At 36.8% G+C, this 72,089-nt stretch overlaps 2 protein-coding genes across 4 annotated transcripts in view; both read right to left on the reverse strand.

Moving 5' to 3' along the window:
* Positions 1–4,874: 4,874 nt before the first annotated feature.
* On the reverse strand, positions 4,875–37,562 carry LOC128592017 (phospholipid scramblase 4). Of its 2 annotated transcripts, none has more exons than XM_053599855.1 (9): positions 37,177–37,562; positions 22,998–23,025; positions 21,793–21,903; positions 17,096–17,331; positions 13,850–13,892; positions 12,553–12,779; positions 9,624–9,785; positions 8,196–8,354; positions 4,875–7,353 (listed from the first exon to the last, which is right to left on the reverse strand). In XM_053599855.1, the coding sequence occupies exons 2-9, from the start codon at positions 23,002–23,004 to the stop codon at positions 7,306–7,308; spliced, it is 993 nt and encodes a 330-aa protein (XP_053455830.1). In that variant the 5' UTR covers positions 23,005–23,025; positions 37,177–37,562; the 3' UTR covers positions 4,875–7,305. The 2 variants fall into 2 exon arrangements, with proteins under 2 accessions (XP_053455830.1, XP_053455831.1); XM_053599856.1 differs by lacking the exon at positions 37,177–37,562 and adding an exon at positions 36,925–37,037.
* A 21,232-nt stretch (positions 37,563–58,794) lies between these two features.
* LOC128592018 (phospholipid scramblase 4-like) overlaps positions 58,795–72,089 on the reverse strand; it is a 25,078-nt gene continuing 11,783 nt past the window's right edge. Inside the window, exons 2-7 of one of the 2 annotated variants that reach the window (XM_053599858.1) lie at positions 71,033–71,075; positions 68,726–68,952; positions 62,530–62,691; positions 61,018–61,176; positions 60,319–60,362; positions 58,795–59,699 (exon numbers count right to left, since the gene is read on the reverse strand). In XM_053599858.1, the coding sequence (XP_053455833.1) occupies positions 59,639–59,699; positions 60,319–60,362; positions 61,018–61,176; positions 62,530–62,691; positions 68,726–68,952; positions 71,033–71,075 (696 nt within the window). In that variant the 3' untranslated portion in view covers positions 58,795–59,638. The remainder of the gene's footprint in view (positions 59,700–60,318; positions 60,363–61,017; positions 61,177–62,529; positions 62,692–68,725; positions 68,953–71,032; positions 71,076–72,089) is intronic. The other variant, XM_053599859.1, reaches the window with a different exon arrangement.

Below are 72,089 nucleotides of genomic sequence, written 5' to 3' on the forward strand. Positions count from 1 at the left end.
TAGGACAGAAATGCTTTAGTTGTTACTGTCTTCTAACATAACAATTTAGTTTCTTCTCGATCCTTAGAAGACCTCTGTGAAATTATTCTGGCTTATTGATTTAAACTCTATGAGTGCACGCTTCAAAAGGATTTGAAATTGAGAATAATTTGAAATTGGTTTTTTTTAAATTTTTTATTGACTAAAATCTCAATGTTCCGAAAGATGTCACATTCAACTTTTTTAAATCTTTGCTAAATGTTTGGTGTGTGGACAAGAAACTGCTATAAAATCAGAGATACGTACTTTCTGTTCCGATTCATTTACTTATTAACCCAGTGTAAGTGTGGACACATGACCTGGGATTCTCCTCGTTCCTTCACTTTTATTTCAGAATGGAGAGCAGATAATCCTTGATGCTCCCTTCTGACTCTGAAATCTCTTGCTTCTATTCATTAAAATTGATAGACTAGTACTGATAAATTCTTGATTAAAAAAGAATAAGGAAATCCATGAGCTGGTGCTGCCCCCTATTGTAGGTTGTTTTATTCAGGCTTCAGACAGGACAGAAGGGTACAGCAACACTAGACAAATATTTTGTCACTCAAAATACTCCACTTGCTTCTCTCGAACACCCTCCATTGGCCTATTTCTGCAAAATTAAGAGTTTTAAAAATAGTTTAGCTCCATATATTTGCTTTCATATGTTGTAATGAAAAAATATTAAAATTCAAATAACTTATACCAGGACAATTTGAGCATACATGTTTGTAAAATGGTTTATGGAAAAGATCATATAATTTTTCTAAACAAATTGCTCGAAACTGGATTGCCGATGAGCTGCCACCATTTTAAATGAACGTGTTTTACCTGAAAACAGAAATATTAAGTGTATTTTAAGAGAATCTGGAATTCAATAATGTGATGGTAGAAAGATAATATAGGTCATCTCAAATGGAAAATATTTAGCTGCAAATTAGTAATAATTTGTATAAATACTATCTAACAAACAGTAATAATTTGCCAGTCTCAAAATTATTTGTTACATTTATATTAAGGAATTTTCCCTTAAATATTTCATTCTAAGAAAGTTGTGCTGTATTTAAAAATAGACATTCCCATTGCTGGCAATGTTGCAACTAGGTAATCTTACAAACTTCTTGCTATAGAACTCCTGAAGTCTAGCTGCCATATAACCAAAAGCTACATGAGTGTAAAATGTAACTTCTAGGAGATTAAGGAATTTTAATAGTCTGAAGCAAGGAATAATCTGAAATATCTACTAAGCTTAGACCCACACTTTCTTTAGCTTCTTAAAGGGAGTGAGTCACCAACTTCATTAGCAGTGGGTAATGAGGTTTGAGGTTTAGGCAAGGTGGACTATTAGAGATCCCCCCACCCCCCAAATAAAGTGGGAATCCTTAAAGGTCGAGTATAAAGCGTGAACTAGAGAAAAATTCCTTCCCTGGCAAACAAAGAATAAGAGAAAGCTTGACTGTTTTAACCAATATTATAGGTGGAGAAGAATTGTTTCTTGGAAATTCATAAACAAGAATTTTCCATATAATTTAGTGGTTTGCATTTAAAATACATACATGACTTAGGAAATACCAAACTGAAAAGATAACATAAAAAAGGGTCTGCAGTGGATAACGTCACTAGAACACGAGCAGGGACAGAAGAACATTTCCCTGAAGACAGTTCATCCTCAGACAAGACCTTCTTTGAGACTCACAGGTTTCCCAGCCATAATCCTAAATTTCAAAACATGTGGTAATATTCCACCATTCTCTTCTATTTTGGATTCCCTGTGTTTCTGTGGTAGCACATACACACACACACACGTGCGTGCGCGTGCACACACACACACGCACGCACACACACACCACAAAAAGATGACTGAGATGGAACCAGGCTTAAATAATGCCTTCATGGATAGCTAGCTTCCTGGGTGACCTTGTGCAAGATATCTAAACCTCCATTTCCTCAGATGCAAAATGGGAAATATTATAGTAATTTATCTAACAGAGTTATCAGAATTAAATAAGAAATGGAAAGTCCTTAGAACCAGAACAGTGCCTGGCTTATAGGATATCTTAAAAGTAGTTACCCAGGTTTTATCACCATCTTCATCGTTATCATTATTATTATCATAGGTAATTAGTTACATTATCACACCTGCCTCAGGAGTAGGCTGATTTTGCTCCATAGGAGCCCAGGTGCACATCCATCTGGCCTAGAATTAAATCTTGAGGTAAAGCTGGCAACTATGCACCTCCAAACTACATGATTTCACATTACAGCCTCCTTTGCTGAGAAGCAGCAGAATTAAGAACTAAAAAAAAAAAAAAAAAAAAAATGGAACGGGCACCCATATGCTAGCTAATTGCAGAATACATTTTTAGATTTTGCTATTTACTTTTCTCTTTCGGTATTATATGTGAAGGCACCACCATAATCCTAGCCCTAGGACCTTCCCCACCTTGCACACAACCCGTGAACAGGGCACCAACTCAGTCTGAGCACCTGGAAACAGGGTGGGACTCTCGGCCTCAGCAGATTTATGGTTGCACCCTTGCGACTGGGCAGCTCTACAAGATCTGGCATTAACTACATTGTAGCTGTTCTATTCCTTCTTCCAGGGAGATTTCCTCTTTCATACCTTTCATACAACCCTTGGATTTTCTTTCATTACAACACAACAGGGAAGAAACTCCTTAGTACCCTTCCTCCTCATTACTACTCTTGAAGTTTGTTCTTCCACTGAAAAATGAAACTGGCATTTACTTCACAATGTAGTTGTGAAAATCCAGTGATATCTATTTTAAACACAAAATTTTATTTGTTTTATGCAATAATAACAGCTCTGTGCTGCAAAGGTTAAAGCAAGGATAAAGGATATATCTTTGCTGAGGGATAGAGCACTACATGCTCAATGCTGTCTCTTTGAACCCCTAGCACAGTGTCATACACGTATTAGAATTGTCATTTGTTTAACAAACATCCAGTGGCACCTGAGATGTACCAGACGTTGTCCTGGACTTGTGGTTTTCTGTAATCAACACTCAATCCTTGCTTTGCTTGATGAAATCTCCTAAGTTGACCTTCTCAATTGCACTTACCATGCGTTCAGCCTGCAAATGTGGCTGTAAAATGTTTATTTACCTCCAGCAGTGTCAGGAGTTTCCCTGGGTATATGACACAACCAGCCTGCCTTAGCTGTCTATTAAATAGGACAAAAATACATGATACAGCACCTGAGATGGTGCTTGTGGCATGGCCTCTATTGAATGTGCTGACATCCATTGAGCGTGTGTTCACTGTAGTCCTCAAAGACGTGTGTGTTCTTTTCTTTTTTTTTTTTTTTTTGCACACTGTTTATCCACTATCTATGAGCCCCTGAGAACAATACTTACATATTTTTCATTTCCTAGTTCCCTCTGCATTCAGAAATAGCTTAGTGCCTGAATTAAGTAAATGCTCAATAAAGTAAGTATTGATGGGAGGAAATACTGGAAAGGGTGGTAAAGACTTTTACTGATTACCATAAGGAATACTTTGAAAGTATGTCCACTTACTGTATTTTTATTTATTTAGCAGATTGTGAATGGATGCCTAGTGTTATCACTAACCATGCTAAACGTTATCACGCGGCATGTTTTGCTGCCTTGTTTGGAATGTATCTTTCTGCCTTTCTCGTTTCTGAGATTTGTAACTAAAGAGGACTCAAGGAAAAGGGAAATGCTTTCTATGAAGTTATGGAAAAAGATCTATTTTAAACATTAGCTATCATTAGCCAAACGGCTGAAGTTGATATATGTTTATTAAATCCAGAACCTTGGATTTCCTAACTTTGAATCTTTCAATATAAATTAAATCAAACCCTGAACATTGGGGGAAAAAAAAGTGAAAAGTGTCCTGATGCTGCAATAGGGGCAATAGTGATGCACACTCCGGAATCACTACAGTAAGTCTGTACTTGAACTGAAGTTATCTATTTGATTGGAAAACTCAGTGAATGGATGTGGCAACCTTAACTTCCTTTTTTGTACAATTTCTAGTAATCTTGTCCCTCAGAAAAATCACTTTAAAATGCACCCTTCACAGAGAGTTACAAATTCTAGCAGCTTTCCTGCATGATACATAGGCACTAAAATTATATTTGAAATGTAAATCCATATTTCAAAAAGTGGATTACATTTTAATATAATGACATTTAACCTCAAAAGTTTATAGCAGCACACTTCACAATTGCAAAGATATGGAAAGAACCCAGGTGCCCTTCAGCACATGAATGGATTAATAAATTGTGGTATGTGTATATCATGGAATACTATCCAGCCATAAAAAAGATGGAGATTTTGTATCTTTTGTAATGACTTGGATGGATTTGGAGAACATATTCCCCACTGAAGTAGCACTAGAATAGAAAAACCAGCATTTCATGTACTCAGTACTAAATTGGAACTAGTAGATTAACAACGACATACTCACATTAGAACAAAACCCAATTAAATCCAAGTAGGGGAAGGGGAGAAAGGGGTTGGATAAATTCCAACCCAATAGATATGTTGCATGGGTATACCACACACTTCGTCTGTCAAGGACACTACTACAAATTGGACTTTAACTTTACAAAAGCAAACTATATAATCTAATTGTATGTACCCCCATATTAATCTGAAATAAAAATAAATATGTATAAATAACTCGATTATATAAGAAAACTAGTTTCTATTAAGCAATACTATAATAAATAACTTTATAAGTATTAAATTTATATACTAAAGCAAGGGCCCTGAATAAACATAATAATTAATAAAAAAATTACTTCAAAAAATACCTCTGAAAAAAGTACTCAATGACTCGATCACAAGTCAAAAAATAAAACCATATTTTGCCATTAACCATATCCTATTTATTTAAAAGCCACAAGAAATATAAGAAATCAGAAAATCACAAGTTTAATAAAATAGCTCCTGTGTGTTTTTAAATCAATTTTACACAATGAGATACCACTAAGGAATACAGAAATTATAACATAAATTGTATTGCAAAATACTGTGCATGACATTACGTTTTAGAGGAAGTGAAATTGTAACTGTAAGAGACAGGTAAGACATGTTAATACCACAAAACTTTACACAGAAATTTTAAATGTCATATCTTATTCTAGCATTTGTGCAGCAGGTCTTGAAATACAGGGATTTAGGCAAGTAAAAATCAAAAGTTTGTATAGATACATTTTCTGAATATTATTTGTCTGATTTTCCCATACTGAATGTCACCCATCATTATAGGAGATGCATATGTCTGTCTAACATTGCAATTGTGTTCTCAAATATAAGGCAATTAATATTTTATAAAGCAGCTTTTACATTTTTCAAAAAAAGCTAGCAGCAGCATGTAAAAATGCACATTACAAGAAATTGAGTAAAACAACTTTACCATGAAAAGAGGAATATCGTTTAAAAACAGAGCACCTTTATTTTATTTCAAAAAGAACTGTGGGCTAAGGCCCTCATCTCAAAATAAACCCATCTGCGACCAGTCTTTCTTTATGTAATAAAGAACAGATAAGGAATGCATCCCATTCTACACACTGCCTGCCATTTTTTTTATCAACCCGACCAGTTTTACACAATAAGATGCCACTAAAAACTATCAAAATTGTAATGTGAATTGCCCAAAGTATAAAATTTTTTACTGAAAAATATATTGCAGCTGTAAGCAACATGTTATACACATATGTCAAAAAAAACACAGTCCACAGCCTGTGTCCAAGCAGAAAGCTAAAATGCAATAGAGGCACTTTAATCAGAGCAAATTCACTTACACATTATGCCTTTAATTAATTAGTACATGCAAGACCAATTGACACGTTATTGTTGGGCTTTTACAATGTTTACTGATAAGCTTTAGATGTCAGAGAAGTAGCATAATTTCTGTTTTTATTACTTTGCATATATATGTATTTATCTGTCATGTAAATAACAAGCAGCAAAGCAGCATTCATCAGCATCAGAATCTTGAGTCTTTTGCTTTTATCAAGTGCTGCATGAAATGTCACATTTCGAAATTTAGAAACATAACTCTAATTCTTTTCATTAGAACAGTATTGTGGTCATGAAAGATCCTTTTGAAAGAAAAAACATTTATGTTTTCTGTATCTTAGCACATGGGCTACCCAGGTACAAAGGCAATTTCAGAGATTCAGCTACACACAATTCATATGCATATAAGGCATCTGTGACCAACAGAGGTTGTATGTTAAGTGATAAATGTATTACATATAAATGTATGAAATGCAAGCGTCTTTTTTTTTTTTGAGGCAGTCTCACTATGTTGCCCTTGGTAGAATGTTGTGACATTACAGCTCACAGCAACCTCCAGCTCTCGGGCTTAGGCGAATCTCTTGCCTCAACCTCCCAAGTAGCTGGGACTACAGGTGCCCACCACAGTGCCCAGGTATTTTTTTGTTGTGGTTGTTGTTGTTTGGCAGGCCCAGGTTGGATTTGAACCCCTAGCTCTGGCGTATGTGGCTGGTGCCCTAACCACTGAGCTATGGGTGCCGAGCCTAAACGCAAGTTTCTTATAAGGAAACTGATGTCTCTCATTTGCTCTTGACTGGCTATGACTATGGCCAGCACCTATCCTGGTAGACTGATCCTACCGCCACGTACAGGCAGCTCCTAGATGTCCATGCCAGACCATGAGGGAAAATCTAAGTGTTAAGATTAAAAAAAAGATTGTTTTATTTTGTAATAAAATTCCATTTCCCAGTGAAACTTTTATAAATTTCACAGAATGAGGTTCTGATGTAGGTGCCCAAGGAAACTTTCCTGATACAATGAAACATAATATTTCTGTCTGCTTTTCTTTTTCTTTTGAAAGATAAAGAAACAGTTCTTTTCCTATGGAATCAAGCTTGTCTCCTGTAACAGGATATGATGATGGAAGGGAGGTAGGAGAGCATCCAAGACAGAAACCATGTTATTTTATCCCCACAAAGATTGCCCTAAAAGGCCACATCTCACTACCTAATAATGTGAGAGCTCAGGGATTCATTTTCCCATATTTCATGTTTATAACGTTTGAACTGTTTGTCATATTTTGAGTCATAGGCTTTCAGGATGAAACACATGTTTAGATTGTATTCATTTTTACAGTCAGACTCTTAGCCTACCTCTTAAAGCTAATACTCAATAACGATAATGTGCAAAGCAGAAAATAATACTTGCAAGTAATTGAGGATCGACTGTAAGCCTAACTCAACTTTTATCATTTTTTTATTAACTATATTGATCGGTGAGCTGCTGCTTGCCTCTATCTTGATGAACGTTGTGGCGGAGATCTTTCAAAATACATGAAGTCCTGAAATGGGAAAAATAATTTTATATTGATAGGGAGATAGACATAAATAATTAGGTGAAATCCGTAAAGTACCAGATATTATCTTTTATAGTTTATTAGAGAGACCTCCTGCTCCAGTTAAAATTAATTAAAGCTCATGAGATCTTTCTGTAGAGAGTTTAATGTAGAGAACGGTTTAATATAAAAGAGTAGCAATCACAGGTGGCGCCTGTGGCTCAAAGGGGTAGAGAGGGGTAGGGCGCCAGCCCCATATGCTGGAGGTGGTAGGTTCAAACCCAGCCCTGGCCAAAAACTGCAAAAAAAAGAGTAGCAACCACAAACTTGAAACTGTTGGCTTCTAGTCTTTGGCAGCAATTTACTAAATTGCATCATTACCAGGTGGAAAAACTCTGACAATTTCAGGATAGTGTAATATACCAAGAAAATACTGACAGAGAGGCCGTTGGGAAGAGGGGAAAAGATATCAGCTTTAGTGTCATTTCATTAAGAAATCGTAGGATAGGCATTTTTAAATAGTGAGAATAACTAATAGAGGCAGTGATATAATTACCCCCACTGTATGCCTAATATCTTCTAAGTACTTTACTGGCCATTTTACTCATATGATACCTAACATTTATAACATTGTAAAATAAAAGTATTTTCCTCTTCATTTTACAGATGAGGAAACTGAGGCTTGGAAGTGTTAAACATTTTGCAAAACATGTAACTACTAAGTGGCAGATAGATGTTGGCTTCGTTTCCAAGATTAGATAGAAGTTGGCTTTCTGCTCCATGGCACTGCTCTCATGAGAAAGAATCATTCTTTTAGGATGATTCTAAAAAAAAAAAAAAAGACTTACAATGAGGAAGCAAGCTCCAAAAATCATGGCCTTCATCTTCACATCCAAGTCCATCGGGAAGCGGATGTCAAAGTGGTCGGCATCCGCCATGGCGGATAACAAACCATTCCACTTCCGAATGATGCTGCCAATGTTGGAGACACCGTCCAGGGATTTGACCTAGAATGACAAGTATGTGGCCTGAAGTGATTGAAAGGCATTAGATTCCATGGTTTAGACTTCTACTTAGGAGCCATCACACTGGGACAGCATGAAAACAGTGCAGGAAAAGACATGGTAATTACATAACTTCGGAGAAGGAAATTACAGGCAAGAAGGGTTGAGATCCTTACCAACCGGTTAATAATTAAGCTGGGCAACAACTTATAATCCTCAGGCTATTGCTCTCTTTTCATCTTCAGATGAGGGGAACCTTGTCAGAGGATATGACTTGAACTGATTACTGCATCCCTCTCTATACAGACGAGGGGGAGAATTAGGAATTAGGAAGGGGTTGCTTCCAATTTAAGGAAACCTAGGAGAAAGCAGGAGAGGCCCAGCACTGTGCATGTGGCATCACTCAAGGGCTTGTAAGTCAGATCCACCTTGTCTCCTTAATACACCAAAGGGCTTCAGGTTCCAAAAGGTGAACCCTGGCACTTATAACATCCAAATGCTAACTTCTATGGTCAGGTGACATTGGGAATGATCACACACACCTTGCCCCGGGAACGGGCTTATCTCTATCAGTCTTGGAATAAATAGGCAATACTTAATAATATTGTGATGTAAAATGAGAAGTAAGAAAAATGTATTAGGTATCATAGGAAACAGTCAAATAAGCAATTTTAGTAGATGATGAGTCTTACGAGGCATTCAGAAAAGTACTCTTTAGGAAGCCCAGTAAATATTTCTAGGCATTTCCTTAGTCAGACGCATAGAATGTTGAATAGTCATGTTGTAGCCACTGAGATGAAGGCAAAACAATCTCCTATTAGTTCTCTGTGTTATCAACGCTGCCTTATTTCTTGAGGATGTAGACTTCTATCATACAAATAAGCAATCTGCATAACCTTAAGAGTGCTCTCTATGTCTATGTTATACTGGGCATTTGCTTTACCTAGAATGTATATTCTCAACAAAATGGTTCATTAAATATAGCCAAAAACTCAATAAGTGAATTACATCAGGCTGTTGACTCTCAGAAGGTTTAATGTTGTAAATGGCTTCCTTTTATTTTTATCAAGCACTGAAATCATAAAAAGAGAACTTACATTTTGGAAAACCCCAAACAATCCACTAAAAAAAATTTTAAAATCCTTTTATGCCAACTGGTTAAGTAATCCTTTCCTCATACAATTTTATAAATTTACACGAAAAAAGTCTAAAACTAGATCATTGCAAGGTCTGTTGGTATGTGTAGGAACCATTCTATTCACATATGTTCACCTCAAAAACAGAGTCTGAACCACAGCCGTAGGTTGAGCACGGCCCCCGCACTCTCATCACATTTTCCTTCTTCTCATTCTGGAGGCTGTAAACCGCCCTGCACAAATTCCAATGTTCTGCAACAAAGCCAAGGGTGACACCAGGGGGACACTGCACCTCCAGCTGCAAACAAGGAGTGACAAAGGTTAGATGCTCATGCAAAGGTACACACAGGCCCTCAGCCACACCACATAGATGTACTTGTGTTCAGCCAAGGACTAGGAAATTATTGCTAAGAGAGAACATTTCTGATTTTAGGACTATGTTTCAATGAGCAGGCTCAGGGATAAGGTCGTATTGCCTTTGAGATAAAGGTAGGCTTAATTACAGCTTATTAAAACACAGGCAGTTGTTCAGCTCTGTATCCCTAAGGTACAGCTTCTCCTGGGCTCCTCCGTGTCCACCCCCCAGCACTTGGCCACAGGCAAACCCGCAGGAACATGCTGAGGCTTACAAGGTTGCGGTGCAATACTGCCCTGTGTTCCTGAGGCGGGAGTCTCCAGTCTTCGGACACAGCACATGAAACGGTAACAAGCTAACTTCCTAGATTTTAAGGAGGGTAAAAATGGCATCTTGGGCACATCGATTTAGAATACAATGCAAAAGAGATGAGCAGGATTTTGAAGATGGCATATTATGAACAGAACACAGTGTGTGCATGGGCGCCTAACACTAGTTTTTAAAAGAGCTTCAAAATTTTGTTCACTACCCTATTTTAGCTAATTATCTTTATAATATTCCTTTGTAAAGAATTAAGATCTTCCTATTTAGAAATAACTAATGAGGCATAAACATCAAATTCTTTTTATAAAAGCCCAAAGTGAAATTTCTACTGACTATTTCTCTGGTGTCTCATATACTTTCCTAAATTGAGGGAAGGGATTATGCAAGACATGGGGCAGGATTTCACAGCTTCATTAACTGCCAAATCAAGATATTATCATTCATATATAAAATTCACAACTATATACAAACATAAAATTTGATAGCTTCCTATAACTGACAGCTCATAAAATCTTCAGCCTAATAGAGAAAAATCAAAATCGTATAAAAATAAATTACTAAAAAATATCCATGCCATGGTATACATAAACAGAATGAAGTACTGATCTAGGTAACAACTTGTCTGAATATCAAGGTAATTATATCGAGTAAAAAAGGCTAATCCTGGTCGTGCCGGTAGCTCAGTGGGCAGGTTGCTGGCCACCTGCACAGAAGCTAGTGGGTTCGAATCCAGCCTGGGCCAGCTAAATCAGCAATGACAACTGCAACAACAACAACAAAATAGCCGGGCGTTGTGGCGGACGCCTGTAGTCCCAGCTACTTGGGAGGCTGAGGCAAGAGAATTGCTTAAGCCCAAGTGTTTGAGGTTGCTGTGAGCTGTGACGCGATGGCATTCTACCTAGGGCGACAGCTTGAGACTCTGTCTCAAAATTAAAAAAAAAAAAAAAAGGCTCATCCTGAAAGGTTACATGTATGATTTTGTCTATATACCATTCTTATGAGGAAATTATAGAATTGGAGAACAGGTTAGTGGTTGCCAGAGATTAAGGATGAAGAGGAGGGAGAAAAGTGAGACTGGAAATAACAAGGAATGATTGTGCTGATGAAAGTGTATCCTGTTCTCTATAGCAATCTGCACAGCTGATACAACTGCATAAACTAAACACACTCACACATACGCACAAATGAATACAAGTAAAGCTGAAGAAAAAAATATGGGAGAAAGATATATGAAGATATGGGGAAAATTCACAATTTGAACTAAGTTTGTATTTTGATTTCTTTTCTGCTATCCTAGCTTCCTGTAATTTCAGAAAGCTATATGTATAGGCTTTGATTAAAAAACACAACTTATAAATATGATAAAAAATGCCTACTACTTCCGAAAGAGTTGAGGATAAGAGGTATAGATTCACTTCAAACATCAGGATGTTGTTATAAAAACAAAAATGACAAAGGGGAGAGATACCTGAGAACATTTTCTGAGCGCTATACTATTTGCCAGGCTCTGCGCTAAGGAATTGACTTAAACCTTGAAACAATCATCTATCAGATAGGAATTGTCACTATCTCTGTGTTACAGGTAAATATGTTAAGACACAGGGAGAGTTGTAAATAAATTGATATTTAGTAAATGCTGTCATCAAACATAACTTATCATTTAAACATCCCAGTAATCCTATGACGTATTGTTCTACCTGGCAGAGAAAGGACACTAAATCTTAAAAAGTTGAAGTATACTGTCCAAATTTAGTAGGTTATATATCAAGAATTCAAACTCTGATTGACCTCTCTTGAAAGGAGCTCTTCTTTTCCCTGTAGCCAAACAACTTGCCTAGATTAGACCTGCACAGATGACACCGGAGCAACCAAACTATTAACGCCTATCTGTCGTCTCTTTCTAGGACTATCCTCTGGCACGTGTGACACTCTCTCTAGCACTTCATCTTTTTGAGCCACTCTTCCTGATCTGTAGAAAGATGTGGGTTGTGATGGGTAATGTAATATAAAGCCCTTCACAATTCAAAAAGTATATATTTATTTTAGCATCACCTGATATGGAGATACATTCAGGTACATGAATATGACCACTTTCAATCTCACAAATTTCTAATTGAGTAGCAAAACTGACAGAGTGCTCGTTGCCTCAACAACCCTATTTTGTGCTTGATCCACCGAGCAGTGTGTGAAGAGTATGAACTCACAAGGAAAGTCCTCTGTGAGTTTTCTTAGGGGAGACAATTTGGCTTTCTCCCTTCCCACTAACTCCCTCCATTCTGACCAGTAGGGCCAGTGAAAACCCCTCTTGTGTAGTTTTCAAAGGAGCACATGATGCCGTGAAGAGTTGGACCCGAAAGCAGCAATGGGTTACACTTGCGTCTCTGACCTCTTGCCTCGCTGAGGGGCAGCAGAAGCAACAGCAGGTGCATCTGAAAGGTCTCTGCATTGTCATGATTTCCCGGCCCATGCAGTCAGTGACCCGGAGGACGAAGGGCCTTAGTGTCCGGTACGCATTCCTGGTAAAGTCGTCCGTGTCTTCAGTTACAATATAAACCATTTGGTCTGCGTTGTTTTTAATATCGTATCTATTATTAGTTTCAAAACGTGTTATCACTACAAAATAAAATGAGAATGTCATCTTAAATTAGAACCAGTTAAAATGGGCCTCATGAAGTCCTTGTTCAGTTATTCCTCAGGGGTTTAAAGTAACATAACCTTTAAAAGTTTCAAATGAAAAATATACACAATTGATTAGAACATCCCCCAAATTCACTGCTTTGTAAGTATTTAAATAAATATGGAAATATAAAACATTTCTTTTAAGAAGTTCATTGTAAAATCATTTTAAAATTTTTTCTTCAAAATCAAAGATTGAAATAACATTCGTGGAGTGTCTCAATTTAGAAAACTTTAATTATAAAATCATTTAAATGAAGTTACTACTGGACTATTAATCTGCTTATGAAATGTGCTGAGATGACGAGGGTCATTACTATTTGCAAATGAGAAAAAGAAACCAATAAAAGTCAAAAGCCCTAAGTCATGGGAAAAGAAATGCATACAGCTAATACAGTGGGGGCAGAACCCTTGTAAAGCTGACCTGAAAATAGGCATGATTTTTTTTTTTTTTTTTTTTGTAGAGACAGAGTCTCACTTTATCACCCTCGGTAGAGTGCCGTGGCATCACACAGCTCACAGCAACCTCTAACTCTTGGGCTTAGGCGATTCTCTTGCCTCAGAATAGGCATGATTTTGACTGTGATAGTTTCTTCTTACTTTCAAAGCAAGGGCACTGAACTACAATTCTGCAGATTTGGATTCTATTTCCAGCTCTGGCACTGACTGTGCTGCCCCCCAGCTAACTCAGCTAGTACCTCAGCTCTTTCTTTTACTCACCTACAAAAGATGAATATGGAGCAAAAATAAAGGGCACAGGGTGGGGATGGACCAAATAAAATGCATGCTCAAAGTGCAAGAGCTTTAAATTATATGATATATAGATAAATAAAATTATACAAAATAATTTGTTTCGATACTCTCTTAAAGACAAAATTTATGGTGCATAGATTTTTTTTCTCTTTGAACCACTGAAAATGATCAATATAAAGAAGGAATTAGGTATTGGATAATGCAAATTTCCACCAGTTGAAAATACTGTTGAACATAACAAATATTATACGTACTTTCCAGAGGCTCAAAATGCTGAAAAACATGTATGTTGTCCAGCTGTTGGGATAGAACACAGTAATTAGAAGAGAGAAATAACAAAATTAAGTCAAACTAGCATTAGAAAAGAACTTGATGAGATTGATACCAAAATATTTCAATGGATACCAAAGTATCTTTTTAAAGCTGAAGAGAATCAAAAAATGTTATCAACTCCAGTTGTCTTAACTTCCTTTTTTAAAATTAAGAAAAACACTTTCCTCCAGTTCCACTTTAAAAAACCATCGTCTGATATGTCAGAATAGCATCTACTTGCTATGGTAATAGCATCTACAACAGTGGTTCTCAACCTTCCTAATACCGTGACTCTTTAATACAGTTGCTCATGTTGTGGTGACCCCCCCCCCAAGCATAAAATTATTTTCGTTGCTACTTCATAACTGTTTTCTGTCCATATTGCTTTCAACATGCCTTCCTCACTAAACCTAATCCTTTCCAGCTTTTTAATTTAAAATGAGAGATGTACAACTCTGCCTTCCACTTGAACATTTTAAGGCCTTTATAGGGTTATTAACTGGCTTAATTTCAATATTGTTGTGTCTCAGGAAAGAGGAGGTTCAAAGAAAGGGAGAAATGGAGGAAAGCCCAGTTGATAGCACAGTCAGAACACCCCAAGTTTTATCCATCATGTTTGCAGTTTCTATGGACATGGTTTGGGGTGCCCCCAATTATAATGGTAACATCAAAGATCACTGAACATAAATCACCATAACAGATATAATAACAATGATAAAGTCTGAAATATTGCAGGAATCACCAAAATGTGACATAGAGACAGGAAGTGAACATGGGCTTGACTCAGGGTTCCCACAAACCTTTAATTTGTAAAGAGAACACAATTTATCTGTGAAGGACAATAAAGCAAACAGAGCAAAATAAGGTATGTTTCCCTGTATTTGGGGCATGTTGTCACTGCAGAGCAAATGTGAAGATTTGATCCTCATTAATTTAGAGCAAGAGCCCAGTAAGACACCCTGTCTGTGAAGGGGCAGTTCTCTGAGAAGTTGGTAGAGTCCCTGGCAAAGTCAGTGCCCTGGAAACAACATAATCCTGCTACCAGCGCGGATAAGGAGTCTTGGTAGCCTGGATAAGACTCACATAATCTGTATATGGTATCACGGAAAGATGAGGCAGAGGGAAATGATGGGCTCTATCTAGTCTTGATTCCTGTCATTCACAAAAAGGAAGTTAGCTTTGCTAGTAACATCTATATAGCTATTGCCCACAGGGTCGACCCTGTACACAAAAATATTGGGCACATTGCAAGCATCACCTCATTAAAAGTTCTCATAACATGCTGGTAAGTTGGGGGTTGCTAGTACTATTCTATAGAGGATGAAATTCAAGCACTGAGGTTAAGAAAGTTTACCAAAGTTTAAATGCTATCGAGGAGTAGATATAGAATTAGAAATCAGGTTTGTCTGATCAGAATCTCTTTGAGGTGCTTTTCTCACGTTTTAAAATTCAAAACAGAGGCCGGGCATGGTGGCTCACACCTGTAATCCTAGCACTGTGGGAGACCCAGGAGGGTGGACTGCTTGAGCTCATGGATTTGAGACCAGCCTGAGCAACAACAAGACCCTGTCTCTAAAAATGGCTGGGCATTGTGGTGGGTGCCTGTAGTCCCAGCTACTTGGGAGACTAAGGCAAGAGAATTGCTTGAGCCCAAGAGTTTGAGCTTGCTGTGAGCTGTGATGCCACGGTACTCTACCAGGTGTGATTAAGTGAGACTCTGTCTCAAAAAATAAAAAAAAAACAATAAAAATAAAATAAAATAAAATAATAAAATAAAATTCAAAACATTCCTGAAAGGGAAACTAGAACTCATAAAATATGTTAATTTAACCTCTGTCACCATGATACAAGTAAATGAGAAATTGTTTTTTAATATTTAAGTAAACAAAAACTATACAATTTTCAAGTAGAAATGACTGAAGAAAATATTAGATTTCTAAGGACAATTTCTATATTTTTATCAAGTACAAAAATGAGACCTTCTAAATTTGACTAACTATAGACATTTTATAACCTTCTGAAATAACATAGGGGCTTCCTCTATTTTCTGAACAGCTGGCTTTGTACTTTGTCAATATTTTGCCCAAATAATAATTAAATAAAAACTTGGCTCTTGTAAAATCCCAATTTTCAGATCCAATGGTATTATTGACTTGTATACGTCCTCACTATGACATTCTACAGAGAGCTTTCAACATACAGGATTAACAGGCTCCCTACAAATGTACAGGATTTAAAAGAGAAGCAGGTTAACTCCAAGAAATCCTTGCTGTGTTCCCGGGTTGCCTTCTCTATTGAATTGGGAAGTTCTTTGGTTAATATACAACTCAACAAGGAAAACAAGATTCAGAAGTTAATAAGATATCTCTCTCCAACACAGGGCACACTTCCCAAGATCCCTGGTACACGTCTGATGCTGTGGACGGTACCAAATCCTGTATATACTATACAGAAATTTCTTTTTCCTTCATCACAATTTCATGGATATAAGACTTGTTTTTAACATATATCTTAGCAAACTCTGAGTGAAATATTTTTCTATCCTTAAGCCAAGAAATTTTACCTTTTCATTGAAAGAAAGTTTTTAGTTTGCAGCATTATTACTCTTGTACTCTGGGTCTGTTATTAAGATAAGGGTTATTTAATCACAAGTATTATGACACCGTGACTGTCAATCAGATAACCAAGAAGGCTACGAAGTGATTAAGGGGCAGCTAGTATTTACAGTGTGGATACACCAGGCAAAGGGATGATTCAGGTCTTGAGCAAGACAGAGCTGGGTTCTGCAATATTTCATCATAATACTCAGAATCATGCACAATTTAAAACTTATGAATTGCTTACTTCTGAAAATTTCCATCTAGTATTTTCATAGCAAATGGCACAACTAGTGCCTATGATAGCTTTTTCCTATGCCTGTTCCTATTTTTCTAGTTTTCTTCAAGAAAACATCTTGAATGCCTTAAATCTCAACGCAAATTCTTGCGGAAATCACTCATCCCACTGACATCACTATCCTTCTTCTTCACATTCCTGAAATGACTATCGCCATTCTTGTGTTTCACGAACTAGGCACGTCTCATCACTGACTCGTCTCTTTTATTAACTTTGTCTGGCATCTTTTCTCTTCCTGTCAGGTCCCTGTGGTCATACTTCATAAGAAAATAATTTGCATGTGCATGGGGTACCTGAGTTAAGTATTCCAGACCAGGAGGGCAGTTTGGCACAGGAGGTGGCCCTGGCATCCACGCAATGGAAACAGGCTGATTCGGCATAGGGTATTTGCCAGGCTGATACTGGATAGGATTGGCTCCAGTGGTTGGCTGGCCCAGAGGGAAGGTACTGGGCTGCTGTGGACCGTAGTATCCCATAGGCAAGCCTCCTGGGTAGCCTGCAGGTGGACGGACAGCTGGTCCTGGTGGTCCTGTGTTCAAAAAAAATGAAAGTGTTATACATTTTTAACATTATAATCTATGATGGGTTAGTATGACTTTCCACATTAAGATGAAATGGATCACACAACATCCATTTGAAAATAACAATAAGTTGTTCCATTTTCTGAGTGTGTACCATGTTCCATCAATGATTAAGGGGTTTCATTTATATATGAATTCATTTAATCTTCTGAAAACTTTTGACATAATTATCCCCGTTTCAGAGGTGCAAAAATAAGGGCTGGAACATGAAGTGATACGGTAGCTTCTCAATGCATTGGGTTCCTTCTGTGAAGAGAATAAACTTACTTCATCAGGTGGTAGTGAGATTACCGCAAGGCTTAGCATATAATTGCTATTATAAAGTTTTGTCATTGTATTTATTGTTACTGTTTAAGATCACAAAGTCAGTAATGTCTATTTTATGTCAAAGAGACACTTTTAACAGCTATTTTTCAGCACCTTGATTCACTCACTTTTCTGTATCTTCATTAACAAGGTCTTAGGCTGTCCTCAATCCTGACGTCTCTTAGATTCAATTTCTTAAGTATATTGTCTTAGTAGCTGGGGCCACTGAGGCAAAATACCACAGATTGAATAGATTTTAAAAAACCCAAGCAAGTATTTCTTTCTTACAGTTCTGGGAAGTCCAAGATCAAATGCTAGAGTGTCAGGTGGTGAGACTCTCTTCCATGGTTGAAAATAGCCATTTTCTTGCTGTGTCCTCCCTTGGGGGACAGACAGGTCTTGCTGTGTCCTCCCTCGGGGGACAGACAGGTTATTTCTCTCATGTCTCCACTTACAACTATTTTAATTCATCTTAAGAGCTCCACTCTCAATCTAATTACCTCTGAAAAGAACCACCTCCAAATTGAATTAGGTCTTCAATATGTGCATCTTGGGGCGGGGGCTGGGAGGAGGATATAAATATTCCAACCTTGGCACGTAACCCTTCACCATTTCTCCTCACTCTGCTTCCAGAGATCTGATGAGTTATAAATGACTCAGGGTATCTGGATTATTTTATAAAAGAGATACAATGTTGTATAATATTTTAAGAAGAGTACTCACAGTAATGAATTTTCACACAAGTATGCTTGACTTTAGGACTTCTATTTTATCAAGGTCTCAATATAAGCAGTGATAAGTCTGAATTGTACAATCATATATTTAAAACCCCAGGAATTACCAGCAGTAGATACAAGAGTACCTACACTGCTGAGATAGAATCACCATTTAGCACTATTTACTTTTCAAATCTATGTAATACTTGCCATTCAGCTAAGTCTTCACTAATTTCTTTCAACAATATTTGGTAAATATACAAGTTTTATAGTTCCATTATTAAGTTGAATAATAATTGAATATTTTATCATTTTGGTTGTAATTGTATGTGCAATTGTACTTTAGCTTTCTGTTTTAGATTGTTCACTGCTATTGCATAGCCATAAAATTGGATTTTTGTATATTGACTGTGTATCCTAGCACACCACTAAACTCACCTGTTCATTAATGTTATGTTTGTGTGTGTGTGTGTGTATTCCTTAGGTTTTTTTATAGTGGTTATCCAGGGGAAGCAGTCTATAGATCATTGGAAATGCAAATTTAGAGCACAGCAGACTGATATGGGATGGGGATGTGGTGTTCATCAGTAACTAAAAGCAAATGAAAACGTTGGTGTTACCAAGATAACTTAGGATAGGTTGTAAAAGGAAGGGTGAATGGAAGAGGTGAGAGGGGGAAGAACAGGGGAATGGACCAAGGACTCTGAGAATAGTAGCTTTTCAGGGTACAGAACACAGAGTTAGTGACAGAGAAGGAGGGTAAGCAGAGACTAAGGAAAAAATAATGGCAACTAGAAACCATGTCAAATTACAGCCCTGCGAGAGAAAAAGTATGATGCCTTCCCAAAGAAATGAGAAAAGTATGTGTTTTAATTTTGTCATGAAGAATGTCGTTTCATTCTTTTAAGAATTATATCTAAGAGTACCCAAACTGGACAAAAAATCAGATATCCTTCCCTTCTTTTTAAACCATTATTACAAACAACAATGCAATTAACAGTCATAGAAACTGTCTTAGGAATACCTATCATTATATCACAATAATGAGTTAATAATTAACTTATCATTCGATTTTAATAAAAAATTTGAGGGTAAATAAATCAGCAAGGAAATTACAATTTACATCTTAGGGCTATTAAGTATGAAGGTAGCATTTATAAGAAAAATCATGTATAAATTTTTGTAATTGAATGATTTTTATTATAAGCATGTCTTATCATAGTGAAGAAAAAATATCAAAAAATGTGGGGAAACTGGCATTTTATACTCCCTCTGAGCCCTGCAATTGTCATTTAGGATTATGTTTGATTCTTCAGAAAAACAAAACAAACAACACTGTATAATTATTGTATCTTACATTATTCAAATAAAAAACATTGCCAAGGAGCACTGTCTTGCTGATACTGCCATGTAAGGCAGACTGAAACTACTGCCTTGTATGGTGTGAGTTTTCCTAGTTATTTTGAATATTATCTTTTTTTTATTTAGAAAAAGTCATGCCATTTTCTCTTTAGATAGAATATATATATAACAAAGGTTATTTTTTAACTCTTCTTTTAAAGACTAGAGGAAACAATAATTTTTCGTAGGAACACATATACGGTACTATAATACACATAAAAGTTATGTAATTGCATTTAAATACATTTATTAAAATAGATATTTCAACTACAGTATTTCTAGTTTCTTAATGTGAATCACAGGGACACGATTTCTATCATTCATCCTAAGTAGGTATAGAGGCCGGCCACTAGGTGGCAATCACGGTGAGTTTCCAACTATACTGTTACAGTTGATTAGATGTCTGCCTGATCACTCTCTCAATTTACTTAGTCATTGAACTTGAAGGATATCTTCTACTTATTAATAATCTTTCTGTAAATATACAGTATAGTAGGCATATATATGCCACCTGAGCAGAATATGATTTATAAATAGTATTTGCTCTTTAGAAATAGTAGAGGTTCTGTTCTAGTAGAATTCAGGTTCTTGGATATTGAGTGGAGAACATAAGACAGATCATGTACATTGTATTGAAAGTTACTGAAGTAAATGTAGAGAAATATTCGGATAAAACATGATATAATTTATGATTTTTAATATCCTAAATTTAGGAGAGGCTGAGCAAATAATATGTTATAATGGATCTTATCTATATAACACACATACACATTAGGAAGAGGGGGACAGTAAATCCTGCTATTTTACAGTGACCTGAGCTTTATCAGCTCAAAAGTCAAAATGACATCTCTTCTATCATACTGTAAATGCTGGGGCTTTATTGCCCTTTCAGAGCCTCACACAATGGCTTTAATTAAATATATATTTAAAGAAATATTAGTAAACTATATCCATCATTTTCTAAGTCATACTATATACTTGAATACAATACTGATTGAAACCATTTCATTAGCCAAACATAAATATATAAATTTTTAATTTTACACACTGCCAAATTGCTTTATAAAAAGACTATAAAAAAATCTGTTCAAATTTATAGTACCAGTGTGTATGTATTTGTTCTCCTGAGTTATCATGAGTAGTGTATTCAGCCTTATAAAAATATGTGCCAGAACGAGCTCCTTAATCAGCACTCAAAACCATTCACCTCCATTTCTCTGCATTTTTCATGCTGTCTGCTGCATGTATACCTCATAAAAACCTTCATGACCAGTACTTTTTTCTTTGTTTTTTTTTGAGACAGAGTCTCACCTGACCCACATTTTTACTGAATTTGTTCTACCAGTGCCATGGCATCATAACTCACAGTAACCTCAAATTCCTGGGCTGAAGCATCCCTCTTGCCTCAGCTTCCCAAGTAGCTGAGACTACAGGTGCTCGCCACAACACCCAGCTATTTATTAAAGACCAGGTCTCGCTCTTGCTCAGGCTGGTCTCAAACTCCTGAGCTCACGCAATACACCAGACTCAGCCTCACAGAGCGCTGGGATTACAGATGTGAGGCACCGTGCCTGGCCTGACCATGCACTTCTGCACATATAATTCTTTCTTCTATGCACAGCCTCTTCCCTCTTTTCTTTGACTGTGAAATTTTTATCATGACAGCAAAACTTAACTTCCTCATCCCGGCTTTCCTCAAATTCCTGAAAAAGCCAGATACTGCTTTCTGTTCCCTTATAACATTCTCTTCATATTTCCATAATAAGATACAAAGAATGTCATCAATGTTTAGAAAACTTCCTTCCAATAGTCTGTAAATCCTGTGAAGACAGCGATCTGTTCTAAGATATATAGTAAAGTGTCTGGCACCCCATCATTATTCAAAATTTATTTCTTGACTCAATCAATAATTAATTAAAAAAGCAACTTTAACTGAGTGTGTGGTTTGCTAGATGGAAGAAGATCCCTTACGAATAGTTAACTTACCTGGTACAAAATGAGAATTGTATTCAGGAGGAGCATCAGGCCTTGGATCTGGGTATTTCACTTGATTTTCCATTTCAGCTGCAGGCTGCTCAGGGGCTGTGTTGACTACACCTTGGGGGAAAGAGAGTGGACATTACTTGCAAAGGAAATGATAACACAGTAATAAAATTGTTGGTATGCATCAAGGATATAATAAACACAAAGACATACATATTTCTTATCAAAGTATATAATGTCCTATATTAGATTATCAACCTAGTAATATCATCAATTCTCAAACTGCATGTGGATTAAAAATAAAATTAAGCAATTCTACTGTGTTTGCGATCAAAGCAGAGAGCTTTCATACTAGTGGTTCAGCTGACCTGATGCTGAGTTCTAACTACTTAGCAAATTCCTAACACAATATCAAAAATTCTTCTTTCTGTTATATAATATGAGAAAACAGGCACATGTTGATAAAGTGAATTTGACTTTTCCTCTAATACTTTTTGAAAAGTGATGCCTAAATAAATCAAAACATAAGATCATAAGCACCAGGTGCTGTAGAAAGCAGTACACAGTTCAGTTCGAGGTACTTGGGACCACATCTCCAATGACCCACATTTTTATTGAATTTGTTCTACGAGCAACCTAGGTTACAGAAGTTGCTGCAAAGCAGGGACTGGAGTCAATTCCATGATGTTACACATTGCCCTTTTGTTGAGAAGAGAGAAATTTTTCTCTAGACTCACTATGGGAAAAGTTTTCAATTTCCAAAATAACCAGTTGACTTTTATCTCATAGAAGACACAAATCTCCTAAATATGGTGGGATTCTTCTCCGTATATCAGTTGCAGGCTCTGCCTTCAGCCCTTCTCTCCCAAGGCAGGATGTCACCGCAGGCTCTTTGCTAATTCTTACCTCCTCTTTGCAGACTTGCTCTCCTACCCTTACGTTTGCTTTCCCTCATTTGCCCCACATATATTAAAGGGCAGTCAACACAGATGTGCTATTATAAGTCCCTTTTAAAATTATTTTCAGATAAAGAGAGATGGAATGTTCCTATGCATAAACAAATGCATACATAGTTATATAGTGATGTTCTCCAAATGCTAAATTATTAAAAACTCCAAAGTGAAATTAAGACCCCCTTTTTAAGGAAAATTGTCATGTAATTCACATTTAAAAATAAATCATATTACAATTTATTCACAAAAACTCACCTGACATTTTGAAGAATTACAATTAATCCTGAAAAAAAAAACAATTTAATATTTTAAAAATATATACATACTATACAGTTACTATTATTACTCAATGATACATGAATCAATTTCTGTAATTTTTGTAGCCTCCATTTACCTTTTATTCATTCATTATGCAACAAATACTTATTGAGCATCTATTATATACCAGGCACAATTGCAGACGTTGAGAATGCAGCAATAAATCAGACATATACTCTGTTGAATACTCTACTGCAGCTTCTAGTCTTATGGGGTAAGACTTTTTTTAATGCCAACAAATATTTAAATGTAAAGTTAAATTTAATTTTAGAAAGTGGAGTTATGAAGGAAACAAAATAAACGGTTTAAGAAAACTATGAACAGGAAGTTCTAGGAGATTCAGGGTAAGCCTCTCCCAGGAGGTGACCTTAGAACTATTTGGACTATGAAATAGAAACTTTACAAAAAAAATAGTGAGGAGAGTTTCAGGGACAGAGCAAAGAAAGTGCAAAGGTCCAGAGATGGCAGTGAGTTTGGGACATTCAAGGGAAGAAAGGAAAAGAGACCAGATGTGACCAGTCCACAGGGAATGAAGAGGACAGAGGTGACAGATAAACACGGAGGTCTGGTCACATCTGAAGGCCATGGCAAGATGTGCAGTGTGTTTGTAATTCCTCGTCTTGAGGAGTGCCGTCAGGGAGTGATCAGATCTGACCTATACCTCATTCAGGGAGTGGGAGTGTAGAAAGATGGGAGCAGTGAGGGAGGACAGCTGTAATCCACTGAGTGCTGGTAGGGTTCAGACTGGGGAGGTGACACCAGAGAGGGTTAGAAGTGCTCAGAGACACTGGTGTTTGAAAGCAGAACCTATAGGAGTTGCTGAAGGACAGAGGAAAATAGATGAGTCAACAATGGGTGTCAGTTTTGGCCCAGGATAACTGAATTGACGGTGGTACCTTTAATGGAAGTAGAGAGGAGGATGGTCCAGATATGGTAGGTACTGAGGAAGATAAGAGAAGTTTAAACTGGGGCACGTTATGTTTGAGGCCAAAAGAATAAAATTATACATGTAAATAAAAAAAATGTGCATTTGAACATTTGAGAATAACTCAGAGAAGGAAACCAGAAGTTGATAAGGAGGAGGAGGATGAAGTTAAAATATTCTAGATTAAATCATCTCCTCCTACCCCAAGAAGCCTACTATCAAGAAGGAAATCTCAGTAAATCTCAGTTTCTATTTTCTACAAATGACAAATAACATCCGTAAACATTATAATTTACTCATTGCATATCAAGTGTGAAGCAAACCATCCAACTTCTCACATATTATTTCTAATTATAACATCTCTCCAATATGTAAATGGCCAACCCTGCTAAAGGCAAGTAGATCTAAATCCAACACCCATGTATTTTCCAGTGCATCCTAATCAGAGTACGGAATGTGGTCATTGGTGGTGTTCACACGGAGGGAAAAGTCACCGATAGAGAGTAAGTGAAAGCAGCATCAGAATACCATGGAGTGAGTCTTCAGGATGGAGACTAAGTTGACCCTGGGAAAATCACAGGGACATGAGCCACTCTGCAGGTTCCCAGCTGAAGTAATTGTTTTCCCAAGATGGGTGCCTAGGACCATCAGCACTCACCTGAGGAGCTGAAGAGTGGTGTATACCTCCCACCCTGTTTCCCCGAAAATAAGACAGTGTCTTATTTAAGGTGTGCTCCCAAAGATGCGCTAGGTCTCATTTTCAGGGGACGTCTTATCTTCCCTGTAAGTAGGTCTTATTTTCGGAGGATGTCTAATTTTCGGGGAAATGGGGTATGTGTTTTGACAGGAAAGTATTCTGGAGCACACCAAAAGGTCAGACCTCATCCGGGCCAGCAGAGGAGTTCAAAGAATCAGTCCTATTCCTCAATGATGATAACCCCTGTTGTTGAGGAAAATGACCACAGCTTTCCAGAACACTGAGCCCTAGATGCTGTTAGGTCTATACCTACAAGAGACTCTCGCACATGTACACAGGATATAAAAAAGAATGCTCTTGATACCACTACTCACATTAAAAAAAATTCAAAATTGCCTAAGGTCCACCAATGATAGATCATATAAATAAATGCTGGTATACGCTTATGATGTGATAGCTGTGAATCTGTAGTGAAAACAAATTAAAGGTGTGCATATCAACAGGAATAAAACTCAAAACTGGACAGAAAAAATGAGTCATTGGAGTGGGCAGCACCTGTGGCTCAAAGGAGTAGGGTGCCGGCCCCACATACCAGAGGTGGCGGGTTCAAACCCAGCTCTGGCCAAAAAAAACTGCAAAAGAAAAAAAAAAAGAGAGAGTCATTGGAGAACATGTATAGTTTATTCACAATTAAGGTTATGGGGGGGAGGAAAAGCAGAAAGAGGGACGGAGGAAGGGGGGTGGGGCCTTGGTGTGTGTCACACTTTATGGGGGCAAGACATGATTGCAAGAGGGACTTTGCCTAACAGTTGCAATCAATGTAACCTGGCTTATTGTACCCTCAATGAATCCCCAACAATTAAAAAAATAAATAATTAAATAAATAAAATTATTACTGAAAAAAAAAAAGAATGTTCAATAGCAAGAAATCTAAACAAACAATTTAATACCATGGAGAAAAACACTAAAGAAATGCTAGTGAATTAAAACGCAAACTTCAGGAAAATGGTTACGTCTGAGGGTGAAGTCATGAGGAACAGTGTTTAGCAGTGCTCCACAAGATGCTCCAAGTTCCTACCAATGCTCTAGTTCTCGCAGAGTGAAGAGAACAGGTGTGATGGCTGCACTGTCATTAGCCCTTAAAGGGCACATATATATTTAAATACACACATTTACATGTATGATGTTTCACAATAAAAAAGAGACATCTGGGCGGCACCTGTGGCTCAAGTAGTAGGGTGCCAGCCCCATATGCCAGAGGTGGCGGGTTCAAACCCAGTCCCAGCCAAAAAACTGCAAAAAAAAGAAGCCATCTCACATTATGTTGAGGGTAACCTTCTTTGAACTAAATGTCTGTTGTTCCTTTTATATTAAGTCTGGGGACTGCAAACGACTCAGGAACCACAATGGAAACTAACTGGAACAAATTACTCAGTACCTATGTCAAAGGAACCAAACTATACATCTATCCTTCCTTCAATCTATCCATTATCGACCCAGCTACCTGTAGTGACAAACTATTTAACCTACTGTTTTAACAATTGCTGAATACAGGAACAGAAATAGATTTGAATATCGTTTTTAAAACATTTATTTATTTATTCAAAATATTTTATTTTCAAAATAAATTTTGAGAAAAATACATACTTCTAAATACAAACCTATAATAGTACTTCTGGAGTTTAGGCTCGGACATCTTTTTTTTTTTTTTTTATTGTTGGGGATTCATTGAGGGTACAATAAGCCAGTTACAGTGATTGCAATTGCTAGGTAAAGTCCCTCTTGCAATCATGTCTTGCCCCCATAAAGTGTGACGCACACTAAGGCCCCACCCCCCTCCCTCCATTCCTCTTTCTGCTCCCCCCCCATAACCTTAATTGTCATTAATTGTCCTCATATCAAGATTGAGTACATAGGATTCATGCTTCTCCATTCTTGTGATGCTTTACTAAGAATAATGTCTTCCACTTCCATCCAGGTTAATACGAAGGATGTAAAGTCTCCATTTTTTTTTATAATGGCTGAATAGTATTCCATGGTATACATATACCACAGCTTGTTAATCCATTCTTGGGTTGGTGGGCATTTAGGCTCGGACATCTTTACTTTTAACACACCCCTAGGTAATCCTTCTGATCAACATAATGAATGCCAGGAAAAATAACAGTTCTTACTTTGCCAGGCAGACATCAAGAACTCAAATCTCACCCAAGTGAGTGAATAACAACTTGTAAAATAAACCAATCAGTTAAATTTTAGAAAGCAACTAATAGCCATGACTTTAAATAAAGGAGCATATACCTACATATTGCCTCACTTTCAGGTGCTTAAAGTGTTTACCTTCCCTCTCCATGGAGTCACTGGGTTTTTCCCTTCACCTTCCTTGTATTATCTTTCCTATCATATAAAATTTTTCAATATAGTGTCACCTGTGGCTCAGAGAGTGGGGTGCCGGCCCCATATACCGACAGTGGAGAGTTCAGACCCAGCCCTGGCCAAACTGCAACAACAAAAAAATACAAAAATAAATAAACTTAATTAGTGTTAACCAAAATGTTATGCAAGACAGGATACTTTCCAGTTGGTGCAAGCATGCGAGTTATCACCTCTATCCTCCCTTAACCTTCGAGGAATTGTTTTACATTTTCCTGTCTCCCCGCAACAGTAGAAGAGATAGAACATGCAGAAGAGACTGACTTTCACTTTCTCTCAGACTGAAACTAAATTAGAAAACTTGGCTATGTCTTTCTTACAGGGTAGTGTTAAAGGTGCAGAAAGCTCTGAACTGTGGAGGGCTTGGCATTTTCAGGGCTTGTGATGCATACAGGGGAGGCATTGAACTGTGCGCTCTGAACTGTGGAGGGCTTGGCATTTTCAGGGTTTGTGATGCTGTGGTTAGTGAGGCTGGGGTGCGCTCTCTGGTAAGGCAGCCTGGATGTCTTCACTGGCATCCTGCAGCCAGACAGCATTAGTATGGGAACCACTTGCTGCACCCCACAGTGCAGCTGTGTGACGTGCTTGCTCTCCAATTTCTCCTTTGTACACAGTGACACACCCAAAGATCTCCACAAAACCCACAACAAAGATATCTGAAACTTCACTATTCAGCAGGATACGACCCAAAACCCAGTAGACCAATTGAATACTATAAAAGGATTCAAACAATTCTATCAGACGATTAAGAAATAACAAAGCAGCCCATGACCAAGTGGGATTAATCCCAGTAATAAAATGGTTTATCATAACAAAAAACAGTCAGCAAATGTACCACAGTAATACAATGAAGACCATAAACCATGAGGCAGCTCAGTGTATTGCAGAACATAATCTATCCCATTCTGTGGGTTGTCTTTTCATGTTCCTGATGGTGGGCAACCTTTGAAGCATAACCCGTTTTAAATTTGATTTAGTCCAATTTATTTGATTAAGTGTTGTTGTTTCGCTGTTGGTGGCACATCTATGAGACCATTCGTTGCCTAACTCAAGGGTGTGAAGACGTACTCCTATGTTTTATTCTAGGATTTCCTAGTTTTTTCTTTATGATCCATTGAGTTAATTAGCTGCTGGAGGGGTGTTGCAATAGTACAACTGTGTTCTTTTGTATGTAGATATACAGTTATCCCAACACTATTCATTGGGACACAGAGTGGACTTTTCTCCTTCACGGTCCTGGTACCTTTGTCAAAAATCAATTACCCATAACTATTAGGATTTATTTCTGAATACTGAATTCTATGCCTTGGTCAATATATCTATTCAAAACAGTACAATACTATTTTGAATATGGTTTTGGTATCTCTTGGGGAGGGAAAAAATGTTTCTGTGGTGGAAATGTCAGATCCAAAAAGTTCTGTCTAATTGACAATTAAACCATTTGCAGGAAAACATTTGTTAAAATTAGTCTTTTTGGTTTTATCCATCAATCCTGCTTCTCCCACGGAAACCTCTCAGTCTACTGAAAGCCCTCTTCACAAACACCTGCTGACTGTATGCTCTGCCAACTCTGTCCACTCCTTTCTTGTGGTCATGATCTTGCTTCAAAACTTTCATTAAAGGAAAGAAAAAACAGACTTGATTGGTCCATAATTTAATCTTAAAAAGAAACAATCAAACAAAAAAGATAAAGTTGTCTCGAAGGCAAGATTAAACTAACCATGCTGAGTCAGTCCTACCATATAAAATGCTCATACAGACTGAGCATCCAAAATCTGACATCTGAAATGCTCCAAAATCTAGGACCTTTTTATTACCAATATGATGCCACAGTGAATGATGATGGTTATATTTGCTATAGAAATAATGGCTGTAGATGATGTGATGAAAATGTGTGATCAGCTTATTGAAGGACTAAAGCAGCACACATTGTCAAACAAGAAATGTTAGTTGATAAAATCTAACAGATTTCCAGGACGAAATCTGTTGTTAATGAGGCAGGTGACTCTGAAGGATCTATTTTGAAACGTCATCCAGCAGAAAGTCTCCTCAGCCCCAGATGACCCACTTCCTGATGCCTCAACTGCTTCTTCTCACTCAAAGAAAATACAGTCAGGAGTAGCGTTTGAATCAATACATAGTATTGTAGGTAGAGAATCAAAGCTTTAGCAAGTTACCCAAATGATCATTGATGAAGGTGACTACACTAAACAACAGGCTTTTAATGTAGATAAAATAGCTTAATATCAAAAGAAGATGCCTTCTAAGACTTTCAAAGCTAGAGGGAAGTTAATGCTTGGCTTCAAAGGACAGGCTCTCTTGTTAATGGTTAATGTCGCCGGTAATTTTAAGTCAAAGCCAATGCTCATTTATCACTCTAAAACTCCTAAGACCCTTCAGAATTACGCTAAATCTACTCTACCTGTGCACTGTATAAGTGGAACAACCAAGCCTGGATGACAGCACGTCTGTTTATAGCATGGTTTGCTGAGTATCTTAAACCCACTATTGAGATCTATTGCTCAGGACAAAATTCCTTGAAAAACGTAACTGCTCCTGGACAGGGTGGCTGGCTACCCAAGAGGTCTGATGGAGATGTACAAGATTAAAGATTTGTTCTGCAACCTGTGAATCAAGGAGTAATTTTGACTTTCAAGTCTTATTATTTAGTAAATACATTTTGTAAGGCTACAGCTGCCCTAAATAGTGATTATTGTGATAAATCTGAAGGAAATAAATTAAAAACCTTCTGGAAAGGATTCACCATTGTAGATGCCATTAAGGACATACGTTATTCACAGGACCATGTCAAAATAGCAACATTAACAGGGGTGTGGAAGAAGTTGCTTCCAACTCTCCTGGAATTTGGAAGAAGTTGATTTGGAGGGATTTGCAGTTGATGAAGTAACTGCAGAGATGATGGAAATAAGAGAAACAGAACTAGAAGTGGACCCTAAGGATGTGTCTGAATTGCTGCAATCTCATGATAAAGCTGAAACAAATGAGAAGTTGCTTCATATGGACAAGCGAAGTGGAAGTGATTTCTCAGGTGATTTTAATATATCCTTCTACTTCCCCAAAACACGTAGTCTCAACTGCAGATCTATGACACTTTCCCCTATTCGAATAAAAACCTACTTTCTATAAAAACTTAATAAACACAATTAAAATTTCAGTTTCCCAATATAATACTTACCTAAATTTCTTCTCAAATCTCATATGTAGACCCAAGTAAATTTCCTTTACAGTCTACCCCAAGTTCAAAAGAAATCTAAGATATGCTGTATAACATTTTTGTTCTAAGAAGTATCTTCACATTCCCACAGAAAAATTACAGAATGGAAACAGCAGTAATTGTAATACATTAATACTGAGCACAATGGTTCACATAATGAAACCTTATGATAAAATCATATTCCTTTAAAAATATGGTCACAAATCAATTTCTAAAAATCATTAAATGTTTATATGCAAACGTTAAAACACATAGACAATTTTAATAATAGCTATGTTTTTAAAAGGCATAAAAATACAGTGAAAATATGGTAAAATATAAACAATATTTCCTCTTTAAATTTTCTAGAATACATAATAGAGTTCACATTCTGAATCTTTTCCAAAATAACAAAATTGACAATGAAGTAACTCCATAACTAAAAATCCTGCATGTTAAACCAAGATGAAAGATTTATGGATGTCCTTTCAAACACAATTCCCTTTATAGATCTTAAGCTAAATTTCTCGACTCCTGTAGTGTATTGTGGTGATTAATTTTATGGGTTTCTTGATTACCAGGAAGTGGATAGTTAAATGGGCTTAATATGAGCCCAGTGACTACGAAGGATTTGCTAATTCCTCTTCACCTTTTGGCAACTTACTAATTTACAGATACATGAGCTGAAATTAGAGAAACGAATTCCAGGCTTATAATAAGAAGATAAACCTAGGTCCGTTGCAATAAAATATGCAGTGGAAATGTTCAGTAGACATACAGAATCTTCATTAGAACTATGAAAACATATTTGATTATATCTTTGTATAAAATCAGTTCTACAAGAAAAGTGAAGGTGATTAATTTTCAACAAATGAAAACATTGGCAAATCTAATAAATTTGATAGTTTTCATAACATGTTTCTTTAGTCACACCTTGAATCTTTCAAAAGCAAAGTATATATTAGAATAGTTCCTTCTTTTTAGCAAATGTGAAGGATCTTGGAGGATGAGCATTTGGCTTTAATTAAAATAAAAGATTAAACAGAAGCAAATTGATAGCCACAGTTCATAGATAACGTTTATTAAACATAAGTTAAAATGTTTAAAGTGAATATCGGGTCTCTCCTTTTTAGCTTTCGAGGGGGAAATGTTTTAGTAGCAGTACAAAAAATTGTGGGCAGGCACGGTGGCTCATGCCTGCAATCCTAGCACTCTAGGAGGCCAAGGCAGGTGCACTGCCTGAGCTCAGGAGTTTGAGACCAGCCTGACCAAAAGCGTGATGAGATCCTATCTCTACGGGAAAAAATGGAAAAACTAGCCAGGTGTTTGTGGCAGGTGTCTGTAGTCCCAGCTACTCCAGAGGCTAAGGCAAGAGGATTACTTGAGCCCAAGAATAAGATTGCTGTGAGCTATGATGCCATGACACTCTATCAAGGGTGACAGAGTGAGACTCTGTCTCAAAAACAAACAAACAAAAAAAAAAATGGGTCACCTGTGGCCCGAAGGAGTAAGGTGCTGGCCCCATATGCCGGAGGTGGCGGGTTCAAACCCAGCCCCGGCCAAAAACTGCAAAAAAAAAAAAAAAAACCCACTAAAAACTACACATATATATTGGAAGAACAATATTCTTATTACGTTTTTATGATACATTTAAGGATCATCATGTATCATTATGATACATTAATAGTCCAATTGGGAGACTAGCAACAATGCCTCATTGTGTCATTTTCTGGCTAGTCTTTTAGTATTAAAAATTTCAGCAAGACCAGATGTGCAGTGCTTATAATTAACTTATTTTGATGAGAAAGAACATTCACATTTATACAAATAGACATTTAAATAGGTGTTATCTGTCATCACACAAATCATAAGTCAGGAAACAAACAGTACAAAAAGGTATACAATAAAAAGGATCCCACCTACTCCAATCCCCATTTCCTATCTCAAAAGGCAATGTCAGATATTGGACGTTTTTGTCTTCCAAGAGATTTTCTAAGCATATACAAACTAATTTATATCCTTATCCTTTTTAATACAAATGGCAATCATCTATATACATTCTGTGTCTTGTTTTTTCATTTATTAAAATGTTTTGATGTTGATTATGCTTCAGTTCACATGACCTTATTCTTTTTAATGGCTACACCACAATCATTAAAGTGATAAAAATTTAAATTGTTTCCAGGATTATGCTATTACAAACAATGCTGAAACAATCTTTTTGTTTATTTGTTTGTGTGTGTACCTGTGTATTAAATTCCTGAGAGAAGAATCAGTGGACCAAAGTTTTGTGCATTTTTGAAAGATGATGTCAAATAGTACTACACAGTTTTGAATCAATTCATATGTTAGAGAAAAAAAATCACATTTCTAATAGAGTTTTTACCAAAACCTTTGCCATTGTCAATCCAATAGGTAAAAAAAATTTTAATTTTTGTATATCTTATAATGAAGAGGTTGAGCAACTTTTATTATATGTTTGAAAGTTATTGCATCTCTATTTCTGTGACTAGCCCTTTGGTCATTTGGTCATTTTTCTCGTTAGCTTTTCTTTTCTTTTTGTGTTCTTTATATGAAAGGTATGAAAATTTTATATATATATATATTTTTTTTTTTTAGTCTTTTCTTTTTGGCCAAGGCCGGGTTTGAACCCGTCACCCCCGGTATATTGGGCCGGCCCCCTACTCCTTGAGCCACAGGCACCACCCTAAAAATTATATTTTATGTTAAAATTAGTTTTTCAAAATTTGTCTTTACTGAATTTTTGCCATGCTACTGTTAACAATTTTTTTTGTAGTCCACTTTGAGATGTTTTCTTTTCTAAAGGATAGCCAGGCTATCTCATCCTGAAAGATGAGGATTATGGAGGCAAATTTTAGTACAATTCTGGTGAGATATTATATTAGGGAGTAAGGACATTCCCATATTTTCTGCTTACAAAACAGTTAACCAGTGTGAAATCCCCCAGGAAAAATTTTTCACTGCTATGCCTGTAATAAACATCATAATCATCAATATTGAGGAAGTAGAAAAAGGTGGGGTTTTCAAAGGAAGCAACTGAAAGAGGACATTTGAAAAGAAAGAAAGAAAAAGAAGAGAACAATAGAGAAAGCTTTGTGAAACACATTCCTTTTATGGTAAATGACCACTAATATACCCACAAAGGGAAAAAATCTGTATAAATTACTAATCAAAACACTCTCACCAGAGAACTCAAATTAATCAACACAAAAGAACCCAACAATCCCATATATCTCTGGGCAAGAGACATGAATTGAACCTTCTCTGAAGAATACAGACAAATGACAAATAAACATGAAAAAATGCTCATCATCCCTAATCATCACAAAAATGCAAATCAAAACTACCCTGAGCTATCACCTAACCCCAGTGAGTATGACCCACATCACAAAGTCTCAAAGCTGCAGATGCTGGCGTGGATGTGGAGAGAAGGAAACACTTTTACACTGCTGGTGGGACTGCAAAGTATTACAACCCTTTTGGAAGGAATTATGGAGGATCCTCGAAGAACTCAAATTAGACCTCCCATTCCATCCTGCAGTCCCACTACTAGGCATCTATCCCGAAGGAAAAAAACAAAAACAAACAAACAAACAAAAACCTTTTATCATAAGGGCATTTGCACTAGACTGTTTATCTCAGATCAATTTGCCAAAATGTGGGAATGGTCTACCACCAACCCAGGAATGGATTAACAAGCTGTGGTATATGTATACCAAGAAATACTATTTAGCCATTAAAAAGGATGGAGACTGGGCGGCGCCTGTGGCTCAGTTGGTAAGGCGCCGGCCCCATATACCGAGGGTGGCGGGTTCAAACCCGGCCCGGCCAAACTGCAACCCAAAAATAGTCGGGCTGTGGCGGGCGCCTGTAGTCCCGGCTGCTCGGGGGGCTGAGGCAAGAGAATCGCGTAAGCCCAAGAGTTAGAGGTTGCTGTGAGCCGTGTGACGCCACGGCACTCTACCCGAGGGCGGTACAGTGAGACTCTGTCTCTAAAAAAAAAAGGATGGAGACTTTACGTCTTTTGTATTAACCTGGATGGAGGTAGAACACATTCTTCTTAGTAAAGCATCACAAAAACGGAGAAGCCAGAATCCAATGTGCTCTATTCTAACATGAAGGCAATAGATGAGCTAATGTAAGAGGTGGGGCAGGGAAGTGAAGGAGCAGGGAGAGGGGAGTTTTAAATAAATAAAAGTTAGTAACTCTCAAGAGCTTTACTATTTTTCCATGATGCTAACATTGTCCTTATAAACCTGCATACACTATAGAAATATGTAATAGAATATGAATACTCAATATAATTCAGTCAATATTCAAAATTAATCACAAAAAATATTATGTTATTGTATACACACACAGTTTTAACTTCTTTCATTTGGACATATTTCCATGTCAGAATATTTGGTGGTACCAAAAGTTTTACACTATTTATTATTCCACCTTTGGACATACCACAGTTACAGAGTTGTTTCCATGTTTTCCTTATTACAAAACATCCTCCTATGATTTTTACTTGCAGAGTTGGAAGCATATTTTGAGGAAAAAATTAGAATAAGTGAATTAACATTTGAAAATTTGAACAGCTATCACCTTTTCCACTGAAAATTTGTAAAAAGTTACTTTACCTCACTGCATTATCAATAACACTGAGAATTACCAGATGCTCAAAGTTTGTAAACCTGGCAAGAATTGACATCTTAATTCAGTTGCATTTTTTCAGATAATCAGTGTGGCTAAGAGTCTTCACTCTGTAAATTATTTCCATTTCTCGTGCTTTGAGCTGTTTATTGTTGTCCTCATCTGAGTTGTTGGTTTTAAAAGGTCATTAACGAGACTCTATGTATACTGGCAAAATTGCCTTTTTCTACTAGCAATGTACCCAGTTTGTACCTTTTTTTTTGGGGGGGGGGTGCAAATGTCAAAAAAACTGTGTCCCTAAATATGTCTAGGTTTTTGTACTATGCTTGGAAATGCTTTTCCCATTTTGCCATGCGCATAAATCTACCTTCATCTTTTCTTTATTTTCAAGCTTCGTATATTTAAAGTAGTAAGTCATCTGCATCATCATTTGTGTATTAAGTGAAGAAAAGGTCCACTTTTATTAGTTTTCCCAAATAAACATCATCAATTAAATGTTATTTCTTCCTCGCCCAAATTTAAAATGTACCCTTATCAAAAGCTCACTTTTCCCCTTAAATCTACAGTTCCATTGACATGTCTGATAATATTACTATCCCATAATCTTTTAATCACTATGGCTTTATAATACCCTTTATTTTATGCTAAAACCTCCATATATACACATGTGTATATATATATTTAATTAAAATATTTCTGGCTATTTTCAAGTTTTCGCTATTCCACATGAGCTCAACAATCCAGTTTAAAATATTCAGTTAAAATTCTACTTAATTTATATTTTGTTTTAGAGAAATGGTATCTTTACCTACAAAAATGTTATGTATTTTATTAGTTCCCAAATACACATTTTATATCTTTTATTAAAATGTTTTTCAATTTTCTGTTATATGATGGTCAACTGAAGTTTATTTTGTTCTACTGTATTTTGGGCTTTAGTGTATTGATCAACTGATTTCTATAAATTAAGTAAAATACATTTGGACACTCTGCTAATATCACTTACGCTTCCCATGAGCTTTTCAGTGGTTACCTGCAAATATGCAAAGTTTACAACCACATCATGCATAAAGTGACAATGTCTTCTCCTCCCTAATGTCCCTGGCCCATACAATTCACAACCATGTCTGATGATCAGCATTCTTGTTTTTTCACATACATATTACAGACATCATTGTAATGTATCACCGTTAACTGCAATAGCAAATGGACAGATGGAGGTTAGCTATTCCTACTAGAGTAGTAAGTAATTCAAATATTTTATCTATTCCCCGCTGAGAAACCAATCTTAGCCACGTCTTCATGTGTACTCATTATGGTGGCTTCATTCTAAGTGCAATATGCAATTAAGAACCAAATATTAGGGTGGTGCCTGTGGCTCAGCGGGTAGGGCGCCGGTCCCATATGCCGGAGGTGGCAGGTTCAAACCCAGCCCCGGCCAAATTAAAAAAAAAAAAAAAAAAAAAAAAAAAGAACCAAATATTAGATCCTGAGAAAATAAACAAGGCCACAAAATAAATGAGAGAAAATATAAGCCTTGTAATATGAACGTTTTATTTTCAGAAAAAAACTAAAGGCAGCACATCCTCCAAATCACCCCGTTTTGCCCTAATAGACAAGGTGAGAGAAGAGTTTTCTCCTGTAACCCCTCTCTGGCCACCAACCTTGCAAATATGCTCTCATAAAGACACCTTACCCGCGAGTGGCCTGGCCTGAGTTCGTGAGAGGTGCACAGAGATAACGTCAACTAGAGACCTAAGAGGAGGCCAGGGAGGCCAGACCCGTCTCGGAAATGCACAGGAGGCAAAGGGGGCTCCAGGGAAAGCAGCTGCCTCTCTGAGGGCGCGCTTAGCCCCGGGCAGACTGAGTCTGGTCTACAGAGAGCCTTCATTCCAGGCCACTGCCTCCAGGTTAAGATTCAGGGAACACCAACCTCCTGAGCAGCTCAACCACGACTACCCCAGGGCACCCCAGGGCTGGTAATAGCTCGCTACCAAGCGTGCCCGCCGCGTCCCCACCGCAGGCGCGCGCTGCGCACCCAGAAACTTCTTCAACCACCTGAGGATGCAGCGCGCGGCTCAGCCGTCTCCGAGCTGCTAGGCCGGGACGCCGAGGCCTGTCCCCGCACCCAGCAGGCCTCTGCCCCTGCGCCCTCGGCGGGTCCCTCCCGTCCGGCCCCACTCACCGCCCGCCCCGCAGACCGCTGGGCACCGGCGACACCAGATGCAGGATCTAATTTTATCCACAGAGGAAAGGAAAGAAGAGGAGGCGGGAGAGGGAGACGGAAGGGGAGGATTTTTTCAAATTAAAAACAGTAAGCTGGCAGAGGAGATAGGGAGGCGCAGAGCCAGGGGCGGGGTCCCCGGGCGAGCTGAGCCCTCCGGCCCGGCCGGCGGCCGCCCCAGCCTCGGACCGCCCACCCCGAGGGGGCCTCGCTGGCGGCGGGGACACCCTGATGTTGGCTGCAGTTTAATAGCTGAAAGGGGCAAGGGCAAAGGGAAGAAAAAAGTTGTCCCGGCTCTGATAGGAGGTGAAGGGAAAGTGTAAGAGTCAGCCCGCGGTTGCCCCTCATCAGAGATAGGCAGGTTCGAGAGCCTGGGGGGAGGAGCTTTGCGGATAGGGGATCGCTGTGATTCAAGAGAAAAACAAACTCTTTCTCAAGAGCCTTTTAATTTGCATTTGCTCCCACCCCAAACCATTGGCTCGGAGAACTGGCCTTGGCAAGGCGGCGCTGCCTGGAAGCGCTCAGGCCCGGGGCCAAGGAATTCAGTTTTCTGTTCCACAGGATTGGAAGAGGCCAGTTTGGTCTTGGAGAGAGGGTAGAAGGGATGCCAAGAAGGAGGGAAACAATCAGGGTTGCCCATGTTTTCTGACGTTGGGAGGAAAATGACATTTGTTAATGACTGTTGTTAAATACAAACACTTCTTTTAAAGAAATGGCATTCGGGAAAGTGCATGGGGAGAAATACGCACACTGACAGGGATTGAGGGACATGGAGTGTCCTCTGACTTTACAAAGAATCAGAACTGGACAGAAGTAAATTAGATGGAGCTCCGAGGAATACTCGGCAGTAGTCCACTGGGGGAGATGTTAGGCTAGGGGGAGGCATGGCGGAGTGTAGTTCTAGAATTTTCCATTTTCCTTTATGTGCATGTTATTTGTTAGTATTCTTCTGGGAATACTAACTCAAAAAACTCATATTGTATTTCTCAGTATAAATGCAAGAGACATTTCACAAATGCCGAAGTAATGTTTTATTGAAAGCATGAAACAAAGAAATTGGTGCCAGAACTGTAGCAAAATGTACTACTTATTACCATTGTCTTCAGTTCATGAAAAAGGCCAAAAAACTGAACTTAGGAATATAAACATCCACTGTGACCACATGAAAGATGCCAGAATTTCAAGAGCAGAACCCTCTTGTGAAACATACGTTTTGAGGGATGAAAAAACAAACAAACAAAAATCGAAGTAAGTCGCATGCCCCAAATCACAACTTTTGAGGTAAGGAGAATGATTTAAAACCCAGGTCATTCTGAAATTCCTGATCTGACGGTCTACAACCTGAACACTTGTAGAAATGACAAATTATTATTTTTTCATATCACTCTTATTTTAGCTTCTCTCTTGCTCCTTGGCTGTATATACTTTTTGTATTATTTCTTTTCTATGGGTTGTTCTTACGTTACCACGGTCTACTTACAGTTACTGTTGTACCATGTCATACAAAATTAAGAAATTTTCAATAGAACTTTTACATTCTTTAATCTTATGCACACACACAAATTATAAACTGCATAAACAAATGGTACAAGATTTAAGTAGTCAGTTTCTTTTGTAGAAACAAAGAAGAAAAAACAGATTTTTATATTTACTTACATATATACAATTTCCTATGCTCATTTTTTTCTCATAGATATAAATTTTAAAATTGACCCTTCCCTTCAGAGTAGACTTTTCTTATTATTTCTTGTAGTGCAGAAAAGCTGGAGACAAAATCTCTCACCTTTTATTAATTCAAAAATATTGTTATTTTTTATGAGTTTTTAAACGGTATCTTTACTGGGTTAAGAAGTCTGGGTAGACTAATGATTCTGTTATTCCCCAACAATTTTGACATTATTTTTATCTATCAGGATTCATATTACTGGTTTTGAGAATAACTTTTTACCTATTGTTTTCTTTAGTTAAGTGTATGCTGTTTGGTTTTATTTGTATTTATTCTACTTGGGGTTCTGTGAGCTTCCTAGTTACTCAGTTCATATTTTTCATCAAATTCGAAAGCTTTTCAAATATGAATTCTTTTCATTACTGCCTTGCTCCCACTGTCTCCATTTTCCTATGGGAATTCAATTCAACTCAGTATATGCTAGACCACTTCATACTATCTCACAAACTCACCCAGACTGTATTTACCTTTTGCTGATTTTTTTCTTTAAACTGAATACTTTCTATGACTCGCTCTTCAAACTATCTTGACCTTTACTTCAATCTGCTGTTAAGTCCATTATGAGTATTATGCTTTCTTGTTATAGTATTTTATTTGGCTATTTGTTTCTCTCTCTTTTTTATTTTCTTGATTTTATGTCTTTAGATGAGATTCGTTAAAACTATCATTTTCTTTAACTTGAATATTCTTATATCTGTCTTACTACTTTACACCAATGTGTGTTTTACCTTGGGATTGATTTCTATGGACCACTTGTTTGTTTGTTTTTTCGAAATAAGTTGTAATTTCCTGTTTCTTAGGATATCCATTTTTACTGTGCACAGAACGTCGTGTCCAGTCTTTTTACCTCCTCGTTTCTGCTCCCTGCTGACATCATTTGAGTCTCCCAAGTACTACATATACACTTCAACTATGGTGAAAAAATTGAGAGATTTTTATGGACGGTATTAATGCTTTTCTTTCTGTGTTTCCCCTATCTGGGATTATTCTCAATTTATAGCCACTCTGCCAGCCTAAAATCTCTTCATTGACATCAAAATGCAAAAATTTTGAAGCAGTCTACTTGAGTTCTAACTGTATTGTACCTCAGGACCAGGAAAACCCATAGAGAAAGTCTGTATAGACATGGGTCTCCTGCAGTTAATATATTTCTCTTTTTTGACTAGTCACATCCCTTATAGTTTCTGTCTACTTGTTGTTGCTGTCCAGTACCTTCAGATAGTTTTTTAAAAAACTTTTTTGGTAGCATTTACCATTATCATCTGTGGGAAATTATTCTAATACAAGCTGACTTATCATTATTGGGTTAGCTCACAAACTCATGACTTTTAAAAGCAATTCATTGTCAGACAGTTTAAACTATTAGAAAGCATTTTTATTAAACAAAATCTACATCCTTTGTTCCAAAAGAGAATATATTTCTTCCTTATCTAATACAACATACCTTTAAATATTTGTAAGTAGCTGTCAGCTTACATTTAAATATTTTCTTCCTAATCCTAAGCATCCTTATTTCCTTTTGCTGTTTCTATTTCCATAATTGCAAAATCTTTACAATTACTTTCCTTTCTTTGCCTACTAATATATTTGTTCTAATACTTGCATGATACAATAAGATATCAGAAGGTCTCTAAAGAGGCCTGGTTACCTTAGCTTTGTTGGCATATTGATTACTTATATTGTGGTAAATTATACTCCAGTGTTAGTTGCCCTGGGGTCAATCTTTTCTCTCTCTATTACAAAGATTCTTATAATTGTTACTATTTGGTAGATGAGCTTTTACCTTCTGTTCTCAATTCTATATATATGATATATTCCATAACAGATAAAAGGGATAAGGGAAATGGAACACAAATAATTTTAACCAGAGAGTACACACATGTGATGAGAAATGGGGTTGAAGTTGGGGTATGATGAAAGAAGCACGGTCAGAGTGAAGCTCTGTCAACTGAAGGAATGGCGCACTGCGTTTGCCGGCAAAGAAAATAAAGCAAGTGTCTATGTCTCTGTTTATGTGCCAGTACCATGCTGTCTTGAGCACTATGGCTTTGTAGTACAGACTAAAATCTGGTATGCTGATGCCCCCAGCTTTATTTTTATTACTAAGAAGTGCCTTAGCTATACGGGTTTTTTTCTGGTTCCATACAAAATGCAGAATCATTTTTTCCAAATTTTGAAAGTGCAATGTTGGTATTTTGATAGGAATGGCGTTGAATAGGTAGATTGCTTTGGGAAGTATAGACATTTTAACAATGTTGATTCTTCCCATCCATGAGCATGGTATGTTCTTCCATTTGTTAATATCCTCTGCTATTTCCTTTCTGAGGAGTTCATAATTTTCTTTATAGAGGTCCTTCACCTCCTTCATTAGGTATATTCCTAAGTATTTTATTTTCTTTGAAACTTTGGTGAAGGGAGTTGTGTCCTTAATTAGCTTCTCATCTTGACTGTTATTGCCGTATACAAAGGCTACTGACTTGTGGACATTGATTTTATATCCTGAAACATTACTGTATTTTTTGATGACTTCTAGGAGTCTTGTGGTTGAGTCTTTGGGGTTCTCGAAGTATAAAATCATGTCGTCAGCAAAGAGGGAGAGTTTGACCTCCTCTGCTCCCATTTGGATTCCCTTTATTTCCTTGTCTTGCCTAATTGTAATGGCAAATCAAAACAACCCTGAGATATCATCTAACCCCAGTAAGAATGGCCCACATCACAAAATCTCAAAACTGCAGATGCTGGCATGGATGTGGAGAGAAGGGAACACTTTTACACTGCTGGTGGGACTGCAAACTAGTACAACTTTTCTGGAAGGAAGTATGGAGAAACCTCAAAGCACTCAAGGTAGACCTCCCATTTGATCCTGCAATCCCATTACTGGGCATCTACCCAGAAGGAAAAAAATCCCTTTATCATAAGGACACTTGTACTAGACTGTTTATTGCAGCTCAATTTACAATCGCCAAAATGTGGAAACAGCCTAAATGCCCACCAACCCAGGAATGGATTAACAAGCTGTGGTATATGTATACCGTGGAATACTATTCAGCCATTAAAAAAAATGGAGACTTTACATCCTTCGTATTAACCTGGATGGACGTGGAAGACATTAATCTTAGTAAAGCATCACAAGAATGGAGAAGCATGAATCCTATGTACTCAATTTTGATATGAGAACAATTAATGACAATTAAGGTTATAGGGGGGAGGAAAAGCAGAAAGAGGGATGGAGGGAGGGGGCTGAGGCCTTGGTGTGTGTCACACTTTATGGGGGCAAGACATGATTGCAAGAGGGACTTTACCTAACAATTGCAATCAGTGTAACCTGGCTTATTGTACCCTCAATGAATCCCAAACAATAAAAAAATAAAAAAAAAAAGAAAAGAAATTGTCTTATTTTCACTACTAATCCTCAATGCTAACCTCATAAATGCAGATTCAGAGTACGCCACGGTTTCCACAATGCTCACACATTTTCACATAGACTAAGATAATAAATGTGCTCTGTGACCAATCCGCTTGAGAAGAGTCTGTGTACTATAAGAAACATTTCTATTTAGCATTAGATAGGAACGGGACACCAGCTACAATGTATTTCAGGATATAGTTTCTCCTTTTCCGATGCCTCCTCATGGATGGACTTGACACAATGTTGTTACCACTGTGCAAAGGAACTTCTTTGGGTCTTTATCCATGAAAAGTCAGTATAAATGAAATCCTTGTAATGAAATTTTCTCACTAGGACACCTGTAAGTTATATATTCTCTCTTGAACTTTACCTACTGACTTAGAGCTGAATTAGGAAGATCTCACTCAGGAATTCATTCAATATATGAGCAATAAAGTACACAATCTGATATCCATGTTTAGGGGAAACTCATCAAGCCAGCTCTTTAATATAGATACAGTTATTATGTGTATGAGCAGGTGATTTTTTATTTTGGAAACAGAAACTCACATTGTGCCTACTTAATCGTATCTTCTTAGTTAAGCCTCTCATCCTTGTAACAAAAATCAAAGAAACTTATTAAGGTTCATTAGAATCTGTATCCTGTTTATATACTACGTGAGCGTATTTCTTACATTGTTGTCATATGAAATTTGATAATCTGCTTTTTTATGTCTCTATTCACCTCACTGGTACAAACAATGGATCAAATAAAAATCCAGTAGGTCCTCTGAGACTACAAGGGACACTTGTTGCCAATGAAGTGTGTAGACAGTGGCAATATATTTAGGGCTTTTATTATAGCAAAACTGCACCTTAGAATGGAGTGGTGAGAAAGTTCCTGTGACCCAGATGAATTCTGAAGCGCTGCTTCTCTAGAGTACTATGACCTTTAAAATAGTTAAGCCAAATTAAATAAAAGGGCATTAAGGGAGAAACAGAAACAATGCAAGGTCAAGATTCAGGTTTGTTACATCTTTTAAATTGTTTGTCCTAGGTTTGTATTTTCTCCCAAATCTGTATTTTTCTGAATAAATGCAACTATTAAAGTAGTTGAAAGCTAAATGTCTCTAGTCCTTTAACTTGGACTACTTCTCAGAAAATTCAAAGTTAAGGGGATTTTTGCTTGTCTACCCTTCCTTTCCCCAACTTTCATTCAAATTATAAACACAAGAGAAATACTGAATTCTGTATAACTGTTAATATTTTTATGAGTATTTTATCTGTTCATATTTTATTAGCATTTTAATAATAATAAAAAACATTTATAACCTTAAAAAGCTCTAGTGGAGGCTAACCTCTGGGATAACAGAAATTCAATAATTAATACTTTCCTGTAATTGTTCAACTGGGTAAAATTCCACTTAGATTGTCCTGTTACATCATCATCTTTTTTTATTTCTTATCCACAACAATAAAAATTGCAATTTCTGCTAAATGCATGTCAGAAACATGTTAATGATGACATGTTCCTAATATCTTTATACCACAAATCAGAGAAAGGAAACACATCCATTTTATGAGATTTGATATTTGAGAGCACAACATTGTTAATGTTTAGTACTTTGCTAAATGCTGACATACCATGATCTAACATTTTTATATTATACATTTGCCTGGCATTTCAACATGTTATGGATTGAATCCTATCCCTCCAAAATGTCAAAATGTTGATGTGACTGTATTTCAAAACAGGGTCTTTGTAAAAGTAATCAGGTTAAAATGAGGCATCCTGGGTTAGACTAGACCCTAATCCAATGACTGTGTCCTGATAAGAAGAAAGAAATTCAGACAAAGAGACAGACACACAGGAGAACTGTGTGTGAGATTGGAGGCAGAGATTGGAGGGATATGTCTATAAGATAAGGAACTCTGAGGGTTGCCAGCAACCACCAGGAGCTGGGAAAGAGCATGGAACAGATCCTTCCTTTAAGCCCTCAAGGAAGAACTAACCCTGGTGACGTTTCTTCAGACTTCCAGACTCCAGAAGGGTAGGAGATTAAAATTCTGTTGCCTAACGTGATCCAGTTGGTTGGGAATTATGGCAACACTAGGAAACTAATAAAAATGTAGGTAATTTGTCAGTGTGTGTGATTTCTACAAGTCAATACTGTTTTTCTCTCTGGAAATTGGGCCATAGTTTTGCCTTTTGCTAAGTTTCTGAATGTTACATCTCCTTTTTCTTTTCTCGCATATTAAATAAATTTTTTATCCATTCACCTAGATATTTAATTATCATTCTTACTATTTTTTTCAGTGGTGTGTAACTTTAGGTTCACTTCAGACGGATTAATACATGTATGTTTGTGAAATGTATACTGCTATTTGGATGAGGGTATCTGTCCCTCACAAACCTCAAACCTGGTGGGCATCATATGTGTTCTTGCAAAATCCCAAAACGCTTACTGCAGTTTGACAAAAATTTGAGGAACTCAGAAATTTTAGAGGTCAGCATTCTCAAAAGCAAAAGGGAGAAAAGGAAATACTTTTGGGCTTAGGCAACCAATTTATGTGTCAATGAAAAGTGTGTTTCAAATTCAATTTTTATACATGACAGCCCCAAACACAAAAATTGGCATGATTATGATATCAAGGATTTCGATTCAATGCTGTTAATGTTGATGTTCCGACTGAAGAGAGGCCCATTGTCCTTAAATGTGAATAAACTGCTAGTTAATAAAGCTACTCTCTGTATAGTATGTGTAGGTAAAGTGAATTATTTGCTGATTTAAAAAAATAGCTAAATCAGAGTTACTGACTTTTCATGTATATATTCAGAAATGTGAATCATTGGGGTAACTTGTCAAGTTTTAAAATGATGAGCTACTATAATCTTACAATAAGACATGTCAGGAAAAAATTTATGTTCTACACAACTGCTCAGAAATTTCCCCTAAGATACAAAGCTGATGATATCTTTTCCGGATAAAGGCTTCTGTTTACAAGAATTTTTTTTTAATCTTAAGGACTACAGGTTTTCCAGAAAATGGTTAGTTTATCCTAGAACATAAAGCCCTAATTGCCATGTATCTGCTTAGTTTTTTTTCTTACTTCACTGCCTACTTCGCACCTGTTATCTGTATTCTAGTAATCTGCTGGATGCTACATCTGTCATGTCAATTCACCATTGCTTTGTGTGGGTTCATGACACTATTTGTGAGGCCATCTTACAAATTTCTTTTTGCCATGCCTTATCCCCACTTCTCTAACTACATTCTATTAATTCTCTCAGTATCTCTCTCACTTCAAATAACACTGCCTTTGGGAATTCTTTTATAACTCTTCCATTCTGATTTATGAAGTACTTGAGTACCTTGAGCCATGTTCTGTGTTCCGTGCTACAGACGCAGACAAGAATATGACAGACAGACTTTAAACCCCGTTTAACTCTTTTCAAGTCAAAGCCAATCAACAAGTACAGTAAATGGATTACAAATTTTAGTGTGTGAAAAGTAGTTCAGAAACAATAACACAAGGTGTTATGGAGGGTGGAGTGGAAAGACTTTATTAGTGATGGTCTTCAGGGACAATGTCTTGTTCACTGGAGAAAGTGACATCCATGCCAAGTGATTGGGAAGAATCAGCTGTGCAAATATATGATAGTCGCTAGTATTCCAGAAAGAACAACAAGTGTAGTGATCCTGAGCGAGGAAGAGTATTGTATATGGAAAGAAAAAAAATACAAAAAAGACAAAGTTGGTGCTAGGGCAAGCAGAAGAGTGGCCTGAGAATAACGTGCCTTTCATGAATTCCTCCCATTTGTACTTCCTCCCTTGTTGAAAGTTTCTCCGTGCAACTCCCTGCCCAGCCCCTTCCTGGTTCTGTTGATTGTTGGCATAGAAATTCCCAAAATGATATTATGCTTTGTCAATTACTTGTGTAGTTATAGCCTATATATTTGAATTTTAAATTAGGCCTGGATACATAATAATTTATATTAGATGTATTCTGAAACATTATTACTACCCATAATAAGGGCCATGATAGAATTATAAATGGTGCCGCAATTTTAACTGAGACTTCAGGGTGTTTTTCCAAAAGAAAAGAACTGAGAACTAGAAACGTAACAAAATTGAATTAGTTTTGAAGCTGAATTTCTATAGAGAAGAATATTATCCAGTTTTCATAATTTGGAAGGCTGATAAATTCTGCCTTTTAGAGCTATAACAGAACAGAGGAGTTGAGGGGAAGATATATAAATATTTCTGTTATTTCATGCAACAAATATTTTACCCACAACCAACATCTGTCATGGCTGGCAAAAGAATTTTAAAAGTCTCTACTCTAAGAATACAGGGAAGGGGGAGAGGGAGGGAGGAGGGGGGAGAATGGGTAGAGGGAGGGTGATGGGTGGGATTACACCTGTGGTGCATCTTACAAGGGTACATGTGAAACTTAGTAAATGTAGAATATAATTGTCTCAACACAATAACTAAGAAAATGTCAGGAAGGCTATGTTAACCAGTGTGATGAAAATGTGTCAAACTGTTTATAAAACCAGTGTATGGTGCCCCATTATCACATTAATGTACACAGCTATGATTTAATATTAATAAAAAAAAAAGTCTCTACTCTGAGCCATTTGTTTGGGTTTCTTAGGAATCAAAATAAGGAACAAATAGTGGAATAAGGCCTACACTTGAAAAAAAAAGTGTTCTTTTGTCAAATGTGTAAAAAAAAAAAAAAGGAAGAACAAAAACTGACTTGGAAACCTGTGGCCTCTGTGTTACACCTGTGCAGATCTGCACAAGAAAACAAAAACTCTCTGTGTTGGTGATAAACATTCCTATGTCACCTTCCTGATGCAGTAATTATGACCCACCTCCTGGCTAACCACCACCTATTCCCCCTGCACCTCAATTATTCCCTCTCACTGTCAGCTCCCAGTTTCACTTTTCTTCCATATTAATTCTTTTCTACCTCTTTACAAAGCTGCAGAACTTGAATAAATACACCATATCTGGAAACAAAAAGCAATTCTTGACCTGTGAAAGGAAAAGTAATGGCAGATACTGTTCGTTTCACTTCTCAACACCAACTCAATCTTGCTACACTTGGAGTAGAGAAGGGCAGAAGATGGGCGAGACTGCAAAGACCGACTGAGACAGGGTAGCCTGAGGAAGGTTTAGTTTTGCCCAGCAATATATACTTAAATGTGTACACAGACCCTGTTTTCATAGAAATGTAAATAACACAATTTCAGGAAAGTGAGACTCATTAAGTTAGTGCATTGATGTGTTCATTGGACTGTGTGAGAAAGACTTCAGAGGGAATAAAAAGTTGAGTTTTCAGTGGAGTTGAGATAATATCTATATATTGATCAAAAGAATTGAGATTTCCTAATGCATCAGAAGTGTGTTGAACAATGCCACAGAAGCAGGATAGTGACAGCTTCATAAAAGTAGGTCCAAAACAGCTCATGCCATTCAGTTTACCCTGTTTCCCCGAAAATAAGACATCCTCCAAAAATAAGACCTACTTCTAGGAAGGATAAGATGTCCCCTGAAAATAAGACCTAGCGCATCTTTGGGAGCACACCTTAAAATAAGACACTGTCTTATTTTCAGGGGAATGGGGTAGTTAGGATGGAAGGTACCTGACAGATGTATCCAGTTCCATGAAGGCAGCATCTACTATACTTAAAGGATATATAATAAGCAGTACAGCATGGTATTGGTACAAACATAGATTCATGGGCCAATGGAACAGAAGAGAGAACCCAGATATAAAATCATCTACCTATAGCTAATTGGTCTTTGACAAGAAGCCCTATTCAATAAGTGACACAGAAAAAATTGGATAGCAACAAGCAGAAAAATGACACTACATCCTTGTTTCTCCCCAGTCACAAAAGTATTTCAAGATGGATAAAATATTTAAATGTAAAACAAAAAGAATTTATGACTAAGGTCCCAATGGTAATTTCAGCAATAACGAAAATAAATAAATGGAACTTGATTAGATTAAAAAGCTTCTGCACAGCTAAGGAAATAGTTAACAGGAAAAAGACAACAGACAGGGTGGGAGGAAATGTTCACAAGCTACACATTAAATAAAGGCCTAATATCTACAGTCTACTAGAACTCAAGAACATCAGCATGGACAAAACAAACAAACCCATTAGAGAGTGGGCAAAAGACGTCCAGAGGCGTCTAAACTATTTTTTTTTCTGTTGCACATTGGAATCAGTAGAATTGTCTTGTGGCAGACATTAAATACTCAAAACACTAAGGAGAGCTGATGAGCAAAAAAAAAAAAAAGGCTCATGCATAATTTTCATGATATCTGACACTACAGATAAGAAAAACAGTCCTCTGTCAGCACTTTGTCTGCAATTCACAAGTTGAAACACAAAAGTTGTTCAGAAGATGCTCAACATCACTACCCATCAGGGAAGTGCAAATGAAACCACAGTGCGATATCACCTACCTCCTATTAGATGTTTTTTATTAAAAAGTCCAAAAATAGTAGGTGTTGGCACAGAGGCAGAGAGAAAAGAATGCTCAGACCCTGTTGGTGGGACTGCCAGTTAATGCAAACCCTATGGAAAAGAATATGGAGATTTGTCAAAGAACTGAAAGTCAACCTATAATTTGATCCAGTGATTTACTGGATTATCTAGTGAAAAGGTGTCATTTTGTCAAAAAGACATCTGCACTGAAATGTTTATCGCGCCACAATCCACAACTGCAAATATGTGGAATCAACCAGAGTGTCCATCAATTCGTGAGTGGATTGACAAAATTTGGGATATTATGTATACCATGGAGTATTACTCATCCATGGAGTATTACACATCTTCTGCAGCAATTTGGGAAGCATTGGGCACCATAAAATTAAGTGAAATATCTCAAAAATGGGGAAAGAAACACCATATGTACTTGCTAATAAATTGGAACTAATCAGTGTAAACACAAGTAAAAGTCTTTGGAAATAAAGCAAGGTGGGGGCCTAAGGGAGGGGAAAATACCACCTAAAGTGAACAATGAGAACTATTCATGTGATGGGCACATTCATAGCCGGGTAAGCCATGTAACAAAAACATTTACACCCCTTACTATTTTAAAATAAAAAAACTAAAATAAAATAAGATTAATCACCTACCAATGAAAAATTAAAAAGTAAATAAATCTTGGACTACTAGAAATAGGTTTGTCTATAAGCCCTAAAAATAAATCTGGTTAGTTCCAGTGATTGTTTAGACTTTATTTGCTTTTAAGGTTTGTATACCTTTTTTCTGTATGTTACCTTCTGCATTAATGTTACAAAGAAAAACTCTGTTCATTTCCTGCACAGTGAATCTAATCAAATGTTTTTCTTTAGCTTCCTTAGCCTGTTAATTTTGTGGGTCATAATGAAAACACTCAACATTCTTCCTGATTATGAAAGTGATCTATGAAAATCTACATTATGAAAATGTAAACAGCACAGAAGAAAGGAGCTGGTGTGCCAGGTGAAAATGTATACACAAACATGTCCAGGAAAGCAGAATGCAAGAGAAAATTCAGAGCCTCCTGAATCTCAAAATTGTACAAAACATACATGTCAAGTCTGGGGATACAAGCAAGTTAGTGTGGCAATCTCGTCAGGTTGAATCCATTTCATTTTAATAACCTGTGTTAAAACACTGTGCCAGCCTGTGGGCTCTGGGCTGATGGATGTTCCCTTTGTGCATTAAGACCATGCAGCAGACAGCACCTGCCTTCCACACCTACACTTGGGAAAGGTCCATTGCCTGCATTGTCAATGTCTTTCTTTTTTTCTGTTTTCTTTCACTTTGCCAAAATTTGGGCTTTTCTCTCTCATCCAAAGCAATCCATCTACTGTCTCTACTTCTCCCAATATCCACCATCTGGTCTCTTTCACCTCTTCTCAACCAAGAAGCATTCATTCCATTTCGTCTTCCATTCATTTCTCAACTTCTTTGAACCTGGTTTCTTTCTTATTCCACCATGGAAATGATTCTGACAAAGTTCACAAACGACCTCTGAATTTCCAAATTCAGTGGAAATAATTCAGTCTTTGTTTTATTTTGACCATCCCTGGCTCAGTGTTCCCTGATATCATACCCTTCTGATTCTCATACTTTTGAAATTATTTGCCTTTTTTATGAATTCTCTTTTCCATAAAACCGTTAAGCATATCCATGTTCCTCATAGAGCATTACTTGGCAAACCCCTACTGGATAATCTCATCTTTTTAAATGTTTTCAGAGATTATACACACATTCAAAAATCCCCAACCTCTAGTTGCCACATGTGTCTCTGCCATCAACTACAGACTCAGAAATCCAGCTGCCTACTGGATGTTTCCATCTGGGAAATTCAACAGATATAAAACACAACTGTGTTTACCTCAAACATATCCTTGAAGTTTCTCTTTCTCGATTGGCAGCACTGTATCTACCTAACTGGAAAGCAGGATTCTTCTTTAGATCTTCTCTATACTTCACAAACCCACTTCACATCAAGTGTTACATGTGTATAGGTTTTGCCTCCGACACGTTTTTCAAATAATTTTCCTATTTGTCTTCCTTAATACTACCCATGTGTTCAAATGGTCTTCATTTTGCATACAGTCATGATAATGTAACCAAAACTCAAACTCTAGTCACATTAGTTCTCTGTTCAGTGTCCCACTAACGCATACAGGATAAAGCCCAACCTCCAAGAAAGTATATACAACCCCTCCACCAGTCTGTTGCCCTGACTCCCATGACTTTTCCTAACACTCTTTTCATCATAACTCAATTACTAACCAACATCCCATACACCAGATTATTAGTCATATCTCTCCCTTTGCTCACATGATCTCCTGCTGAACATCCTTTCTATACCCAATCCCTGCTTTTGCCCTTTACTGGGTAAATCCCACATAAGATGTGGCTCAGACCTTCCTCTGAAAGCCTATCTAATTCCTTCTTTGCTGTCCTGCCTTTATCCTAGCTGGTTAAATGCTCTTTCTATGGGCTCGACAACTAACTCTCTCTATCATCATCCTCACACAGGATGTTACAGGTGCTCATTTTCCCTACAAACTCTAAGCTCAGAGGAAACAAAGTCTGCCTCTAGGTTTGCCACTCATACATAGTATAACCCCGTTCCTAGCAGAATAGCTGACACATGTTGGACTCAACACATATCTTTTTTTTTTTTTCATGAGGGAAGGGAGGGAAAGACAAGAAAATTAGGGAAATATTTTGTCACTGTAAATACTCTAATTGCTTTTCTCTGGCACACTCCATTTGCCTATTTCTGCAAAATCAAGAGTTTTGAAAATGGTCCCATTTCTGTTTGCTTGTATATGCTATAATGAAAAAAATTAATTGAAACTTAAATTATGTTAAATGACTGTTAACTAGAACAAATTTGAGCAAACATGTTTTTATTATTTTTTTGGTCCCTTTTTAAATAAAACTTTATTTATACTAACAGACAATGGGCTGGTTTGGGTCCACGTGCAGTAGTTTTTTGACTCATTCTCAAAAGCTTAACATTTATACTGCACAATTTAACTCTATGCCATTTACCCCCTCTTGTTATTACATGTGGATTAGTCTTGTCTCCACAGTTGGAATAAATGGGAAGTTTAATATCTTGACATTATGCTCTGACACTTCATAGCTGTGTGAATGTGGGTAGGTTACCTAATCTCTCTGGCTTTCCTTTCCTCATCTGTCAGCTGGGGATACTGACCCCATAGCTATTTGTGAAGACTAAATAAGGAGTGCTTAGTACCTGTTAGCTGCTGTCAGCAGCAGCAGCATCCCACGTGTCCTCTTCAGTGGTTAGCTCAGTTTTGGTTCCAGGAGAGGCTCAATAAGTAGAGACATAAAGGTAGATGGTGTTAAAGTGTGAAGGGACCTTATGTTCAATTCAGCACTCTAACTGGAGATGAGTATAAGGGAGTCTCCTATTTTCCAGACGTCTGGGTGCTGTAGATCACATCCTCAATGATTCCCCAACAATAAAAAAAAATCCTTACAGTCCTCCCCACCTCACTCTCTCCTGCTGCCTCTCGCTCCACGTGCTCTCTGCGCAGGCAGAATCCCCTTCCCCTTCCATCATGAGTGGAGGCAGCCTGAGGCCCTCACCAGAATCAGGTGCTGGTACCAAGCTTCTCGCACAACCTGAAGAATTGTAAGCCAAATAAGCCTCTCTCCTTTATAAATTTCCCAGCCTCAGGTACTCCTTTATAGTAAGCATGTTTTTAAAATGTTTATGGAAAAGTTCGTATAATTTTCCCTAAAAAATTGCACAAACCTGAATTGCAGAAGAGATGGCACCAGTTTAAATCAATGTCTTTTACTTAAATACTTAAATATATTTTCAGAGAATACGGAATTCCATGATGTGATGATAGAAAGATAATATATATCATTTCAAATGGAAAATGAAAATTTAGCTGTGAATAACTTGCAAGTTTGAAAAGTATTTTGTTATAATCATACTAAAGTATTTTCCCCCTGAATATTTCGTTCTAAATATTTGTGCTAATTATTAAACTTAGGTCACTCCCATTGCTGGCAATGTTGCAACTAGATAATCTTAAAACTGTTTTGCTATAGAACTCCTGAAGTCTAGCTCCAGTATAACCAAAAGCTATTTGCATGTAAAATGTAACTTCTGGGAAAGAAAGAGATTTCAATAGAAGTCCAAAAGGAAGAATAATCTGATACGTCCAGTGAGCTTAGATTGACACTTTCTTTGGCTTCTCAAAGGAGTGACTCACAGACATCATTAGCAGTTGGTAGTGAAGTCTTGGGTTTAGGCACGGAGGACTAATAAACAGAGATCTCTCCAAAATGGGGACCCTAAAGGGACACAGCCTTGCGTAAAGAGTGAACTAGAGAAATTTCATTCCTTGGCAAACAAAGAATAAGAGAAAGCTTGATTGTTTTGACCTGTATTATAAGTGGGGAAAAACTGTTCACTGAGAATTTATAAGCAAGAAATTTTCCACATAATTTAGGGCTTCATACTAAAACTACATACATGACTTGGGAAACAAAAAAAAAGGGATAATGTAAAAAAATGGTTTTCAGTGGATACACATCACCTGGACACCAGCAGGAAAAAAAGAACACTTCTCTGAAGACAATTCACCCAAGACTCGGACAAAACCTCCTTGGAGACTCACGGGATTCCCAGCGATGATGCTAAATTTGAAAACACATGGGATGACATGTCCCCATTTTCCTCTATGTTGGTTTTCCTGTGTTTCTGTGGGGACGTGAAAAGAGTTCAAATAATACACAGAGATGAAAGAATGGGGCATTATGGTTTAGTGTAGCTGTAGTCTCTGGAGCCAGCCTCAAAAAATGACTTTGTGAATAGCTAACAAGTTGGGTGAACTTGAGCAAGAAACATAAATCCCCATTTTCACATCTGCACAAATGGGAATTATTGTATTAATCAAGCTCATAGAGTTATGAGAATTAAATGGGTTAATGTACGGGAAGTCCTCAGAACCAGCGCAGTGTCTGGCTTATAGGAGGCCTAAAGAGGAGTTAGTTAGAAGTTCTACCACCAATTTCATCATTATCATTATTATCATTACAGGTAATGAGTGGTGAAACCTGGTTCATGAGTAGATTGGTTTTACTCCATAGGTGCCCAGGTGCACATCCATCAGGCTAGAAATAAATCTTGAGCTAAAAGTACCAAGTATGCAACTTAAAATTACGTGATTGCACGTGACAGCTTGCACGAACTAAATAATACCTGGTCTACTCTCACTCTTCCAGGGAGCTTTCATTTTCTCATCTTTTTTTATTATTATTATTAAATCATAGCTGTGTACACTGATGCAATCATGGGGCACAATGTGCTGGTTTTACATATAATTTGAAATGTTTTCATCAAACTGGTTAACATAGCCTTCATGGCATTTTCTTACTTATCGTGTTAAGACATTTATATTCTACATTTACTAAGTTTCACATGTACCCTTGTAAGATGCACCATAGGTGTGGGCCCACCAATTACTCTCCCTCCACCCATCCTCCCCCCACCCCTCCCCTCCCTCTTCTCTTTCTCCTTCTTCTTGGGCTATAATTGGGATATAGCTTTCATAAGAAAGCTATAAATTGCATTCCTAGTAAGACTGAGTACATTGAGTACTTTTTCTTCCATTCTTGAGATACTTTGCTAAGAAGAATATGTTCTAGCTCCATCCATGTAAATATGTAAGAGATAAAGTCTCCATCTTTCTTTAAGGCTGCATAATATTCCATGATGTACATATACCACAATTTATTGATCTATGAATGGGTTGAAGAGCACTTGGGCTTCTACCATGACTTAGCAATTATGAATTGGGCTTCAATAAACATTCTGGTACATATATATTTGTTATAATGTGATTTTAGGTTCCCATTGTCTCCGCTGCTTTTTAACATTGTAATGGAAATCTTAGCCATCACAATTAGGGAAGAAAAGGCAATCAAGGGTATCCATATAGGGTCAGAAGAGATCAAACTTTCACACTTCGCATATGATATAATTGTGTATCTGTAAAACACCAGGGATTCTATTACAAAACTCTTAGAAGTGATCAAGGAATACAGCAGCATCTCAGATTACAAAATCAACACTCATAAATCTGTAGCCTTCATACATATTAACAATATTCAAGCTGAAAAAACAGTCAAGGACTTTATTCCGTCCACAGTAGTGCCAATGAAGATGAAATATTTGGGAGTGTACCTATCAAAGGACATGAAAGATCTTTATAAAGAGAACTATGAAACTCTAAGAAAAGAAATAGCTGAAGATGGGGCGGCGCCTGTGCCTCAAGTAGGGCACCGGCCCCATATGCCCAGGGTGGCAGGTTCAAGCCCAGCCCCAGCCAAAAACTGCAATCAAAAAAAAAAAAGAAAGAAAGAAAGAGCTGAAGATGTTAACAAATGGAAAAACATACCATGCCCATGGCTGGGAAGAATCGACATTGTTAAAATGTCCATACTACCCAAAGCAATATACAATTTTAATGCAATCCCTATTAAAGCTCCACTGTCATACTTTAAAGATCTTGAAAAAATAATACTTTGTTTTATATGGAATCAGAAAAAAACCTCGAGTAGCCAAGACATTACTCAGAAATAAAAACAAAGCAGGAGGAATCACACTACCAGACCTCAGACTATACTATAAATCGATAGTGATCAAAACAGCATGGTACTGGCACAAAAACAGAGAAGTAGATGTCTGCAACAGAATAGAGAACCAAGAGATGAATCCAGCTAATTACTGTTATTTGATCTTTGACAAGCCAATTAAAAACATTCAGTGGGGAAAATATTTCCTATTTAACAAATGGTGCTGGGTGAACTGGCTGGCAACCTGTAGAAGACTGAAACTGGACCCACACCTTTCACCATTAACTAAAATAGACTCTCACTGGATTAAAGATTTAAACTTAAGACATGAAACTATAAAAATACTAGAAGAAAGTGCAGGGAAAAACTCTTGAAGGAATTGGCCGGTGCGAATATTTCATGAGAAGGACCCCCTGGGCAATTGAAGCAGCATCAAAAATACACTATTGGGACCTGATCAAACTAAAAAATCTCCTGCACAGCTGAGAACACAGTAAGTAAAGCAAGCAAACAGCCCTCAGAATGGGAGAAGGTATTTGCAGGTTATGTCTCCGACAAAGGTTTAATAATCAGAATCTACAGAGAAGTCAAACGTTATAGCAAGAAAAGAACAAGGGATCCATCTCAGGCTGGGCAAGGGACTTGAAGAGAAACTTCTCTGAAGAAAACAGGTGCGTGGCCTTTAGACATATGAAAAAATGCTCAGCATCCTTAATCATCAGAGAAATGTAAATCAAAACCACTTTGAGATGTCATCTAACTCCAGTAAGATTAGCCTATATCACAAAATCCCAAGACCGGAGATGTTGGCATTGTGGAGAAAAGAGAACACTTCTACATTGCTGCAAACAAATATGTTCCTTTTGGAAAGATGTTTGGAGAACACTTAGAGAACTAAAAATAGACCTACCATTTGATCCTACAATTCCTCTACTGGGTATATATCTAGAAGACCAAAAATCACATTTTCTCATCTTTCATCCAAACCTTTGATTTTCCTTCAGTACAATTACCACAGGGAAAGAAACACCTAAGCATCCCATCCCCTCATTATCATCTCCTCTTGAAGTTTGTTCTTACTCTAAAAATCAAATGGACATTTACCTCATGACGTAGTTGTGATAATCTGGTAACATCTATTTTAAACACAAAATTTTATTTGTTTTATGCAATAATAAATTAGCTCTGTGCTGCAATTACATGTTTTTTTGCTTTATCCTTGCTGAGGGACAGAGCACTACATGCTCAATGCTGTCTCGTTGAACACTTAGCACAGTGTCATACACATATTAGAATTGTCATTGGCTTAACAAACATTCAGTAGGCACCCATGTTGTAACAGACACTGTTTTGGACTCATGGTTTTCTGTAATAAACAATCAATCCCTGCTTTACCTGATGAAATTTCCTAAATTGACCTTCTCAATTGTACTTGCCAAGTATTCAGCCTGCAGATGTGGCTATAAAAGGTACCTTATTCACCTCCAGCAAGGCCAGGAAGTTTCCCTGGGTATAAGATACAAGCAGCCTTTCCTGTCTGATTAAATGGGACAAAAGTACATTATAAAGCACCTGAGATAGTGCTGATGGCACAGCCTCTCTTGAATATACTGATATCCATTGAACATCTGTTCACTGTAGTCCTCAAAGATGTGTGTTTTCTTTGTTTACAGGTCTTTTGGTCCACTAACTTGTGATTTACTAAGAGTAATACTTACATATTATTAATCTTGTATTTCCCTCCTGCATTCAGAAATAGTTTAGAGCTTAATGCCTGAATTTAGCAGATGCTCAATAAAGTGATTATTGGCTGAAGGAAATACTGGAAAGGATGATACAGAATTTTACCGATTACTACAATAAATATTTCAAAAGTATATCTATTTACTCTATCTTACTTATTTAGCAGATATGAATGAATGCATAGCATGTGCTATTACCAACTATGCTAAATGCTATTACGTAGCATATCATGCAGCCTCCATTGGAATGTATCATTCTGCCTTTCTTGTTTCTGAAATTTACAATTTAAGAGACCTCAGGGCAAATGGGGAATGAATTTGTAAAGTTATGGAAAGGATCTATTTTAAACCTATTTTACCTGTCATTGCCAAACAGCTGAATTTGATATTAGTTTATTAAATTCAGAACCTTGGACTTCCCAAGCTTATATCTTTCAGTGTAAATTAAATCAATCCTTGAACCCTGGAGGATAAAAAGACTGAAAAGTAGCCAGATGCCCCAACAGGGGCTAGATACCATAACCTGGATTCCCTCTGCTAACTCTATACTTGAATTTAACTTAACATCTGTTTGCTTGGAAAACTCAGTAAGTGAATATGACCACTTGCCTTTCTGTGTAATTTCCAGAAATATGGTCACTTGGAAAAATTCTTTTAAAAGGCATCCTTTAGTGAGAATTACAAATTCTAGCATCTCTCCTGCATCATATATAAACAGTACAACTGCACATGAAATTTAAATTCATCTTTAAAAAGTGAATTGGAAATAAGCCTTTATAAATAAAATTGGTAATATGAGAAACCTCACTACTAAGCAACACTACAATAAATGACTTTTATAGTATTAAATGTATATACCAAAGCAAGGGCCTTGGATAAACATACTAATTAATAAAAAATTGCTTCAAAAATCCCTTTGAAGAAAGTATTCAAAGATTCAATTTCAAGTCAAAAATAAAACAATATTTTCCTATTAATCATATCATATTTATTGGAAAGTCACAAACAGAATGAGGAAGTATAAAAGCACCAGTTCAGAAAATAGACCTTTTGTTTTTAAATCAATTTTATGCAATGAAATACTATTATGAAATATAAAAATTATAATGTAAATTGCATTGTAAACACATGGTGTTATCATTTTGAAGGAAGAAAAATTTTATCTGTAATAGATATGCTAATACCACAAAATTTTATACAGAAATTTTCAACATCATGCCTTACACTAAACATATAAATATGTGTGTGAATATATATTTATATTTATATATATAGGTCTTGGAACATAGAGATAATGTAAGTAAAAATAAAGAGTTTATACGGATAAACTTTCTGGGTGCTATTGTCTGGTTCTTCTATATTAAATGTCATATTATAGAAAATTGATATGTCTAAGATTGCAATCACATTTTTAAATATAAGGCAATTAATATTTTCTAAAGCAGCTTTTACATGTAAAAAAAACAGTAGCATCGTGCAAAAATGAACATTACAAGAAACTGAGTAAAATGACTTTATCAGGAAAAGATGAATATCATTTACATATGGAGTACATTTATTTCATTTCAAAAACAACTGTGGGCTCAGGCCCTCATGTCAGAAGAAACCCATCTAAGCACACTCGGTCTTTGTGTAATAAAGAACAGATGAAACACATCCCATTTTGCATACTGGCTATTGCTTTTTATCAACATGATCAATTTTACCCAATGAAATGCCACTAAAAAATATAGAAATTATAACGTGAATTGTATTACAAAAATATTGTCCAGGTGCTATTGTTTTAAGCAAGAGAAATCATAACTGTATGAGACATCTCACACACACACACAAACGTGGGAAGCTAAAGTGCAATAGAGGCAAGTTGTTAATAAGGGTGTATTCACTCACACATTATGCTTTCAATTAATTAGCACAAACAAGTACAACCCATACTTAGTTGCTGGGCTTTCAAATGTTGACTGATGAGCTTGAGATTGCAGGGAAGTAGCATATTTGCTGTATTTTATTACCTTGTAGAAGTATGTATTTACCCATCATGTAATAGCAGCAAAGCAGTATTAGTCAACACCAGAATTTGAGGCTTTAACTTTTATAAAGTACTACTGGAAATGTCGTATTTAAAAATTTAGAAATATAACTCCAATCTGAGTCACTGGGGGCAGTTTGGTGACCAGCAAAGTTCTTCTTGAAAGAAAAACAACTGTGTCTTCTGTGTCACATGAAATGGGCCACACAGGTATAACAGGCGATCTAGCCATTCTGACACACACATTTTCTATACAAGCCATTTGCGACCGAAAGGTTGTGTGTTAAATGTATGAATGTATTATATACTAAAGCAAGCTTCTTATCAGTGCACTGATGTCTGTAATCTGCTCAGACATCTTGACTGGAGTTGGCTCTGGTCAGCTCACTTCCTGACAGTCTGATCCTGCCCCATTTGTAGGCACCTCCTGATTGCTCACCCTGGTAAAAGAAAACAGGTTTGGAAAATACAAGTGTTAAGATCAACAATATACATGTTTTGTTTCATAAAAATTCAAATTTCCCAGTGAAACTTTTACAAGTTTTGCCAATTAAGGTTTTGATGTGTGTGTACAAGTAAACTTTCCTGGTACAATAAAACATGTTTCTGTCTGCTTTTTTTTTTTTTTATTAAAGATGAAGAGTATCATTTATTCACATGGAATCAAGCTTGTTGGACATGCTGATTGAGAGAGATGTAGGAGAGGGTTAAAGACAAAAGCCATTTGTCCCAACAAAGATTGCTCTAAAAAGCCCACCATTTCACTACCTATTACTGTGAGTGCTCAGGGATTCATTTTTCTACATTTCATGTTTTTAGGGTATCAGTTTTTCATAGTACTTTACGTATGAGTCACAGGGCTTCAGGATGAATTCCTAGTCTACCAAGTGCACAGCAGCATATGTCTTTAGATGTTATTCTTTCTCTCATTCAGACTCTTTGTCTACCTGTCAAGGCTAACATTCAATAATAATAATTTGCAAAACAGAAAATTATAGTCGCAACTTTTCTAATTTTTTTTTAATTAGCAATACTTGATGATTTCCCCCATGCCTGTACCTTGATGAATCCTGTTGTGGAATTCCCTCATAATACATGAAATCCTAAAATTAGAAAAAAGATTTTTATAGATACATCAATAATCAAGTATAAGCTATTCAATGTGATCCTTTATAACTATTTAGAGGGACCTCCTATTCCAATAGCTAAATCTAATGAAATCTTTTTGGAAGACAATTAAATGTAAATTACAAACTTAAAACTGTTGGTTTATACATTTGGTACCAATTAGCTATATTTCATCATTAACAGGAAGAAAAACATAACAATCTGAGGATGGTACAACACCAAGAACAACCCTGAAAGAGAGGCTTAAGGAAGAGGGGAGAGGACATTGGCTGTAGAGATTCATTAGGAAATCATAGGCATTTTTATTTAGTGAGAATAATAAATAGAGGCAGTGATGGCAATTACACCCACTGCAGGCCTCATATCTTCTAAGCACCCACCTAGCCATTTTACTCACACAATAGCTAATATTCATAATCCTAAAAAAAGTAAGTATTTTGGTCTCCACTTTACAGAGGAGAAAACTAAGGCTTGCAAGTGTTAACGCCCTTTGCAAAATATGAAACTAGTATGTAGCACCAACAGAAGCTGGCCTCATTTCAAAGACTATTACCTTTCTACTACATTGCCCCACTTCTTATCAAAAAGAACAAGTCTCTTAGCATAACTGAAAAAAAAAAAACAACTTACAATGAGGAAACAAGCTCCAAAAATCATGGCCTTCATCTTCACATCCAAGTCCAAGGGGAACTGAATGTCAAAGTGGTCGGCATCTGTTGTTAGAGATAACACACCACGCCACTGCCTAATAATTCTGCCAATGTGGGATACGCCATCGGGGGATGTGACCTAGAATGACAAGTATGCGATGTTATGTGATCAAAAGACATTCGAGTACCTATTTTCATGTTTTACTCAGAAGCAGTCTACACTGAGACCATGCAAACAATGCAGGAAAAGAACATGATAAGTACATCATTTCAAGTGAGGAGATAATTACAGGCAAGAAGGGTTAATAGTTCAGCTGGGGGACATGTTATAATTCTTAGGCTATTGCTGTTCCTTCATCTTCAAATGAGTTGTCAGAGGACCTTACCAGAGGAAGTAGGATTTGAATGGATTACAAAAAATGTTCTTCTTCCCATAGCTAAGAGTGGGAATTAGAGATTGGGAAGAGGTCACTTCCAACCTAGAGAAACCTAGGAGTAACGCAGGGGAGGCACTGTGCTTTTCACATCACTCAAGCTCTTGGAGGTCAAATCCACCCTGTCTGTTTAACATACCAAAGGGCCTCAGTTTATAAAAGGGGGACCTGACACGTTTCACAGGGAAAACATCCAAATACCAACTTCTATGGTCACTTGACAATGGGAATGATCACACACAGCTTGCCTGGGAATTGGGTCACTTGTATTGGTCTTTGAATAGGCAATGCTTAATGATATAATCATATAAAATGAGAACTAAGAAAGGTTTATTGGGTATCATAGGAAACATTCAAATAAGCAATTTTAGTAGATGATGAGTCTTGCTGATATTGCAGGGTATTCAGAAAGAATACCTCAAGAATACCTTTTTTAAGAAATCTAGGAAATATTCCTAGGCATTTCTTTTCTCAGGTTCATAGGATAATGAACATTTTGTAATCATTGAGATAAAAGAAAAAAAAGGATTTTTCTCTTTCTTGAGAAAATGTTATAACCTATTATAAGTTTTCCATGCTACCAGTGTTATCCTATTTCTTGAGGATACTGACAGATTTCTATCATAGAGATAAGGAATTTGCATAACCTTAGGAGTGCTTTATATGTCTTGTGACACATTGTGCACTTCCCCAGCACCTATCTATAATCCTATCCTGGAAATCTTTGGACAAAATTGTTAATTTAATATAGTCAAAAGTTTAATAAATGAATTACATCAGGCTGTTTATTCTCAGAAGTTGTAGTGTTATAAATGGCTTCTTTTTATTTTTATCAGGCACTGAAATCATAAAAGAGGAACTCACATTTTCAAAAACAACAAGCAATCCACTAATAATAATTTTAAAATCCTGTATACTAACTGGTTAGATAATTCTTTCCTGGTGCTACTTTATTCATTTACATGGAAAAAAAAAAAGAGTCTAAAACCAGATCATTCTGAAGTCTCAGCACATGTAGAAAAAAATATAGCCAAGAAATCACATTTACATATATTCACCTCATAAACAGAGTCAGAACCACCGTCAGTGAGTATGCATGGTCCCCGCACTCTCATCTCACTCTCTTTCTTCTCATTTTGGATGCTGTAAACCGCCCGGCACAAACTCCAATCCTGTTTAACAAAGCCAAGGGTGACACCAGGGGGACATTGCACCTCCATCTGCAAATAATTAGCAACAGAGGTTAGAATGTTACATCACATGTACACACATACACACAGATACACAATGTAGATGTGTTTCTATTTACCCGAGAGTAAGGAAATTATTACTAAGAGAGAACAGCTTCCATTTTACCCAAACCATTCATTCTTAATGAATGTATTTCAGTAGGCTTTCACAAGGCATAAGGTCACATTTCCTTTGAAATAAATAGCAGGCTTAATTGATGCATGTTGTATTATAGCCAGTTGTCCAAGGATAGTATCTCTAAGGTACATTACCTGGGCTCCTCTGTGTTAATAAACCTACACAATGAACCTACAGAAACATACTGAGGTTCAGGATTTTTGCTATGTAGTTTTAATACCCTTAGTCTTTGATCTAGGGGTCACATGTCTTCTGACACAATAAATCAATAGTAACAAGCTAATTTCTCAGATTTCAAATTGGGTAAAAGTGACATCTTAGATACAGCAATTATAACAACACGAGAGAAAAGAGGTACTCTGAAAATGGTACATTATGAAAAGAACAAAGTGTGCTTATAGGTATAAGTGAGAGAGTTTTAAAATTTTGCTCACTGTCCTATTTAGCTAATTGTCTTTATAATTGTGAAGAATTAACATCTTATTTAAAAATTAACAAATGATTTACATAGAAGAAAATAAAAAAATTAAAGCAGAAATAAATGAAAATGAATACAAAAGCATCATTCAGAAAATTAACAAAATGAAATGTTGGTTCTTTGAAAAGATAAACAAAATTGATAAATTTTGACCAGATTAACTAGAAACAGAAAAATAAGATTTTTAATATCCTCAATCAAAAATGAAAAAGGGGAAACACAGATGCCATAGAGATGCCAGAGATCATATCTGACTACTACAAAGACTCTATGTCCAGAAACATGACCATGGGGAGGAAATGGACAAATTTCTGGAATCATACCCTTTTCCTAGACTTAACCAGGAAAACAGGTCTCTTGAACAGACCAATAGCAAGCACCAAATTTCAAGAAATAACCAAAAAGATCCTGAAAAAACAAAACAAACAATAACAACAACAACAACAAAAACAACAACAAAGAAGCAGCAGCTCAGGACCACAAGGCTTCACTCCAGAATTCTATCAAACATTCAAAGAAGAGGTATTACGGTATTATGCACACAGCAGAAACTATTCCAAAACACCAAGAAGGAAAAAAACCTTCCCAACACATTTTATGAAGGAAATATCCCTCTGATACCAAAACCAGGAAAAGATCCAGCTAAAAAGAACTATGGACCAATTTCACTAATGAATATCAATGCAAAAATACTCAACAAAATTTTAGCCAATAGATTATAGCTACACATTAAAAAAAAATTACACATCATGATGAAGTAGGTTTTATCCCAGAGATGCAAGGCTGATTTAGCAAATGTAAATCTATAAATGTAATTCACTAGATAAATAGAAACAAAAACAAAGACCACATGATCCTCTCAAAAGAAGCAGGAAAAACATTCAATAAAATTGAGCACCTTTTATGATAAGAAAACTTAAGCAATTAGGCATATAGGGGACATATCTAAACTCACAGAAGCCACCTATGACAAACTCACAGCTGAAATCATAGTGAATGGAATAAAGCTGAAAGCATTGCCACTTGGAACTGGAACAAAACAAGGATGTCCACTACACTATTATTCAACATAGTGCTTGGAGTTTTAGCCAATGCAGTCAAGGAATAGAAGGATATTACTGGTATTCAAATGGGGCCAGAGTAGGTCAAACACTCACTCTTTGCCAATGATATGATTTTATACGTAGAAAATCCCAGAGACTCAAACACAAGACTTCTGAAAGTGATCAAGTAATACAGTAACATCCCAGGGTATAAGATAAACATCCAAAAATCAGTAGCCTTTATATATGCCAATAACTATCAAGCTGAGACGAAAATCAAGGATGTAATACCCTTCATGGTAGTTTCATAGAAAACGAAATACCTAGTAATATATTGAACAAGAGAGGTAAAGGATCTCTACAAGGATCTCTGCCTGAGAAAAGCAACAGCAGAAGACATAACAAATGGGAGAACCTACCATGCTCTTGGCTGGGAAGAATCAACATGTTAAAATGTCTAAAGCATTCTACAGATTTCATGCACTCGCCATTCAAATATCAACATCATACTTTGAAGAACATTAAAAAAATAGTTTTTTGCTTTGTGTGAAACCAGAAAAGAAACCATATGGCCAAGGCAATCCTTTGCAATAAAAACAAATCTAGAGGCATCAGTGATCAAAACTGGCACAGAATTGGCACAAAAATAGAGAAACAGAACTATGTAACAGAATTGAAGACCAGAGAAAGAAATCAGCCTCTTACAACCATCTGATCTACAATAAACCAAACAACAACATACACGGGAGAAAAGAATCCCTATGAAATAAACGGTGCTGGGATAACTGGTTAACCACATGTAAAAGACTGAAACTACCCCGCACCTCCTACCACTTACAAAATATGATGAGTCATTTTTTAATGACTCATCATCTTTTGGTAATAATACAATAAACCAACTAGTCAGATCTTTATTGTATTAAGCCAACTAGTCAGATCTAGTTGGTTTATTGTCTTAGTTAAGTCCTTTATTTTCTCACTTATCTATCCATTATTTAAAGTGAGGTATTGAACTCTCAACAATTATTGTAGAAATATATTTCTCTGTTCAATTAAAAAAAAAAGATTAATGATAAGGTGAATAGCCACACTATGCCATGTACTGTTTCTTTGATTTAATCAAATATGTCTTTATATGATAACTAACAACATAGCTTGTGGACTTTTGTGTTTTTAGTAATGCTTAGTATGAAAAGGAAATAATAAATCTGGAAATTGTAGTCATTAGGGAAATGTTATACTCAATCAATCATATTATGGGTAGTTTGTATAGATGTATTTCATCTGATAATTGATATAATAATCTCCATAGACCTGTATGTTTAAAATTTAGTTTATGAAAGCAGATGGAGTTCAATTAGTTTGGTTGATAGTCTGTAGAAGCAGAATATTTCAATGAACATTATAATAGTATATTCCATAAAACAATGACTCATAATAGATAACAGATATAAATCTAAAACAGGGGACAGTAAAAACCCTAGAGGAAAGCATCAGAAAAACTCCAGATGATATCGGTCTGGGGAAATATTTTATGAAGAAGCAGTGGCAATGGCAACAACAGCAAAAATTTAAAAAATGGGAGTTAATTAAGCTAAAAAGCTTCTGCACAGCTTAGGACACAATAATCAAAACAAACAGACAACCATCAAAATGATAAAAGATATTTGCATTACAATATATGTTATGAATCTAAGAGTTGGGAACTAGAATCTACAGAAAACTTAAAATTAATCACCAAAAAAAGAGCAAACAATCTTATCTAGCACTGGGCAAGAGACCTGAACAGAGCCTTCTCCAAAGAAGACAGAAGAATGGCCAATAAACACATGAAAGAATGCTCACTGTTCCTAATCATCAGAGAAATGCAAGTCAAACCCACCCTGAGTTATCACCTAACTCCAGTGAGAACAGCCCAAATGACAAAAATCTCAAAGCTGCGCACGTTGGCATGGATGAAGAGAACACTTTTATACTGTTGGTGGAATTACTAGCTAATATAGCCTCTACAGAAAGAAGTATGGAGAATCCTCAAAGAGCTAATGCAGACCTTCCATTTGCTCAGGCAATTCCATTATTAGATTGCTACCTGGAAGAAAATAAACCATTATATCACAAGGACATTGGCAGCTCAATTCACAACTACCAAGACCTGGAAGCAACACAAGCGCCCATCAACACAGAGGGGATTGATGAACTGTGGTATATGTATATCCTGGAATACTAGTCAGCCATAAAAAAGATGGTGGCCTTATATCTTTTACATTTACGTGGATCGTGTTGAAACACATTCTTCTTAGTAAAGTACCACAAGAATGGAAAAGCAAGATCCAATCTACTGAACACTAATATGAAAGCTATAGAAAAACAGCTCCATGCCCTTACAAGATAATAACACAAGTATGTTCAGGTGGGGGGAGGAGGAAAGAGGGAAAGGGAAAAGAGGAGAAGGAAAGGGGATTGGAACGCTCTCACCTGATGGGCACATGGTGAGGGTGACAGCACACCCCCTGGATGAAATGCTCAACAACAACTTGAAATTCACCTTAGAAACACAAACAATGTGACCAAATCATTTCTACTCTCAAATTAATCTGAATTTTATAAAAATGATTCATGATGATTAAATTATACATTAAGAGCCCAAGTACAATTTTATTGACTATTTCTCTGGTATCATATATACTCCTAAGAAGTTGCAGAAAGGATTACACAGGAAATAGGGCCTTCAGGAATTGTCAGATAAAGATATGATTGTTCATACATATAAATTCACACCTATATACAAACATACACATTTGATAGCTACCTATAGCTGATAGCTTCTATGATGTGAAGCCTAAGAGATAAAATCAGAATTTTCAAAAATAAATTACTTTTAAAAATATACCATGGAATACTCCTCAGACATACAAAGGAATGAACACTGGTGTAATAACCTGTCTGAATATCAAAGTAATTACACTGGATGATTACATATATGATTCTGTTTATATAATATTCTTGAAATGACAAAATTATAGGATGAAGAACAAGTTAGTGGTTACTAGGGGTTAGGGATGAAGAGGAGATGGGAAAGTGGGTAAAGAATAAAAGGGGATTTTTGTGATGATGGAACAGTTTGGTGTTTGTATTACAGTGGCATACAATTGATAAAACTGCATTTCATCTGACAAATGATGAAATTGATAATTGATTGAGAAATGGACTCAATTGATAAAACTGCACAAACTATACACCCACAAATGAACACAAGTAAAACTGAAGAGACAGAAGAAAATCTAGATAAAATTATGGGATAAAACTTCAAAAATTGGACTAGTTTGCAACTTTGATTTCTTTTATGCTATCACGGACTTTGACGAAAAAAAAAATTCCCAATTCACAAATATGAAGAAAAATGCCTGCTATATCTACAAGGGTTGAGGACAAGAGGTAGAGATTCACTTCAACTATGAGGCTGTTATTACAAAAACAGTAATGACCAAGGAGTAAGATGTCTGAGAACAACAGAGAATATTAACGGAGTTCGATGCATGTTCTGTTTACCAGGCACTGTGCTAAGGAGCTCACTTCACCTTGCAACATCATACTGTCAGATGGGCACTGTTATTAGCTCTGCTTTATAAATAAACTAAGGCAGAGAGAGTTGTAAATAAACTGATATTTTGTAAATTCTGTTACTTAAAATGTCATTTCAATATCCTAGTAATCCTATGAAGTGTTGTTCTACCCAGTTTTTGAATAAGAACACTGAACCTCAAAAAGATTAAGGAATTTATACAAATTTATCAGGTGGCATATCTAGAATTCAAACTCTGGTTAACCTCTCTCCAAAAGTGCTTTTCTTTTCCCTTCAGCAAATAACTTTCCTTGAACTGAACAGATAATAAAAGAGAAACCAAACTATAACTCAGCACATTTGCCATCTACTGTCAAGCCTGGCACCCCTATGGCCCTTAGTCTTTTTGAGCTACTCTTTCACTGTCTACAGAAAGATGTGAGCTAGAATGGATATGTAAAGGTCTCGAAAATCCCTAACAATTCTAAAAGTATGTTTATGTTTAGCATTACTTGGCTATGTAGGTATGTTTGCATAAATGTATGCGACTACTGTCCATCTCATAAATTGTGTAAACAAACTTTGTGCTTGACCCACCAACCCACATGTAAAGAGTATGAACTCACAAGGAAAGCACTCTGTGAATTTCCTTAGGTGAGACAGTTTCGCTTTTTCTCTCCCCATTTTTTCCATTTAACCGGCAAGGCCAGTGAAAATTGCTCCTGTGTAATTTTGAAAGGAGCCCAACAAGCCATGAAGAGTGGGATCAGAAAGCAGCGATGGGTTACACTTGCGTCTCTGACCTCTTGCCTCGCTGAGGGGCAGCAGCAGCAACAGCAGGAGCATCGGAAAGGTCTCTGCATTGTCATGATTTCCCGGCCCATGCAGTCGGTGACCCGGAGGACGAAGGGCCTCAGTGAGTGATAAGTGTTCCTCGTAGACTCATTTGTGTCTTCATTGACAATGTAAACCATTTGGTCTGAGTTGTTTTTGACATCATATCTATTATTGGCTTCAAAATGTGTTATCACTATAAAAGATAATGAGAATGTTGTTTTAAACTAGAACCAGTTAAAATGGGCCTCAAGAAGTTCCTGTTTAGTATTTCTTAGGGGCGTTTAAAGCAAAATAAAGTTTAAAACTTCAAGTGAAATATATACAACTGTTTAGAACACCCCCAAAATCCATGTGCTTCAAAAGTATAACTTGGGAAATGCCAATCATTTCTTTTAAGAAGTTCATTGAAGATGTGTACTAATGGGCAACAAATTCCTGAAAAATTGTCCAGTGTCTCTAATCATTAGGGAAATGCAAATCAAAACCACAACGAGATATCACTTCTCCAGTGAGAATGGCTCATATGAATAAGTCCTAAAACAACAGACACTGGTGTGGATGTGGAGAAAAAGGAACTCTTATGCCCTGTCGGTGGGACTGCAAACTAGTGCAAACTCTGTGGAAAACTGTATGCAGATACCTCAAAGAAATTAGAGTAGACCTACCATTGGATGCAGCAATTCCACTGCTGGCTATATACCCAAAGAAAAAAGGTCATTTTATAAAAAGGACACAGGCACTCAAATGTTTCCAGCAGGACAATTCACTACTGCAAAGACATAGAAACAACCCAAGTACTCACCAATACATGAATGGATTGAATAAATATGGAATATGCATACCATGGAGAACCAATCAGTTATAAAAAGTCCAATCTAGTATATTGTGTGAAAACCTGGATGGAACTGGAAACCATTCTTCTAAGTGACACATCACAAAAATGAGAAACCAACACAGGTAGGCAATACCAAAGTGAAATGAATTGGTCAGCACTTAAGTGCACACCTGGAGGCAAATCTCAGTGACGATATCAAGCTGGAAGGTGGGGATGGGTCAATTCACACCTACTGGGTGAATAGTGCACAGTGCACACTATCAGGGTGAAAGGCACACTTATAACTGACTCAATCTGAACAAAAACAAAATCTGTAAACAAAATGTACCCCCAAATATTGTGAAAAAATTTTTAAAAACTAACAAAGTCAAAGAAACTTTTCTACATAAAAGGAAAGATTGAAACAATATTCCTGGAGTATATGAAATTCGACAGCTTTAATTATGAAGTCATGTATATGAAATGACACATTGGACTACTAATTCATCTGCTCACAAAATACGGTAGAATGACTAGGATCATTATTATTTGCAAATAAGAAAACACACCAAGATAAGTCAAAGGCCCTAGCTGACTGTGCTCCCCGCAGCTAACTCAGTTAGTACCTCAGCTCCTTCTTTTACTCATCTATGAAAGATGAATATGGAGCAGAAATAAAAGGTAAAGGGTGAAGGTGCACCAAATAAAATGTATGCTCAAAGTCCAAAGCTTTGGATTATATGATAGATAAATAAATAAAATCATACAAAATAATTTGTTTCTGGTCTTGGGATTTTGTGATATGGGCTAATCTTACTGGAGTTAGATGGTATCTCAAGGTAGTTTTGATTTGCATTTCTCTGATGATTAAAGATGATGAGCATTTTTTCATATGTCTGTAGGCTGTGTGCCTGTCTTCTTCAGAGAAGTTTCTCTTCAAGTCCCTTGCCCAGCCTGCGATGGGATGACTTGTTCTTTTCTTGCTTAAATGTTTGAGTTCTCTGTGGATTCTGGTTATTCTAAGAATATGGGGAAGGGGGAGAGGGAGGGGAGGGAGGGAGGAGCATGGGCAGAGGGAGGGTGATTGGTGGGATTATACCTCTGGTGCATCTTACGAGGGTACATGTGAAACTTAGTAAATGTAGAATGTAATTGTCTTAATACAATAACTAAGAAAATGCCAGGAAGGCTATGTTAACCAGTGTGATGAAAATGTGTTAAACTGTTTATAAAACTAGGGTATGGTGCCCCATGATTGCATTAATGTACACAGCTATGATTTAATATTAGTTAATAATAATAATTTGTTTCATTATTCTCTACAGACAAAATTTACGGTGCATAGACTTTTCTCATTGAACCACTGAAAATGATCAATATAAAGAAGGAATTAGGTATTGGATAATGCCAATTTCCACCTGTTGAAAATACTGTTGACCATTTCAAACATTATACATACTTTTCAGAGGCTCAAAATGCTGGAAAACATGTATTTTGTCCAACTGTTGGGATAGAAAACAGTAATTAGAAGAGAGAAATAACAAAATTAAATTAAACTATCATTAGAAAAGAAGTTGATGAGATTAATACAAAATGGTCAAAGTTCCTTTTACAACTCTAGGATATTAAAATATAGAATGGAAATAGAGAATGAGAAATAGAGAAATATCTTTTTTGAATTTTAGTATAATCCAAAGAACTTTACAAACTGAAATTAGCTTATTTGCATCTGATTATATTGATACTAGCAAAGCTGTCCACATAAGACACTTTCCTCCAGTTCCACTTTAACAAACCATTGCCTGATACATCAGAAAAACATGTACTTGTGTAGTACTAGCATAATACCGCGATGTTATTTTCATACCACAATATATTTTCATTGTTGCAAAGGGGTCGCGACCCACAGGTTGAGAACCACTAAAAAAGAAGCTGTACCTACACAGATTTTTCCTCCATCTGTCCCTACTCACCCATCTGTCTGACATACAGTCTTGAGGGAGGTGTTCTTAGGAACACAGATTGTTCCTACATCAGTCCTGATTCACCCGTCTCTCTGACATACAGTCCTTAGAGAGGACTTAACATGGACCAACCACAGAGAAGGAATCTCCAGGACGAATCCCACATGCTGTGTCCAGTTTTACATTATTTCACAAGTACATCTGGAGCAAGTTAACATACCGACTTGTGCTACTAATGCCAAGGTCTTCCCCAAATGCGCAAGTTAACAAGGGGAGGGCCCAAGAGGGCAAGAGCATGTGACTGGAGGAGGGGAAGGGAGAGGAAAGATTCTTAGGTGGTAACACATGAAAAGGGATTTTGGCAATACCATTAGGGAAACGTCTACATAGTATTTCTACTTAGGAATTACCCTAAAGCTGAACCGTCCGATGGACCCACCATCTGCTATATATGTGAGAACATTCTAGAAGAAGAGAAAAAAACTTTCCTGAGGACACACTGAGCATAGTCACATAATTTTAGATTATTTGGACCATTAGACCATTCCTAAT

Source organism: Nycticebus coucang, chromosome 8, assembly GCF_027406575.1.
Source record: "Nycticebus coucang isolate mNycCou1 chromosome 8, mNycCou1.pri, whole genome shotgun sequence".
NCBI classification, from domain to species: Eukaryota; Metazoa; Chordata; class Mammalia; order Primates; family Lorisidae; genus Nycticebus; species Nycticebus coucang.

Excerpts from the sequence above, each read along its gene's own strand:
- LOC128592017 (XM_053599855.1), bottom strand. Across the intron at positions 17,332-21,792 it reads CAATTCTCATTTTGTACCAG|GACCACCAGGACCAGCTGTC; the intron begins GTAAGTTAACTA and ends TTTTGAACACAG. Across the intron at positions 8,355-9,623 it reads GTTCAGACTCTGTTTTTGAG|GTCAAATCCCTGGACGGTGT; the intron begins GTGAACATATGT and ends TTGTCATTCTAG.